Source organism: Lepidochelys olivacea (assembly GCF_965140295.1).
Source record: "Lepidochelys olivacea isolate rLepOli2 genome assembly, chromosome: 8".
Taxonomy (NCBI): domain Eukaryota; kingdom Metazoa; phylum Chordata; order Testudines; family Cheloniidae; genus Lepidochelys; species Lepidochelys olivacea.
The window spans coordinates 68,946,958-69,018,889 of NC_140418.1; the positions used below are offsets into that span (position 1 = coordinate 68,946,958).

Sequence of the window (71,932 nt, forward strand, 5' to 3'; positions counted from 1 at the left end):
AAAAAGCAATTTTTGCTGGGTTTTTCTTTAACAGTACTTTGTTGGGTTGAGCTATTGCTGCATGATGAAGCTTTTGATTGACCTAGTCCTCCACTGCAAAGGAGTACAAAATGAGTTCAGTTGAGAACTGGCACCTTATCTCCTAGGAATTATTGAAGAATAAACATTTTTTTCACTGGGAACAGGACAGAGGACTACCTGAAATCTCTTACATCTCCCCACACTGTTTATATAGGAGGAATTTCAAGTCTCTTACTCCAACATTGTTGCATCTGGTCACCATGTCTTTAAATTCATCATAATATCCAGATCGTGTACATAGATAGTAGCTGATTGGCTGGTATCTTTCCCACCATGGTCTCCATGGGTTAGTAATGACAATATTTTCATTTGGAGGAGATATCTGTGAACAAAGTGATGTCATTTGAAAATAAACTAGTAATTACTTATGCACTTGTTTAGTGTTGTAAAAGACAGAGGGTCTGAGGCCCTGATCATCTGCGACAAAGAGTTGGCTCTATCAGAATCCAATCCAGGGAGATGCTCCGCACTCTCATCTCCCTTTGAAATCAATAGGAGATGAAGCGGCTCAGCATCTCAGAGGCAGTCCTTACAGACAGGGACTCATTGGGTGATCAGGCCCCTGAGATTGCTTATATTTAAGTGTTTAATGAAGCTGGCATATGAAATAGACATAGGTGAGCAGTGAGTGTTTGTGCAGCCATTTGAGAAACGGTATGTATCAAATTGTAGTTGTCACACTAAAAGGCCAAGCTGCACTTTAGACCCCTTTTAGCTCCTTGAGTATACCCCTCTAGTAACAAGTTTTGTTACCCTCATCCCTCTCTGGTTAGAACCACACAGTCCTACAACTCCTAGAATGAGCCTCTGGACTGCAGGCCCCCTGTTTACCAACAGTGAGAATATGACAGGCCAAACGGTATTTGGCACCTGGCCTGCCAGCCTTTTTTATCTAGGAGCCTGTGACTACTGGCTGATTAAAGGCTCTAAAAACAGCTTCTTCAAAATAAAGTATTATTTATTTATCCCAAAATACACAGTACTCTGAGAAGTGAGTGAAAAAGTGAGGGGCCTAGATACATGCCCATGTCTTACCTAAACTTTATTCTCTCTTTGCAAGTTTTGAGTAAATTCCATCCAGCTCAGACCCCATAAACCTGGGTTGGGAGAAAGACAGACAGCCCCTGCAGCATACTTTCAGTGTGTCAGTCAGACTTACCTCCAGCCACAGCTGCCTGCTCACCCTCCTTGTTCCTAGGCAGTGAGGTCTTTGCCATAGTGTTCCTTTGGTCCCAGGGTCAGGAAAAATAAACTTACTAGCCCAGCTGGAGTCAGAGAGGTGGGTATTTCCCAATTAAAGCTCACTCCATTGCTCTCCTAAGGAGCTTTGGTATCTCTCTGTGGGTACTTTTATCTCTGTCATTTCCTTTTGTTCTCCTCCTAACATTCTCCTTTCACTTAATTCTGCATAGTCAAAATATCAGGCAGGTAAACTGAGGTACATACAATGGTCATAAAAAAAAAATACAGGTATCCCCCTCATTTTCCACAGTAGTAAATAAAGATTCAGGTGTTACTTTTCACTTGGAGGAATATTTCCGTTACTCCTTTGGAGTGATTAAATAAATGAACCCCATCATGATGGACTGGTCTATTTTTACTGCTTCAGCATTTAGTACTTCCCTTACCAATTTCTATTTAGTTTGAACTTGGTGCCTGTCCCATATGACCTGGATTTTTACTTTAATAAGCAAAATGTGCCAGCTATGAGGCAATTTCACTCTCTATTAACATTAGAGGCTACATACCTGAACTCCACCAAATCCATTGGGTGCTAAATACCGTTCACATTCAAGAGCAATGTCAGCCCAATGCCATTCAAACAGGTGGACAATAGACGTCTTCCCAGGCCTTGTATTTGGGTTGTATTGTGCCGAACAAAGTCCAATGGCTGCTAGCAGAAGAAAGGTCTTCATGGTTCTTTCCGTAATAGCTTGTGCTCTTCTCATGGATTTTTATACTCATGCAAGAGGGTAAAGTACATGGTACACATTACACATTTAAAAAGGCGAACTATTTTTAGCATGTATTTTGCTTATCTTGCTGTTGTTTTGATTGTTTTGGAATTGCTTATCCGATGAAGCTATGCCACAACCTCTCATGACAACTTTACTAATGTAACACTTTAAGGCTCAGTCCTGGACTACACAAAGGTGTTGTTCTGGTATAACTATATTGGTTGAGGGAGTGAGCTTTTTATAGCTATATTTATACCAGTGAAATCCCTAATGTGGACACAAATACACAGTATAAAGGTGTGTTATACAGTACAGCTCATTCCCCGTCCTGCATAGGAATGTTCTACTGGTGTAAGGCACTGTCATACTGCTATAACTGTATCTGCACTAAGGGGGTCTTGTAAGTACAGTTACAGGTGTACTACTTTTGTGTTTTGATAAAGCCTTAATGTTTTGTTCTGGGTCTTAATGCTGTCAGCAAAGTCAATATTTCAAAGGACTGTGATGTGTGTGTGAACAAATACTTATTGTCAAAACCAGACTTGAACACAGCATCAGATAATGCAGCTAAATCCTAATCTCTGAGGGTCTCTCAGAGCTGTAGTTTTTTAGTGGGTTGGAACCAGAAATACTAAATATTTGACATCCATCTGTGCTGCAGCTTGATAGAGCAAAATGATGTATTAAATGTACAAAATACCAGTTTCTCAGGGTAGCTTATGTCATTCATGCCCAGTCCTGGGCCGGGAGTGGTGTGGAGCTGTGTTGTGCTATCCCTCTTAGCTCCCTAGTACAAAAGGAGAGCTAGCAGAAAGTGCTTCACCCATTTAACAGGTTCAGCATAGTCCCCACCACTGTGTGGCTTAACCAGTTCTCCAGGCTGGCACATAGTGAGGCCAGAGCCACGGCTACCTACTCTCCCACACCTTTGGAGTGCTATGCTCTCCTGGGTGCAGTAACTTCATGTTACTTAGCTCTGAATGTAGCACAGCTCCACACTTTGTAAAGCTCCTTATTATTTTGTGCAGCCAAGCAAGGGCCAACCAGCTTTTAGTCCTCAGTTTCCAGACCTCGTTTAAAATAAAGAGTCCCTAAACATGTTCCCTAAACGGTGGGTTTGTCAAAATTCTGGGATCTCTTGAAATGCCTCTGTGAAAACAACCTGGGCTCTTTTCTCCAATCACAACAAGGATGTAGAGCCTAACAGATTGGAGGTTGCCCGAAGCCCAGCTTTTAGCCTCTCCTTTTGTAGCAGTGATAGTAGGACAGTTGAATTAGGTTAACTTGTACACATTTCCTATAAGATGATAAATATCTGTTATAACAGAGGTGAGCAAACTATGGCCCACGGGAACATCCTGCCGGGCCCTTGAGCTCCCAGCCCCTCCCCTGCTGTCTCCCCTCCCCCGCAACCTCTGGGCGGTGTTGCTAGCTCTGGCCGGGCCGCATGGCTGCAAGCTCCTGTCTCTCTGAGCGGCATGGTAAGGGAGCAGGGGCAGGATAAGGGGCAAGGGGTCCCATGGAGGCAGTCAGGGAACAGGGGACAGTTGGATGGGGCAGAAGTTCTGCAGGGGAGGGGCCGGTCAGGAGACAGGGGGGTTGGGATAGGGGTGTGGGAGTCCTGGGGGCCTGTCAGGGGTTGGATAGAGGGTGGGATTCCAGGGGGAGGTTGGATGGGTCGGGTTCTGAGGGGGCGGGAAGTGGTAGACAGGGGGCGAGGGCCAGGCTGTTTGGGGAGGCACAACCTTCCCTACCTGGCCCTCCATACAGTTTCGCAATACTGATGTGGCCCTTGGGCCAAAAAGTTTGCCCACCCTGTGTTATAGACAGGGAGTTGAACTGCTTTTCTTGGGGCATGGCTACACTTGCAAATGTAGAGCGCTTTGAATTAAACTGGCCTTTGGAGAGCACAATAGGGAAAGCGCTGCAGTCCGTCCACACTGACAGCTGCAAGCGCACTGGTGTGGCATGTTTGCGGCACTTGCAGCAGCACTGGGAGCAGTGCATTATGGGCAGCTATCCCACAGAGCACCTCTTCCCATTCTGGCGCTGTGGCTTGTGGGAAGAGGGCAGGGGGTGCGGGGCATTCTGGGTCCTGTCCCAACGCCCTGTGATGCATCAGTTCACATCCCAACAATCCCTGTGCATCCGTCCACATTTGGCACCATCTTTCAACGTTTTTTGTACTGCGCACTCTGTCTTCCTTTTCGGACTGTGGGAATGGAGCCCAAACTGCTGAGGAATGTGCTGACGAGTCTCGTCAGCACGTCACATTTGGCAGTTGAGTTATTCCTTATCATCCAAAGTGACAGTGAGGGCTCCAGCGATATCGACTTGAGTAATGCATATGACACGAGTTTGCTTGTGGCATTCACGGACATGCTGCTTTTGGGCTCGGGAAACAAGCACTGAGTGGTGGGATCACATCATCATGCAAGTCTGGGATGACGAGCAGTGGCTGCAGAACTTTCGGATGAGAAAAGCCACTTTCATGAGACTGTATGAGGAGCTTGCCCCCACCCTGCGGCGCAAGGACAAGAGATTGAGAGTTGGTCTGACAGTGGAGAAGTGGGTGGCTATTGCAATCTGGAAGCTGGCAACTCCAGACAGCTACCGATCGGTTGCTAACCAGTTTGGAGTGGGAAAGTCGACAGTTGGAATCATGTTGATGCAAGTTTGCAGGGTCATTAATCACATCCTGCTCAGAAGAACCGTGTCTCTGGGTAACATGCATGACATTGTGGATGACTTTGCACAAATGGGTTTCCCTAACTGCAGAGGGGAGATAGATGGCACACATATTCCAATTCTGGCACCAGCCCACCTAGCCTCCGAGTACATTAATCGGAAGGGGTATTTCTCTATGGTTCTCCAGGCGCTTGTGGATCACTGTGGGCGTTTCATTGACATTAACACAGGCTGGCCTGGAAAGTTGCATGACGCATGCATCTTTTGGAACACTGGACTGTTCAGGAAGCTGCAAGCCAGAACTTTTTTCCCAGACCAGAAGATCACCGTAGGGGAAGTCGAAATGCCAATTGTGATCCTTGGAGACCCTGCTTACCCTTTAATGCCGTGGCTCATGAAACCCTCCACAGGGAGCCTTGACAGCAGCAAGGAGCGGTGTTGGATCATATTAAAGAAGTTCTGTATTAAAATCACACATGAGTTTGACTCCCCATAGTTTAAATTCCAGGGTATTACTAATTAAAAGGTCTCTTGGTTTTTGGTCTCTTGGTTTTACTGTTTCTCCCCTCTCTGTATGAAACTTGCAAGCTGCTAATTGTGTTAGTACATCCTAAGACAGAGTCTGTTCTCAAAGCAATACGTTGTAACAACTACTCACACAGAGAGAGACTCAAAGCGATACTTTGTAACAACAGAAACAACACACAGAGACTCCCCCACCCTCTTGTTGTATTTATCTCGCTTTGTTAACAATTGTGATTAAAATAAAGATAGAGGATGTATGTGGATGGATGCTTGGTGTGGATAATAAATGAATAATCAGGGAGGTGCCAGCCTAGGAGTTCAGTATAGATCGGTTGAAGAATGCGCAGAATGAAGACAACCAGATGACCCCCAGAGGGCAGACTGGAATCTACCCAACAGCCTCAAGAAGGGAGAGCCGAAGATAACATCTGGCAGCACAGAGCCGTCAGGAATGTGCCATCTGCTGATTGATTCAGCAACAGCATGATGAAGCAATTCCCAAAGACTGGCATAGGAAGAAATACCTATAAAAATGGAGTCTAGAAACTGAGAACTTTGGGGTCTGTTTCTGCAAACCAACTTCCAGGAGCACCAGATGTGCATCTGACAAGGCCCTGCTCCCTCCTCGTGTCCAGGCCACCTGGCTAGTGGCTTGGCATGAGCAACTCTAAGGCTGGTAACTATGATAACAACCTTGCAGAACCTCTGTGTGCGTGTGTGTGAATGAATGTGTGAATAAATATGAAATTAAATGGAATGTTATAGCTATAACTAACTGCTTACTATGATTCTTTCTGTATTCACAATAAATGTGGCATTTTTCTTATTCCCTTTAATAAGATCCTGCTGGTTTTTATTTTATTGGTATAACAGCAGTTCAACAACAGGCTGAGCCAGTGCAGAATGTCTGCGGAGTGTGCTTTTGGCCAATTAAAGCATCGTTGGCACTTTCTGTATGGGAAGCTGAACCTGGCCGATGACAGCATCCCTGTGGTTATATCCGCATGCTGTACCCTCCATAACATTTGTGAAGGGAAGGGTGAACAATTCACTCAGGCATGGAACTCGGAGGTTCAAGACCTGGAGGCTGAATTTGAACAGCCAGAGAGCATGACTAGTAGAGGGGCCCAGTGTGGAGCTGCAAGGATTAGGGATGCCTTGAGGGAGCAATTTGAGGCTGAAAACCACCAGTAATGTCTGGTGCCCTGCACGGGAGTGAAGTGCAGTGGTTCAAATGTTAGTAGGAATCTGTATTTGCTACAATGACTTGCAGTGCCTGTTTCTTTCCTGGGATAAGGTATCTTTTACTTTATGCAATAATAAAGAATGTTTTCAAAGCCAAAAAAATCTATTTATTGAAAAGAAAATTAATTTATTAAAAAGAAACACAACTGCTTGGGAAACAGAAAGGGCAAGGGGGTAGGGTGAGGAACGGTACAATCACTGATTTGCGTATGTCCTGTTCTCATACTCAGACTTCCTGTCTGGAATGCTGTGCAATGAGTGCTTCACTTCAGGATGGCTATACTGCATGGAGATGGGGATAGAGTCCGCTTGGTGCTCCATATGCTTATCAGCTGATCCGTGCTTTGCTGCCGGAGCACAGTGCTTTTGTGCCAGCGCTCCTCAGTCTGCTGGCGGATCCTCCTTTCACTGTCCTGCCATTCCTGCACTTTCTGATTTTCATTACTTGAATGCTGCATTACTTCATGCAAAATGTCTTCCTTGCTTCTACGTGGCCTCTTTCTGTATCTTTGGAGTCTTTTGGCTGGTGATAACATGGACAACTGAGATCTCAAGGTTGCATCTGTAAAGGCAAAATGCAACACTTAACAGAGGCAGCATTGTTCACACCAGACAGAACAATGATTCCCCTGTACTTAAGGGCAAGCACAGTCTACACAATAGCATAATTTGCCCGTCCCAAAGCGAGCACACATAACCCACGGGAGCCCCAAAATGGTGAGTAAGCACAAGCGTGACTGATTGCTTCATGGCTGTACTGTCCTCTGGGTTTCTGTGTCTTGGGGAGAGCCAACAGTGGCAGGGGGCCCCTATACTGAACACTGTCCCCACATTTTCCACAGCAGTTCGTCCTGGAAGATATCTCGCTGCTGAGGGTGACCTGGGAAGCAAGGGAGGGTCTTCTACTATAATACAGCTTCCACCTGGGCCCATATGCTGCTTGCCTGTGTGCAGCAATGGTCCCCCCCACCCATCACGGCACAGTGGTGTGGACATGTTACCCAACTGGGACAAGGACCACAGTAGCTCTCCCAAGAAACCTGCGCAAGCGCATTGCTAAACTTCTGGATGAGACCTTTGAAGAAATCACTGAGGCTGATTACTGCGATGTGAGAGAGCACATCAACACCCTATTCCACATCTACGCATGCATGCAGCCCTAACCCTTCTCTCCCCAAGAGCTCGCACCGAATAACTTCCTTCCCAAAATAAAAGCCGCTTACTGGGAACCTCCTCTGGTGTTTGTCCTTCCCCAAGCACTGGCTGCTGCAACTGGCTACCTTCCTTCTGGCTTAAGAACAGCTCCTGGCTGCATGCATCTAGGGATGCCGGGGTGTCTTCCTCTGCCTCAGCACCCTCGCTCCTGCTTTGCTCCTCCTTCTTCTCCTTCTGCCTTGTTGCACTGGGCTCTGAAGTGTCTATGGTGGTATTCGGAGTGGAGGTGAGGTCACCCCCAAGTATCGCATCCAGCTCTTTGTAGAAACGGCAGGTCGCAGAGGCAGCACCAGAGCAGTGGTTTGCCTCGTGGGCTTTGTGGTAGACATTTTGCAGCTTCTTCACTTTAAACCTGCACTGCAGAGCGTCCCAGTCATGGCCCCTTTCCATCACGTCTCTTGATATCTGCCCAAAGGTATCATAATTCCTATGGCTGGAGTGCAGCTGGGACCTGACAGCTTCCTCCCCCCAAACACTGATGAGGTCCAGCACCTCACCATTGGTCCATACTGGGGATTGCCTGGCGTGTGGAGGCATGATCACCTGGAAAGATTCGCTGAGAGCACTCCATGCCTGGCTGAGCAAACAGGAAGGGGATTTTCAAAATTCCCAGAGAATTTAAAGGGCAGGTCTGAAGGTTGGTCACCTGAGGGCAGGGCAGTAGAGTTCAAAATGTGATGACCAGAGTGGCTAGAACAGGCATTGTGGGACACTTCTGGAGGCCAATCAGAGTGCACTAACAGACCAGGGCGTCCACACTGGTGCTGCGGCGCTCCAGTGGGGGCGCATCAAGCATTATTCCACTCTCCAAGGTGGAGTAGCAGGAGTGCTCTAGCCGCGGAGTCCGGGCGCTCTACGTGCCTTGCCAGTGTGGACGGGTAGTGAGCTAGGGTGCCCGGAGCTCCTTTAATGCCTTCTAACTCACAAGTGTAGCCAAGCCCTTTGGTTCAAGACCTAAAAATTCGGAGAAAAGAAGCTGAATAGCTGTTCTTTATGAAGGAAGGAAGTCAACATATACATTCAGGACTGAGTATTGGGCTAGAGGAGGGCAGAGAAAGGAACTAAGGATATGTCTACACTGGCAAGTTTCTGCACCACAAGTTATACCACTTTTATTAAAATGCTGGAATTAAAGTGCTGTTGCCTGTCCACACTGTGCTCCTTGTGACACTGAAGCGCATCCACATTAGCAGCTCTTGCAATGGCAAAGACAGCAGCACACTGTGGTAGCTATCCCACTGTGCAACTGGCCACAGGGTGCTTTGGGAAGGGTTTGCAATGCCTCATGGGGCAGGCACAGCATCACATGATTCAGTTTTCTCAGTCCCATCTTCCATGGGCATCCTAATACATTGCCAGCTGCTTTTCAGCTGAAGTGGGGGTGGGCGAAAAGAGAGAGAGAGAGAGAGAGAGTGTGTGTGTATGAGAGAGAGCATGCTGTCTTGTAAGTTCAGACAATGGCAGGAAGCAACCAGTCCTGAGGTGGGGGAGGGGGAAACCCTGACATCAGCCCCTGCCTCCCTCCCCGGGCTCTCTGCACAGCAATCTCTCTCTCACACACAGACACCTGCCTCTGTGTTCAACAGCACGAGCATTCCACATTAATGGTTTGCTTTGTGTCCCGGAGCAGATCAGCACAGCACACAATGGCTGTCAGAAATGGTGCTTTGAAAGTGGAGGGGCGTATGTCTCCAGGGCAGCCAAGTTCAAAACAACGAGCAGAGCGGTCACTCGAGGCATTATGGGACAGCTCCGGAGGCCAATTACAGCACAGAAAGCAATCAAGTGTCTACACTGGCAATAGAGCACTGGAGCCTCTGCGCAAACAGCCTGACGACTCTCCTCGAGGTGGTTTTTTTTTTTTGCAGCGCTCCAATTGAGGAGTTTCTGCTCACGAAGTGGCTTGGCAGTATGTACCCGTCTGCAGTTTGAGTGCAAAAAGTGGCTTTACTGCTCAGAAACTTGCCAGTGTAGACCAGCCCTAAGGTTCACATCTGAAGTAGCAAGATAAAAATAAACATTGACTTGACTTTTGTTCAGCTCTGGTGATGTTTGAAAGGGAGGTCCAATATGGAGGTGGTCCACAATGAAGGTTGAAAAACAGGACAGGCTCTTTTACACTCAGCTCAGTGCAGCATGTGTTTTTTGGGAAGACTTAGTCTTCAGGATTTCTGCAGCCCCAGTCACACAGACTTCACTTGTAAACAACGCTGGTTGGAAAATGCTGCTGAGAACCACATCATGTTACAGACATCAAACAAATTAGCAGAATAGGAAAGGGTCTATCTAAAATGGCAAGAAAAAATGTCATCTACATAACAACCCTCCCTTTGCTTGAATAAAATACAAGTGAGGCAGAACTACCTCACCCTTTCTGTGTAGTTGTATTCTTTGGAACTTGTTCAACTGCAAAGTGTGCCAGTTTATACAGCGCAGCTTCTGCTGCCAGATCCTGTTGCCATCAGCTGTTATTGTAATTCACAATCATAATTGGGAACTGAGCTATTTTGAATGAATCACTTGACAAATTTAGCATGAAAATCAGTTTATAAGCAGAAAAATGGGCTAACTGTTGGGTAGTTTATGAACAAGTTTCAGCCTAGGAATTGTATATGAACTGTGGTTTGTAGATTCATCATTGTGTGCTAGGACTGCTTGACCACATAGTATTGTTTCTGTTCCCTGATTGGAGGAGACTGTGTGTACCAAAGAGGGAGAACCTGTGATCAAGTCACTGAACCTTTGATTTTCTCTGGAGAGGACAGAAGCAGTTTACATGATTGGCAGAATTATGGCATTTGGAATCTTTTTCTTTCCTGGCCACGTGAATCACACTTTGTCTGAAACATCACTGCTAGAAAAGCCAGGAAATTCTACAATCAGATACAATGCAATCTGATTTTAAAGTTAAGTTTGTCATTACATTCACACCATAACTGTGAGTTGCACATGTACATGCAATCCTAGCAATCAAGAGTGAGGTTAAAGCATTGACTGGCTATTTAATGTGTGTGTGTGTGTGCTGGCTGTGACAATGATTGGTTATACTGTCCTAACTCCAAGAGAACAGTTACATGTTTTTGTCCATCGTAAAGTGAGTAATCATATAGGTAAAATGAATAAGACCATATGAAATAGCAAGCTGAATATAAACTTTGATCTTATTTTCACCCAGTTCAGTTAATGCTTGAAAGGAGGATCCATTGCACAGGTTTTCTATTTCTTTGAGATGAGGTGGAAGATTAGCTTGCAGTAAAGCCAGATCAATTAATGATGGTGATTGTGAAATCCTTCAGTGCACCCTGACTACATATCTACACACTGCAACTAGACTGGAAGCTGGCCCATGCAAGCTGACTCAGGCTCAGGAAAAAGGGCTGTTTAATTGTAGTGTAGATGTTTGTGCTTGGGCTGCAGCCTGAGCTCTGGGATCCTCTCACCGCACAGGATCCTAGAGTCTGCGTCACAGTGTGTTTTCAGTATTCAAAGAGCAGAATACTACACAGAGGAGCACATACATCCTGCTGCTACAGCATGGAGGAGCAGGCCCAGGGCTGACCCTCTGAACAATCTCATCGACTTCTTCCTGAAATCTCTAGAGAGCGCTAGTCAATTTCCCACAGGTGACAAGTTAGGGGAACAAGCCTCCTATTCACTCCCCTGAAAACACCAACAGAGTTAGTGAAAATCCAGTCAGCCTTAAAATAAACAAACAAAAGTGTGTGTGGGGAAACAGATGCTGAACTAGGTTAGCAGCCCATGGTACCTCACTCACATACAAGATGTCACCTGCTTATTCAAATATGCTCAAACACTCAACTGACATTTTCTTATTGTCTGATATACACAAATTCAAAGTTGTGGTTCCTACAAAGTAATTACTTTGAAACAATGTGTATGCAAACAAAAACAAAACAAAAAAAATAGAAGGCAGCAAAATACTATATAGTCTACACTTGTCTACACTTACTGGGGGATTGATGTTCGATACATTGGCGGTCAATTTAGCGGGTCCAGTGAAGTCCCGCTAAATCGACCGCAGATCACTCTCTCGTCGACTCCTGCACTCCACCAGATCGAGTAGGGGGAGTCGACAGGAGAGCATCTCCCACTGACATCGCGTAGTGTGGATCCAGAGGTAAGTAGGTCTAAGTTACATCCATTTGAATTATGCTATTCACAGAACTCATATTGCGTAGCTTAGATCGAATTTCCCCTGTAGTGTAGACAAGGCCTAAGAGAGTTACAGATGCTCTGGAAACATAAAATTGGCATTCCAAACTTCCTTCTTAACTTAGTTTTTGTATTTAATTGTAGAAAGCTGTTGTAATTCAGTTTGTAAATTTCCAAGCTTTAAATAGTGCTAGGTAGGCACTCTCCCCCTTCAATTCAGAGCAAATCTAAGAATGCAATGGTCATCTGTCTTGGATTAAAACAAGCGACCCTAGTATTTAATAGAATATCACTTTGAGTAACAAAGAAAAAACGGTTACCTACCTTTTGCAACTGTTGTTCTTCGAGATGTGTTACTCATGTCCATTCTATTCCAGGTATGTGCGCATCCACGTGCGCAGTTGGAGACTTTTGCCTTATTGGTATCAGTAGGGTCAGCTATGGTACCGTGTTGAGTGCCGCACTTATGCGTCTGTATATTAGGCGTCGCCGACGTTACACCCTCACAGTTCCTTCCTGTTGGCACCTCTGACAGATGGGTAGGAGGGCAGGTAATGAAATGGACATGAGCAACACATCTCACAGAACAGTTACAAAAGACAGGTAACTGTTGTTCTTCAAGTGCTTGCTCATGTTGATTCCATTCTAGGTGACTCACAAGCAGTATCCTCGGAGGTGGGCTGGGATTTCACCGTTTGGCGGCTTGCAGTACTGCTCTACCGAAGCTAGCATCATCCAGGGCCTGCTGGATAAGTGCATAGTGGGACGTTAACGTATGGACAGATGACTAGGTGGCCGCCCTACTGATGTCCTGGATAGGCATTTGGGCCAGAAAGGCTGCCAAAGAGGCCTGCACCCTGGTCGAGTGGGCAGTTACAATCGCCGGGGGTTGCACCTTTGCGTGATCATAGCAATAGAGAATGCTGGTGGTGATCCAAGAAGAAATTCTTTGAGCAGACACTGGGCGACCTTTCATTCTGTCGGCCACGTTGTTTTGCAGAATGGCTTTGTCCTTTCAATGCAGAAGGCTAGTGCCCACCTGATGTCTAGGGAATTCAGCCTATGCTACACCTCTGACATACGCGGCTTTGAAAAAAAGACAGGTAAGAAAATATCCTGGCTTGTATGAAACTGAGAGGCCACCTTGGGCAGGAAGGCTGGGTGTTGCCTCATCTGGACTGTGTCTTTGTAAAAGACCATACAATAGATACGCTGGAGGGGAGGGATAGGATAGGATACAGAAGGACCTAGACAAATTGGAGGATTGGGCCAAAAGAAATCTGATGAGGTTCAATAAGGATAAGTGCAGGGTCCTGCACTTAGGACGGAAGAACCCAATGCACAGCTACAGACTAGGGACCGAATGGCTAGGCAGCAGTTCTGCGGAAAAGGACCTAGGGGTGACAGTGGACGAGAAGCTGGATATGAGTCAGCAGTGTGCCCTTGTTGCCAAGAAGGCCAATGGCATTTTGGGATGTATAAGTAGGGGCATAGCGAGCAGATCGAGGGACGTGATCGTTCCCCTCTATTCGACATTGGTGAGGCCTCATCTGGAGTACTGTGTCCAGTTTTGGGCCCCACACTACAAGAAGGATGTGGATAAATTGGAGAGAGTCCAGCGAAGGGCAACAAAAATGATTAGGGGTCTGGAACACATGACTTATGAGGAGAGGCTGAGGGAGCTGGGATTGTTTAGCCTGCAGAAGAGAAGAATGAGGGGGGATTTGATAGCTGCTTTCAACTACCTGAAAGGGGGTTCCAAAGAGGATGGCTCTAGACTGTTCTCAATGGTAGCAGATGACAGAACGAGGAGTAATGGTCTCAAGTTGCAGTGGGGGAGGTTTAGATTGGATATTAGGAAAAACTTTTTCACTAAGAGGGTGGTGAAACACTGGAATGCGTTACCTAGGGAGGTGGTAGAATCTCCTTCCTTAGAGGTTTTTAAGGTCAGGCTTGACAAAGCCTTGGCTGGGATGATTTAACTGGGAATTGGTCCTGCTTTGAGCAGGGGGTTGGACTAGATGACCTTCTGGGGTCCCTTCCAACCCTGATATTCTATGATTCTATGATATAGGGCAGTTCTGAGGTGAGTGCCCTAATCTCGGAGACCCAGTGGGTAGATGTTATTGCGACCAGGAACATGATCTTCCAGGACAGGTGATGGAGAGATCAGGAAGCAAGAGACTTGAAGTGGGGACTCAGGAGCCACAACAGCACCAGATTCAGGTCCCACGGAGGAACAGGGTCCTTGATGTGCGGGTAAAGGTGCTCGAGGCCCTTGAGGAAACTGACCCTCATGTCCTGGGCCAAAACTGACCTACCCTCGAGGGGGGAATGGAAGGCCGAGATAACTGCCAAATGGACCTTGATAGATGAAGGGACAGGCCTTGGAGCTTGAGATGCAGAAGGTAGTCCAGGATTAACTGCAGCGACGCTTGCTTGGGCTGAATGCCTTTATGCGACATTCAGCAGGCGAACCGCTTCCATTTGGCAAGGTAGGTTGCTTTGGTGGAGGGCTTTCTACTGCCCAACAGGACATGTTGGACACTGCCGCTCCAAAACATTCAACCATGCGGCAGCCAAACCGTCAGTTGCAGTGTCTCCAGGTCTCCAGACTGCCATGGTTTTTTGACAGTAGGTCCGGTTGGAGCAGCAGTCGTAACGGAGCGGCCACCGAGACGTCCAGCAGTGTGCTTAACCAGTGCTGGCACGGCCAAGCCAGTGCTATGAAGATCACCTTCACCCTGTCCTGCTTGATCTTCATGAGAACTCTGAATTAACGGAAGTGGGGCGGGGGAGAGGGGGTAGGCGTAAAACAGAGCTCCCGACCATGGCAGCAGAAAAGCATCTGACAGGGAGCTCCTGTTGATTCCTCAAATTGAGCAGAAAACATGGCATTTCCTGTTCTGTTTGGACACAAACAGGTCCACCTGGGGAGTTCCCCATTTACGGAAGATGAAGCTGATCCCTCCCAGATGGAGGGGCCACTCGTGGCGAGATGAGAAGGTCCTGCTGAGGCGATCTGCCAAAGTGTTCTTGGCCCCAGGGAGGTGAGTGGTCACAAGATGAAGGTCGTGCTGCAGTTCCCAGAACCTGAGGGCTTCCTGGCAAAGGAAAGACAATCTGGCGCTGTCTTGCTTGTTGATATAAAACATAGCTGCTGTGTTGTCCATTAGTAATTGGACCGCTTTGTTTACATGTGAGGTAGGAAGGCTTGACTGGTCAGGCGAAAAAGTCTGAGCTCTCTGACGTTGATATGGAGGGATCGATCATGACTGGATCAATAACCTTGTGTGCTGAGATTGCCCGGGTAGACTCCCCCACCCCAGATGCAATGCATTGGAGACGAGTGTCACCGACGGGGAAGTAGTCGCAAAGGGGACTCCTGCCAACACTAATGTAGGATCCTGCCACCAGCTGAGTGACAACAGTATGCAGTTCGGAATCCAGATCACCCAGTCCAGGCTGTGTCTGTTGGGGACGTAGACCGACGCCAGCAACACCTGCAAGGGCCTGAGGCGGAGCAGCATATGCTGGACCACGCAAGTGCAGGCCATCATGTGTCCCAACAAGTACCCAGGGGAGGGGTGTATATCCTGCGGTCCCAGCCCTGGAGCTGCCACGGCAGGGAGAGGTGCCTCTCCCCCAGCCCAGTTGCTGCGGGGGGAGGGGGAGAAAGAGCTGCAGGGAGTCCTCTCTGCTGACTGTAGCCCCAGAGCACGCTCCTGCACCCCAAACCCCTCATCCCTGGCCCAACCCCAGAGCCCTCACCCCCAGCCAGCATCCTCACATTCCTGCACCCCAACTCTCTGCCCCAGCCCGAGTGGGAGAGCTCCGATGCAGGATGAAGCACAGCCTCCATGAGGAGGACCCTCAAATGGATATCCTGCTCCTTTTGGGTTCTAGGTCGAACGTTTTTACAGATTTGACACTTGTTCTTCCTATGGGACTCCCCCAAACACTTCAAGCAGCAGTCGTAGAGGTCACTGATAGGCATCAGCCTGCTGCTTGACGAACATGGTTTGAAGCTCGGACAGCAAGGCATGCTTCGCTCTAGGACGAAGTCCCAGCCAAGACTCTAACTACCAACTAACTTAACACTTAACTGAATGGCTAACTAAGTACCTACAAACTGTGCACAGAGAAGATAACAAAGATTGTAAAGAACTGCTAATGCTCTTGCGATCTGCAAGACAAGGTGCTCCAACCAATCGTCACCGGCAGTAACAAGGAACTGAGAGGGCGGGCAGCGCCTAATATACCGACTCATGAGGGTGGCACTCCAAGGGGTGCCACAGCTGACCCTACTGATACCACCAAGACAAAAGTCTCTGACAACTGTGCACGTGGGTACCCACACACCTAGAATGGAATTGACATGAGCAAGAACTCGAAGAAGAAAAGCAGTTAGGGATGCAATTATAGATTCTTTCTCAGTTTGGAAGAGGAATCACTACGATGTGTTGTGCTTCTTTTATGATTAACTTATCTAGGTGTGGTTTAATGAACTAGAATATAGCATAAAACTGGGACTTCTTCAAAGCTTTTATATCATACTGTAGTCCCGCTTTTGTTTGATCCCTTTGGCACAGTGGACACCAGTTGATACCACTTTATTCTCAGAATCCATCTATTGGGCCTGATTGTTTTCTCACACGAGTTTTATAGAGGTGTAACTCAATTGTACAGACAAGGACTAACTCAGTTGCATTCAAGTGTGAGATTACAACCAGGCTTGTTATCTCTGATAAGCATATCAAAAAATCATTGATTGCCTCAGAGGGAAGTAATTTAAATCCCATGCAATCTGTTGGTTCTTCTTAGAATTGCTCTCAACTGACTATTACCTGTCTCCTTAAATAAAGGTATCTCTAAATAAAAGTTCTTGTTAGGAAGTTTTATCAACCATAGCCCTGTGTAGGTCTTTTCCTGTAAATACAAGAAATGAGCAAATTCATTATAATACTATTTCACTAAAATAAATACAAAGCAGATCTGAAGACATACATTTTTGACTGATTGATGGCATTTTCAGTAGTTTTCCTGCTGTTTTACAACCATCTCAGCATTCTGCAGTATGAAGTAGACTGATGGCAATACCATATGACTATGATATGGCAGACCTTTCTGTCTATAAAGGAGCAGTAGATAGAATCCATTCCTCCGATGCCTGCCAGGACTGCTTCTTGAAACTACTGTTAGTAATCATAAGTCTCTGAATGCTGCCCTCTAATGGTCTATTTGGGCTATTGATTTAACAATTCAGTTTTGTTTAAAAACTATTTAACATGTATTTTGTTTAGGAGGTACGTTTGTTTGGTTGTTTTTAAACACCACAATAAATCAAAGGCACATGTGAATTTTTTTTAAAAAATAACTTTGTTTTCAAATTCAAACCATTTGCTGAGCAATGGGCCCTGTCTTGATTCTTGAGATTTGAAAAAGGGATCAATGGGGATTTGTTTTGTTTCTTGTTATGTATCACCATCTTGCTTCCATCTTATTGATTCCTTAGGAATCTGGAATAATGTTTTATTCTGTCAGATTTTGGCTGTTTGGCAGAACATGTAGAAGCAATGTGTGTGCCAGGGAATACAGCAGAGAGATTTTAAAACATTGTAAACTGCGTTTGTTGCTTTATACTTCATCTGTTCAGTAGCCTGACTACATTCTGCTTTGTATTGTGATCCTGTCAGTTAGACAGACTAAGGATGCCAGGACAACTCATTAAGGAATTCAGTCCCTTTCAAAGAATATCTAGGTATGACAGGAAGTGGTACTGGTGGACCAACCAATATTGTCTTCCATAGACCAGCCTATTTTACTCTTGCCACACTGTCTTCTCCATACGAGAGTGGAGTTCATCCTATCACTAAGATAACTGCAGCTGGAGTAGAGAAATGTTTTCTTCAGGATGAAAACTACTAGAGCTCCAGGGCTAGGATAAACATTTGTGCACTGTCACACAAACCCAAACTGGATCCAGTTTCAGAAACTGAGAAGAGTGCCACCAAAGAGGAAAAAGCCTAAGCATTACCTGAGCAATTTGTTTGCTAAATGTGTGCTGCTATGAGAATACTAGTAACAAACTACTTCAAAGAGGACCTTAAAAAACAAAACAGTGGGAGGTAAGGCACACCACAAGTTTCCTTGAAAGAAACCTTGTGTCTGGGGAAAAAAACCCAACCCCCTTCCCCCAAACCAGGAATGGATTTTTTTTAAGGTGGGGGGAGAGGAATCCCATAAATCTTTCTAAACATTTGTGTTATTAGTAGTGAAAATACTTACCCCACCCTTTCTTGAAATTCTTTGGGGGAAAATACACCACTCCCACCATTAAAATGAAAATGAAGGAACAAATTCACCAAAGCCACAGCGATATCCTCGCAAAAGGGGCTCTGCTACAATTTTTTTGCCTATCAGCAATTCCCTGGAAAGAGTCCCATTCCCTAACCCGTCCTCACCCAAATCCATTCTGTAATCTTCCCCGACGAACCCTTCAGTCTTTCCACCCTCCACCTCAGTACCTCTACACCCAACAGTATCTCAGAATCTTCTCTAAGCGGCTCCGTGAGTGGCAGCTGTTTCTCACAGCAGTGGAGGTGGCCAGTGTTTTCTTGTGAGCTCTAGCTGTGGGATGGGAAGTTGAAGGTGTTCTTTTTGATTCTTTACAGAGTAGATCTGCTGTAACTACTGGAGGTCTCTTCCTCCTCACGTGCTATCAGCATACACTTCACATGAGGCTAGCTTTAAATTCAAGGGACATTTAGTTAGATGATTCTTTGGGATATACCACAAAAATAAACTGATTTCGGGTGCAAATGCTCTTTAAGAACTCTAGTCTCCTGCAGCAGAAGTGCAGCCAAGCTGCATGCATTTTCCATTTAACCACAACAATCCATTTGCATTAATTTCAAGGCTCTCTTTTCAAGGAAAATGATTAGACTTACCATGGGTTCAAGTGACCTTCTGAGGACTGGATACACTTGCTCTACAGGCAGATTCAATGTGGCACAGAATGATCAAGTCATTCCCAAGAATCTGGCCAAGCTTTAGATTTACACTGTATAGAAAATGTACTTTCTGATGTCCCAAGTTCCTGATGATGCATCAAGGACTTTTGTGCTAGAAGACCTTAATAGAAACCTTCAGGAGTACTTTATTCAAGCACATCTATTCTGAGAATTAGCCAAGTGCTTTACTGTTATAGCCTGGCATCTGCTTGAAAAATAGTGATAGGTAACTATATCTAAATGGTGTACATTGTACTGAGTAGATTTAAGTGTAATTTAAGCTTTGTTATTTTTATAAGCCATTCGTTACTAAAGGTGAGTGAACTTTACATTTTATATTTACACACTGTCTGGGAAACATCCTCTCATGCCTTGCTAAAAAGGGATAATTTAAAAGGTGTTAAGGCTCAAGGCATTTAATCCTTTTAAAATCATACACGGGAGATAAAAACTCTTTCCCAAGTAGGGAGGGGATATGGCAAGACTAGAAAGTATGATAAGATTGAGCTGGTATTTACAGATTCTGTTTCAGTACATCTGATGAGTACTCATCAGTGTCTGCAGAACTTAAGCTTTTGTTTATAAACATATGGGCTAGAAACTCAAAGAAAATTTTCTCTAATGGCTTGTCTTCACTGCAGTGTTAGCTCAAGGTATAACTAGAGTTGCCTCTAACCCAACTCCCAAATCTACACACACACACACAAATCTCTAGCTTGAGTTATCTGGTGCTTTAAATTCGAGCTAGATTGTCTGACATGGGTAGTGGGTAGATGCTTAAGTACTACTGAAGCATGAGCTAATAATAATGCAGTGGGGACAAAGCTACAGTCTTCAGCTGTAACTCTGAGCTGTTAATCAAATCATTCTGTGTAACCTGAGCTGTTTTTGTAGCATGGCTGCTCTCACAATTTAGTAATTTAGCAAGCTTTTGAAGTCAAGGCTTAAGTGTTAAAAGACCTTAGACATAACAGAAGCACCATGGCTTCGGTGGGTTGGTTGGTTGGTAAAAAAGGGCAGAAAGAGAGAGACATTATTCATGGACTGTGGAGGCATGGCAGGTGCATCACTTACTTCTCAAGTGTGGATGATGAGTCAAAGCTAGTTTGGGAAGTTGATATAATGGGTACCTCAACACTTGTTCCTGTAGGTTATTCTGCTTTTCTTTAGCAAAATCGAGTAACTTAACTTGTGATGTGGCTTTAACTCGACAGTATAACTAACCAACTTCAATTAACAAGTTATTTTGTTTGCTTGCTAAACTTCAGACATAAACCAACATACGAGAACTAGCTTTTTTATTTACGCTAGTGAGCAGGAAAAAACACTTTTTAGCATCATGAGGGTGTGTCTTAGTTTTAGTCATCTTAGTTATACTAAAGAATTATTTGATAGACTATAAAAAAGTCAAAACTCCCTGCTCTTTTGTGTCAACAGGTTAGTTTTCTAAAATATCTGTTCACAGCTTGTGCTAGTGTTCCATCTCCATAAGCTGTACTCAAAATAAAGAGAACTCTTATGATTATTTGGCTGGTGTGCTGTTTAAGGTGTTAACGCAATGTTAAAAGTTTTGATGCAAGTCATCTTAACCTCCCCACATACACACCTCTATAGTGTCGGCATTAAAGAATATAACAAGTGGGGTTTCTTAAACTCAAGAACTCATATGAAAGTATTTTAAATGATAAAATCAGGTTTCACTGAAGAAAGAATGTAGATGTATTGCACAGGTTTAAATAGTAATGAGTAAGTACTAAGAGTGATCTTTCTTTCCCCTGTTGCTACTGGAGAGCGGACAAGAGAGGTCTATATCCCCCTTCCACCTGCCTTACAAAGTACTAGCTCTGGATTTGATGGTAAGGTTTATTGCTCCTCAAAATATTTGTATTTCACTGCCAATTAAGCACAGTTACATAGTCTTTCCCACATGGATTTTAGAATATATAAAACTGCTTGGCTTCGCTACAGTTCTGAAAATTAGTGTCTCATACTTTCAGATAGCCTAAAGCAGAAGTTCTCAAACAGTGGTCCATGAGCTCCATTCAGGTGGTCCACGGATAGTTCCCTCTAAGGTGTGTGCCTGGGCAGCACATACAAGAGAATGAAGGGCCATGCACCTAATTAGTGGAGCCATGCAGGCCTGGTTCCACTAATTAGGTGCCTTGACCCTGGAGAAGGTAGTGGTGGCCATGTAAGAGGAGGTGGTGGCCTTGGGGGAAATTTGGAACGTGCAAGGCTGCAGCGGCCAGAGAAAGAGGAGACTTTCCCCAGCTCCGGGGCTGCAGCTGCCGGGGAGAGACGGCCCTCTTTCCCAGCCTCAGATCTGTGGCTATAGCGGTGTGGGGGAGAGAGGGCACATCCATCGCATTAGAAAGGTAAGAATACTGATATTAGAATATGAGTTGTGTGTTTTTATTCGTAGAATAAAAAAACGTTAATTAAGGGTTTTTTTTTTTAATATAGTGCTTTTATCCAAAGTGCTTTACAATAGTTAGCTATCGGTACAAACAACATTTGGAAAGATCATGAAGTGGTTCACTGAGACCCTCAACGATTTTCAAGTGGTCCACACAAAAAAAAAAAAGTTTGAGAACCACTGGCCTAAAGCATTGATTTATAGCACTGCTGCTTCAACGAGAGAGTAAGAATGCTAGCCTACATTGTTCCCTTGGCTTAGCAGTGTTTAAAATTATTGTTTGGTATTTATCTTATGGTAATGTCCAGAGGCCTCAATCAGGACTGGGGCCTCTTTGGACTTGATACTATTCATGTGTGTTTGTAGATAAAGGTCCCTACCTTGTTGACATTGGTCATACCTGTGTAATTCTCGATCCAAGAATGAATGACCAGAAGCAACTCACGTTCATTTGAATGAAAAAATCTCTGATGGTACTGTGCCCCCAACACAATACTAGGGTATTAGTTCAGTACTGTTTCCAAGGCAAAACAAGAATTCCTGATACACTAAAATTGATTCTTATGCCCATTTTTACTTTCAGAGAGCACATCAATATCCTCAAGGCAGGAAGAAAACATCATTCACCCTGGCACCTATGAATGTGTCTTCTGACATTAAAGCTCTGAGGCATAAAGATGTAAAATAATTCAGTATTGTGTTTCTGTAAGAGGTAAACACCTCATCTCAAAAAAAAAAAAAAGAGCAAGTATAACGCAAAGTGAAGGGAAAAGGAATAATTTATTAGAGACTTAACAAGCCGACTAATATACATTTTTCATATATCTGTCTGATAGGCTACAATGTGTTTAAAAGCATTTGGAACCTTTAAGAATGAAGAGAATTAAGTCTTGTTTTAAAAACATTTGAAATGCTACTACGCACTGTTCAATAGTCCTGTTGATCACATTGCTTCTTCCCATGGCTTGGTAACATTTGAAAGAGATGGAACACAAAAGGAACCTGGAACATTATAAAGGCATGTTAAAAGTATAAATGACTGGAAAAATTACTGTGTTCAGTTGTCAGAAGCTTAACTGGAAAGTTGAAAGATCGTAAGATACAGAAAATTAGTGAATCATGTCTGAGCCAGCTAAATTTGGCTTACTACACACAGCATGTATTAGTTTATATTACATTTAAAAAAAGGTTAATCTCAGAATGCTGTAATACAAAACCCCCAAGAAAATTATAGATTAGTTGCCACAAAACACTACCAGAAAGTGGGAAACAAAGGTAGCAATGAATAAAGTTTAGCTTCAGTCTTCATTACTTCATTATGAGACATTGCTAGATTTTCTGTTCTCTATTCTAAAAAAAGGAAAGTGTTATAAGAGAAACTAAGTACAGGTTGCGTCCCATAAACTGGGACACAAACTGTCATTAAATGAATGTATTACTTAAAAAGACAACGTCAAGGATTGTTTTCTGCTTATAACCACCCCATCAAAACTGAAACATTCTAACACAGTGTGGTGTTGCTATTTTTTAAAAAGGAATATCTAGGGCCAGCTCCTCAGCTGATATAAGTCAGCATAGCTCCACTGAAGTCAATGGAACAAGGCCAATTTACATCAATTCAGGATCTGGCCCATAAAATAAAGAATTTATGAATTCAGAGAAGGAACAGGGAGGAAAGGTCACATTTTGAGACTAGAAACGTTCATGGTGTCGCTTTAAGTAAATAAGTGACCTGATTCACTAACTTTCTCCCTGAAAAAGTTCCCTTTATAATTTTTTAAGTATCTTACTTATTTTAACAGAGATTTACAAAATTGTAAAAAAAGAGAGTAAATTCCTCCCCGCACCTACACTAAAAGAGAACTTTGAGGTATTTGAGTGCTATGGAAAACATTGCACAAAAAAGGATACAACAAGAAAGGATACACTCTGCATGACAGTATTACTGCAGTATTTACGCAGGAATGTTTCTAAAGAAGAACAGCAGAATGTGGTTTAATTTTACTTGATTCTCAGTATTGCATTTACAAAACTTTTTTACTACCTATTACAAGATTGTTCAATAAAATATAGCTGTTTTGATCCCTTATCTGCAAATTAGTGAGAGCTCCACTCCCATAAGCAAGTGAGGCTCTTTACAAATCGAGGAACTATTAGGAAAATGTCAGCATTTACTGTCCCATTCATTCAGTGGTCTGCATTTTACATAAGGTTCTGTTTTTCCATCAGCTTTTTTTTTTCTTTTTTAAATCATGCTTCCATCCAATGCAGTCTTTTAGGCTACCCCTCTCACGGGAGCCAGTAACCTTTGCAACATTAACTTCTTCCATGCTCTCTCATATAGCTGCCATTTTATTTGTATCAGAACTGTGCACCCAACTGTTCATGAAAACATTAGTTAGTGATGGGAAAGGGAAATTCCAGTCAATGAAAAGTCAAAACTGTATATTTTTCATCTTCTGGGAAGGCATGTGCATTACAGTATCTTCATAAAGCAGAAAGTAGTAATACTTGAATAACTACTGTCCAATAAATTTAGCTATTTTCACAGTTTAATAAAATCTGACACTAATGAAGTGCCATATAAAGTGACACTTAAATAGTATGGGTGTATCAATTTACATTTGCTGTGTATACAATTCACATTTTACAGTATTTTTATTTTACTTGATTTACAAAATGTACTTATAAACCTGAATCTCCAGATTTCATATCATAGAAACCATTATTTTGCATCAAAAGCTAGTGTACCTCAAGTCATATTGGCTCTTGGCAACGACAGAAGAAAATATATTCAAATAAAATTAGGGTTCATGTTTGTTATTCTTTAGCAAAAGCAAAACAATTCAAAGTTAATGAAACTCAGCCCTCCACTGTGCCACTTTGCCCGAGTTCTGTAGTGGCCAATTGTACACACAACAGTGTTATGTATTCCATGATACTTAGATACAAAAGGCTGGGTTTAAATGCAGGTTTTGATTTTAACTCAGTTTATTAGACTTTTAATTTGCTAACTGCAAATCTAATCCTTTTACATTGTAAATAAAGCTCATGCAAGTATGACAGCTGACTCCAAAGTACTAACTCTGAATTGACTGTTAAAAACATGATTAGCAACCAAACCAAGGTCTAGTCTTTTCTGTTTATATAATCTGAATGCCAATTGAAACTTGTTAGTGTAGTCAGAAACTGGATTAGTGACTTTTTTTTTTTTTTAAACACAAGGAATAAATTGGGAAGACTAGAATTCAATTATAGTACATTTTTTTTTCAGTGTTTAAAATTAATGGTTGCCAACATCCATTCAAAGAATATCTTTTTTGTTTTTTTCTGCACTTGTCACACTACATAAAATAACCTTAAAACAATGGAATAATTCAATAAAGAAACAACAGGGAACAGATCTCAAAACAAAGCTTATTTGTGCCTTTATCCCTTTTAGAATAATTTAACCAAGTTTTATTTCTTTGTTTCTTTTTAACCCATGTAAGAAAATACCTGTGAACAGCATTTGTTTTTAATTTGATAAAATCAAACAGCTAACTTTGCCAAATGGAACCAAAGCTTATTCAAAAGTAGACTACACACCATCTCAATATTGCACAAGCCAGAAGTTTCAGAGGGTGTCTTATCAACAATTCAAAAACATTAGAAATACCGTTGAAGGCAATATATAGGTTAAATAGCATGGCCTCCAGCGGACACAAGACATCTACAATAAAATGTCTATTTTAATAAATACTTCATTAGTGACAGCAGTGCTGAGCATCTCAAATCAATTTTAAGAAAATGTGCTGTTATTTTTCCATCAGAAACAGCAACATTGAAGCTAATTTCATTTCAACTAACAATTATCAATAGACAACAAATTTAAACTTAAGAACTTTCTGGAGATATTTTCACTTTTTGGAGATATTTTCTCAGATACACTCAAATTAAGACCTCATCTATACTAGGAAATAGGAACATCTTTTCAAACTAACATGATGCTAAATATGCTTTTGTTGGCAGTGTGGACAGAGATCCTAGGGATAACCAGAATCAGGAAACACATTTTTAATCACAACTGTCCATGTCCATAGAAAGGAAAAATCTTGTTTAACATCACATTAGCTAAAACATTTTCTAACACCATGCTATTTCCTAGACAAACAAGGCTTAAAAGAGACCTGCAATGATGCACAGATCCCACCTATTAAACATAGGGTCACCAAAGCAAAGACTCCTTGGGAGATGCCAGCAAGGAAACTAGAGTACTATTTATGGGGTTATAGCACTGAAGCGGTTATTGCTTCTGGGGCATATACCCTGCTGGAGTATGATCCTGAGCTGTTAGACTGGCAGCATCCTACTCTCTCCTATGTACCACAATCCCTTAAATTTAACTGCAGGGTCAATGGCCAAGTTTCTTCAAAACTCCCGCCCATCTCACCCCCACTTTTCTTTGTTGGTTTGAGGACTGAATGTCAACACACATCAGTACTACAACTTGAGGACTGGGATATAGGCTCTATGATTCTAAAAGGGAGAAGTGAAATGTTAACATAAGTCAAAACTGACAGCCTCCTTGCATACTGGCTTCCTGATAGATTTCCTTTGTGGAATTCTCCCCAACCCCCACTATGTGCTCAAATAATTGACTTGTTTTTTTTAAAATCAGTCTGAATGTTCTCTTTCCTTTCTCACTAAATCTACTTACCTTTAGATTTGTTCTATCTTTTTCTTTTCTCTTCTTTGGAATCCTGTTTTGGTCTAGCAGATCGTGCAAATTGCTAAGGTTTTGTTAAGGACTACAAGTCCAAAGTATAAGTGATAATTGTTAGCAGGAAGCCAGAATCAATGAGCAGAGAAATACTAATTCACTAGAAGGTAAATAAAACTTTGGAGAATGAATGTTTTGAACGTATACATAATATGTATGTACTCAATCCAACTTTACCTCTTACTCCAGTCACATGAAGCTACACTTACCGTTTCTTCAAATCAAATGGAACTACTTCCCCACCACAACACTTATATGCAGTTAAAAAGTGGATTATTTGCTGTGTGATCCAGGATTTAATTGGCATATATTAACTAAAAAAACCCACCTCTGAATTTAAACTTGTTACATCACTTTTTTTTTTTAAACCTGAATATAAACTTTGGAAAGGAACAGCTTGTTGATTTGTAAAGAGTTTAAGAGTGAGTCAGAATCTTCCACATAATGCCCCTTATTCTGCAAACAAACACTTACACTTACACACTTGCATAACTTTAGTCAGTGGGGCTACTTATGTGAGTGAGGTAGCACATGCATAAGTGCTTGCAGGACAAAGACATAAGTGGTGATTTTATTTTAAGAAATATCTATTCTTTTCTACAGTTATTTATGAAATACATTGAGTTTGTAAGATAGGAAGCAAGAATCTCAGTAACTGACCTAAATTTAAAAGACACTAAAATGAAAATGTTCAGAAAAGGATACAACCACCATGGGCTTTTCAAACAAAACATATCCATTTACTTCTTTTAAGGCTTTGGTAGCAGATTTTTCATTAGGGAGGCCAATAAAAGCCTGTCCTTTCATGCGACCTTCTTTCATCAAACGTATATCAAACCTAGAAATAAAATTGGGAAAGGGATGAAAGGTTTACCTCCTCACCACCACAATTTACAATCGGCATAAAACGTCACATGCAGAAAGTTGAGGAGCAAATGGAAGTGGCAGCGATGCCTACATTCTGGTACAGACAGGGTTATGTCATGAGACACTGATAAGTTTGTCTGGAAAAATATACTAGCAATTTGTCAAAAATCACCATTAGAAGGCAGGACAGCAAGTTGCTGTACTACTACAACAAATACCGCATATACAACCAAACATTTAACAGATGAACAAGCACCTAGGACTTCAATCATTACAATGCTGTACACTTTGGCCAATCCAGCGATACCAGAAACTGGAATTCGGGTCTGTGTTCTAAAAGGCACAGTACAGGGTCTTTAGACCCAGATGTACCACTCCACTCAGTAGGTGGAAGTTGTGTGCATACTGAGTATAATATAAATGTTGCAGTAAAAAAAAAACCTACCCAGTCCTTCCCCACTGTTATGCGGTAGGTGTAAAAAAATATTCTGTTAATAGGTACACCACTTCCAGATAAAATACTTAAGCTGGGCATTTTGTACTGAACCGTAACTTAAAAAAACACAAAACACACGTTTCCACCACTTGCTAACTGCAAACAAAAAAATTCTACTCTCCCCTAACAATTAAAATTTTCAGGCCAAAATGATTTTCTCCGCCCAAAATTAGAAGCAGACAAAGGGGGCTCAAAATGACTGCAACTTCAACTGTAGTTTTCACTATTGCTGTAAAAGTTAGTGCACAGTTTAATTTTACCAAGAATTGAAATAACTTACATAATCCGTTCAGTTTCTGATTGAAAGTCAACATATCTTCCAAAAATAAACTTGAGATCCTGAAATTAAAATGGGTGTGTAAGGAAAGACAGCAAACAAAGAAAAACAGAAAGACATTTTCATAAATCCTTCCTCACCTTTTCTTGAACTTGTTTTGACAAATTCTTCACATAAATCCTGCAGTTTGGATCACCTGGCTCATAGTTTTTGAAAATGGAAAGTTTTTCCATTTCTTGACCAAGACAGAAAGATGGGGAAAAATAATCAATATGCATGTTATATGACTTAATAAATCTTCATCTCACAGCTTTTTAAAACCTCATTTAAAAAAAAATTATACATTGTAACAAAACCAAATATCTTACAACATAAATAGTAAATTATAGACTATGTAACAGTAATGTAACTTAATATTTTAAACAAAATATCAATATTTTTAAATTATTGATTTGTACATAATAGTTAAAATAGAATCTAATCTAAAGAAAATACCTCCTCTAGAAAGTCTGCCTTTTTCCAGTTCCCTTCTAGAAACAAATTCTGATGGTATTTCATCATCATCTTCATCATCTTCTTCTGTGTCCTCTTTATCATTAGAGCTGGGAGCTGGGAAGATCTTTCCAAATCCTGCATTAGTTATTTCTTCTGCAGTTGCATAAAGGTCTGAAAGTTGAATACAATATTGTACTCAATGTTTGTAAGAGCTGATTCACATTCCAAAAGAAGAGGGAAAGGGATGGACTGCAAGCCAGAAAATCCTGAAGTTTTAGAGAGGTTAAGTTCTGAATATAAGTCAAGATAGAAAGGAATTTTAGTACATACATAATGATTATTTGTCTTTTGCAGATGCACGAAGAACAATGTGTCCTAATTCCTACTTTGACAGAAGATGTCTGCTTCATATAATGCTCCAGCATTTACTTTAGTGGAGAAAACACCTTTCAGCAAGACCCATTCTTCCCTCTTATTATTATTACGCTGTTTTATAAGGTTTTTTAAATTGTCATTTTATAGTCCATAAGAATATCTACAGGAACTTCATAATATTGGGTAATAAAGCTATAAGAAATCTTTATGCCCCAGTACTATAAAGACAGTGGGGGAATATGAGCAAAGTGCACATTGGGGCATTACAGAAACTGACAACTACAGGAAGGCTGCTCTCTTCAAAGAAGCTGAAGCACACACCAAGTGTCTTGAAATGCCTCTTTACCCCATGTGAAGTCTTCAACATAATTTGTAAGATTGTTAAAAAAATTAAAACATAATTTGCTTCAAAAAGACAAGCATACTAAAACATCTTGTGTTGATGAGGCAATCTTAGAGCCTTAAAATCCCACCCCCATCCTGCATTCTGAACTGAAACTGAACAGAGAGTCTTGTAAAAGACAGAATTCCTGAAAAAAGTGAGATTTAAGGCAGCAGGTTTAGTGACTGAATGACATGCTACACTATGGTGAACAGAGTGGCATTGCTATGGCACTGTAGCTATGCCACCATAATGCCATAGCATAGATGCAGCCACGCTGATGGAAGAGGTTTTTCCATCGCTGTAGGAACACCGTGTCCCCAAGAGATGGTAGTTTACACGAGGTGTTAGGTCAGCACAGCTCTTCATCTCTGAGCATTGTAGCTATGTTGACCCAAAATTTAAGTGTAGACCAGGCCTTAGGGTTGAATTCCTTAAAAGAAAACTCACATTAAATAAATATAAAAATAAACCAGCACTATTTACATAGCCGTCTTTCTCCAAGTCACAGAACATAAAAATATTCAACTCACATGTTATGTTGTCATCTTGCCTGTTCTTTGCATCTTTAAATATTTCAAATTATTTAACAGAAGAATTTAAGGATAAGCATTCTTACCATTGTTTTGGTCTCTCTCTAAGCTTTTCTGAAGAACGTCCGGAATGTCTGCAGAAATTTGGAACTTAATTTTTTTATGACCTACAGATTGTGGCTGCTCAAACACATCCGAAGGTGATAGTGTAGGGTGCAGATTACTGTTTAAAACAACAATATGTCAATTTCACTTGAGGTTTAAATGGTCAATGGAACAGGCATGGTCAAACAAAATATATGCATCTTTTCCAACTATATTTCATGCTGTTTACCTTTAGCACAGTAGTTTTCCGTTTCCAAAGCAACTTTAAACTTTACACAACTTTTTGTGGGTTACATGTAGTTCATCAGTGATAAGACATGTTTAGTTGCCAAACAGCAAAAACAAAGACCAGAGATAACCTTACACTACAAGTAGACTCGCTTACAAAAGAAAATTGTCTTAAGAGAAATATTAAATGGAATAATATGAGGCACCACCAAATGCACTTTCTTAAAGACTGAATGCCAAGAAAAATAAATTAGGCTTGTTTTGTGTCTCTATATAAAGGAGGATTGAAAAAATATTTTTTTAAAAAAAGCTTAGCTTCAATCTTAGGCTCAAAACTAGATGAATGCTTCTAACCATGAAAGGAGTGAAGTTCTGGAACAGTCTTCCAAAGAGAGAAGCAGGGGGAGGGGGGGTGGAAACCTAAATTGTAGCATAAGTTTACAGAGGGGATGCTATGATAAAGTTGCCAACAATGACATATAGCCCATCCATGACTACTGGAAATGGGACTCTAGAGGGTGAGGCTCTGAGTTATTACAGAGAATTCTTTCCCAGGTGTCCAGCTGTTGGGTGTCACCACATCACCATATTTGGGGTCGGGAAGCAATTTTTCCCCAAGTCAAATTGGCAGATACCCAGGGGGAAGAGAGGGGAGCTTGCTTTCCTCCGCAGCATTGGATGCACTAGCTGATTTGATCTAGAGTAAATGGTGAATTCTCTGTAACTCGAAGTCTTGATATCAAGATTTGAGGACTTCAGTAACTCAGTCAGAGATTATGGGCCTTTTACAGGAGTTGATGGGTCAGGTTCTGTGGCCTGCAATGTGCAGGAGATCAGACTACATGATAATGGTGGTCCCTTCTAGCCTTAAAGCCTATGAACCTTTCATATTAGAAAACAGGTCCTCTCTTGGCTGGAAGATTCTCTCATGAGTGGAGAACAAATGATATAATGACATAATGACTAAGAATGAAAGTTAAGCAAATGATTAGAGAAGCAGACTGTATAAAATTGTTATTTGGCTTCAATGACTAGTTAACATTTTGGGTAAAAGACATCTTTGTTAAATATTCAGCACCAATATCCTTTCAATTAGAGTGCATGAGCGCATGTTAATCGTGCTCTCAGATTCCGCAAGGACCCTTCAGCAATACTACGGAAGAGCAGACTTGACACCCCTGATATTTCCAGGGCTATTTCTAAACCAGGATTTAAAGGTGCGATGTCAGATCATGTTAGCTAATTCACTTTAACTAACGACATGTACAATTCTAGTAAAGAAAGGGCAAGCTGTACTTTAGCAATCTGTCAAGTTAAAGCTTAGGCTCTCCCCTAGGCATTAATTGCACTATTTTGGCACATACTAAAGTACAACTTGCCTTATCTGAATTAGAATTTTAGAAGGTGGTAGACCAATTTAGTTGATACTGTTTAAGTAGAAAAAAATATTTTAAACCACAATAACCCCTACAATCCACCCTCCAAAACATCCAGGCTTTTATCTTAAAGAAGCAGAAAAGGGCACAGCACAATTTTTGAAAAAATATTTTGCAACTCATCTTTAACGACCAATTTCGTAAATCACCAGGACAAAAATAAGTCTAGAATAGTTTTTCCTCAAACAAGCCAAGAAAATTAAGTGATTTTTTTCTTTCCTTCACAGTTTTCTATTAGAGCTCTGCAAAAGCAGAACTGTCATATTATTTAAACAAGTCACAAAGCAAAAATATTAACAAGTGTCCTCTGCTATTCTAACTCAGTATAAAAATGTGCCATTTAGTTTTCTTCACGTGTGCAGGGCAAAGTGAACACACTTGTATAAATACATTTTTAAAACAGTTGATTGTCAGGAGATCAAAATATTACTTCTGCTTCTTAGGGACACAGTGGAATAAAACTGGAGATGCCAAAGCATTTAAACAAAATTATTATTTTCTGTATTTTCATATTTCTACTAGAGATGGCCTAAGCCTATTCAGATCCATGTTCCAGCCTTTAGCCAGAATGGGTAGAGGAGCAACCTGGGGTTCTGTTCAGGTCTATTTCAAACTTGATATAAAACAAATTGATAGAAAAACAGATATGGTAGGGGCCAGAACAATAGTCTCAATAAAGGGTCCACATCTGTGGAACTGGCTTGAGATCAGGAAAAGCTCAAGTCTTGGGGATTTCAGAGCATGATACAACTGTCATCTGTTCAGGGAAGTTTTAGTAACAACTGGAAGGGATCACCTACAACACTTCATCTTGCAGTAAGACCCTCTGTATTAAAGGTTCTGAGGTAGAAAAAAAAAATCCTGAGCAAGGCACTTTTTTGTGATTACTCCTTACACTCAAAACACGATGAGCACTGCAGAAATACAAATAATAATACAATACCTGTGGGGAGCAGATGTGGGAGCATTCAGCAAGTCTTTTATCTTTTGCTTTTTTCTCACACTACGCTGCTTTGTGGATATTGGTCTTTTAGGCTGAATAGTGGCTAATTCCATCAATTTAGTCATTCTAAATTGGAAACACAATGAAGACATCCAAAACAGTTTAGTTTTTAATCTAGAGATGCCATTTTAGAAATGTAGCTTCTTATTTCTGACCAGAACTTCTGAAACTCAAATGTGTTGAACTGTTCTATTATATCCCACAAAACATTTGTGATATACTAGCAGAATGCAGCTACACATTATTTATTATACAGTAAATAATATTACTGTAGAACATCTAGATTGATGAGAACGTGGATTATTAAAATTAGAGTAGTACTCAGACATGAGGAAAGAGTGTATAAAAACTGCCTAAATCGTTCACCAAAGTAAAAAAAAGGTAAACTTACAAGAAACAGAAGTTTCATTACTATATTATGACTCATAAAAGGAAATCTTTACTCAAATATGTTTAAAGTATTTGTTCTAGTTACGTTTAGTTAAATTCTTCAATCTTTCAAGGAATTTTAGATACTTTTAAATTGGAGGCAACAGATTAGCAATGGGAAATATTTTTAAAGACTGCCCTAAAGGCCTAATCCCACATAATATATGGCATAATGCATATAATACACAATCAATGTCTGGCCTTGTAAGTCAGGCAAGCCCTTGACACCGGCTTCAATGCAGGATAATAGTGGGGTGGAGGGCTAGAGAAAGTCAGCTTTCCACAAATGTCATAAAATAAAATAGCCAATCCAAAATCAAAAGCAAGTGGCACAGCTACTTAATGAGAGGAGAACGCATGCAAATGAGCTTTGCACCTCCTACATCATATTCAGCATAGAGCTCTGTTAATTCCCCCACATATGGGGGGGAATTAACAGAGCTCAGCATGCAGGTGGGTAGAAAGCCGACATCAATTTCAGAGCATAGATGAGATTTTCTGTCTTTCCCCTAACAGATAAGAGATCTACCCTATTCAATAGAAATTTTAAAAGAGGTGGGAGAGTACAAGTGTACAGAAACTAGTCATGTTAATTTTTGAGCCACATGGCCACATTCATCCTTGCCCTGACTGACTTTCAGAGGAGTACTGTCAGCCTTAGGGAGAATATTAAGAACTGCAGCTTCTTTAAAATTTATGTCTGGAAAGGCCACTTACATATTAGAATAGCTGGGGCTATTCAGTCACAAAATTGGAGCTTCTGTGGGCCAGGAGGCACAGAGGCTGATTTTGGCTGGATTGAGACCTACAAGAACAGCATTCCCCCCCGCCCCCAAGCATGATTAGTTACTGATTATAATTACAAACCTCTCCTTTTCTTCCTCATCAGCACTTTCATATTCAGATTCTTCTCTGCTAGATTCCTGATCTTCCTCTTCTTCAGGCAAAGGAGGCTCCTCTGGAGGCAGTGGTGGGATAGGTGGCGGCGGCACAGGCGCTGATAAATATTCTTCATACTAATCAATGAAAGACATAAAATCGAAGTCTTTAAACACTCATTTTGGAAAAAAATGTACGTTTTAATTTCTTCTGCATAAATAAGAAGCCTCAAATGTGATAAACTGGCAGATGGCAAAGGAAGCTTTTCAAAACAAGATGTTTATTGAGATCTATCTACCCACTCTTGACAAATTCAGTTTCATGAGGATTTTACATCAAACAATTCAAACTCAAAAATAGTAACAAAATACTTAATTCTTCAAATTAAAATTGGGAGTGAAGGGTGAGGGAAAGAAAAGATGAATTAGAGCACTTCAGAAACGAAGGAAGGAAAAACAGCCAGCTTCTCCAGAAGTTTTGCTTTTCCATTCTTAGTTTTGCAAACTAGAAAGGAGCATAGTCTGAGCATATGATGGGAAGCCAGATGCTCTCAAATTCTAATCTTAACTATTATGCTGAATCTCCTCTGTGACTTTGAACACGCCATAAGCTCCTTCCCTCTGTAAAACAGGGATAATACTTACCTACAGGTGAAGGAAGGATTAGTTATCCATTACAAGGATGAAATTACTGTAGGAATATTATGAGCAGTTTCCTGCCAAAATAACCTCAATCTGATAGGATTCCCAATGCACTTTACTATAAAGCTTACAACCACTTGGATGAACAAATGTGGGGACAGTTGCACAAAGTGCTGAAGTCAATGAAAATGAAAACATTAAAGTGCTGAGCAGCTTCTACTGAGAACTGAGAGACTGAGTCTTTTGAACTGTTACTAATCTTTACCTGATCATAACATTCCTAGTATTTGATCCTGTCCTAAAGATGCAAAGGATAGTTTCAAAAATATCAGGGAAAATTCACTGGTCTGCTAAATTTACTGTGCATCATGTAACCTCCTGAAGAAACTACCCTCCCAATCCCTGAAAAAGCAGAAGGTGCTGGTGTGCCAGGGCAAGCTGTGGGATGTATTGGACCTGAGCTTCCTTATGCCTGATCCTGCCAATGGCATAACTTACAGTAAGCCCTCCGCAGCTCCAAAATCTGCTGGAGACAGGGTGCTAGCTCCCTGTATCCAGACATAGTGGAGAACTGGGGCCACAGATTCAGGTCCTTCCTCCCTTTTTCCCCTTCATAACACCCCCATTAAATCCTAGAGCCAAAGTGAGTGATTATGCGGTTTTCACATCAGCAGTCAGAATCTCATAAGAGCTCTCTTCGAATGCATAGATCAAAGAACATTTCATGCAATAGACTAACCATGCGATATTCAATTGATTTTCACGTTTCCTATAACTGTTACAAGATATTGTTTGCACTACCATAATCTCCATTTTAATGCCCTCCATTATTTTTGAAATATTCTGAAGATATTACCAAAAGGTCACAACACACTGGTTTTCATCTCATACTGTTGGAAAATTCAATTTTCCTTGCAACAGAAAATAGACATACACCTGTTTGGAGCCCATGCCAACACATCCAACAGGTGCATAAGTGTCTAATCAACAGCAAAAACCGATGAACCTCCTAGGACAAGGCACACATATTAAACGTAATATACAAAATTTCTTACCATGGGTGGTCGAGCAGTAACTGGTCCAAACGGTGGGGGTAGATTCATTTTATTCATAAGGTGCAGCACCTGAAATAAAAATTAAGTAACAATTCTCTTTATAAACAAACTAGTTCTTTGGTACAGTACTTTCTAACTCTTTAATATGACTTTTTAGTATTCTACTCAATTGTAAATCATACAGATAAAAATATACAGACTTTTACAAAAGCCGTGTTTGTTAAATGTGGAAATGTTATCAGTACAGACGAGTTACTGTTATCAGTACAGTACTCAGAGTTACAAACACTTTGGTAATGGAGGTTGTTCGTAACTGAACAAAACTTTATGGTTGTTCTTTCAAACGTTTACAACTGAACATTGACTTCATACAGCTTTGAAACTTTACTATGTAGAAGAAAAAAGATACTTTCCCTTTTTTTTAGTATTTTACATCTAACACCGTACTGTATTTACTTTTTTTTTTTGGTCTCTGCATCTGTCTGATTCTGTACTTCCGGTTCCAAATGAAGCGTGTGATTGACTGGTCAGTTCGTAACTCTGGTGTTTGTAACTCTGAGGTTCTAGCATATAAGCTATTTGCAATCTTCAATTTCCACTCCACTACGAGGGTGTCTTTTTGCAATTATTTTCAAATAGAAGTATACGTTAAAACGCAGTACAACTATAATAAGAACAGTTACTCTTATTGTTATTTTTGTTTTAAGTACTTAACACTTATATTGTAATCCATCAGCACTGGTACTGTAAATTAGCTAAGTACCCTGGGTGAGATCCCTACTTGTGTATACTGGTGTAGCTCCCCTGAAGTCAGAACTATGCCAATTTACACCAGCTGAAGAGCTAACCTCATATGAAGCTCACCTTATGAAGTTAACATTCCACTATGAAGAAATAAAGACTAAAATTAAAATGTAGCTAATGAGTTAGCAATGGAGGCCAGACACCTGACAGTGGCTAAGTACAATTAACACAAAGGGTTTGCTCTGAGCCAGTTTACAGTATTGGGTACCAGAGTCAAAAACAGTACAAAGAAATTATCCAGTGGTGTCTTCAATGCTAGTGAAATTACATCCACTTCTTGCCAACTAAATCTTCTCTATATTTATCTCAACTTATTTAATAGTAAAATGTTAACTCATAGCACTGGAAAATCAAGTCTTAATTATCCACAGGAACTAAAGTAACAGCAGTATTCTATAGGATAATAGCTACTATAGTATGTGTTACTTTAAAAAAAAAAAAAAAAAGGAAAATATTGGTGTTTGACTTGTATTCCTTTACTTTTCCCCTTCTTCACTTACCTGTACATAAAATTTAGGCACGCTTGCTAAGGCATTTGCTATATTTGCTAGGATTGTACTTGAAGGCGGTGGATATAGATATTTGAGGCAAGAGTTTATAGGAAAGGTTAGCCTGGGAAAAAATAAACATTGGAGAAAATTTTAAAAACCAATAAACCAGGAGCAACATCAAATAATCTTACATTTCTTGAACCCTACAGGTAAAATTAAAGAAATATTTAACTTCCGAAATACCTCTTAAAATACATCCTCAGAGCCACCTATGGTTAATAGAATACAGCACTCCATAAAATGCAGACATCTCAGCCAAAAAGAGTATAGCACAAAACTCAACCTTGAATTTCAGAACTTATCTCCTGTCCAGAGTTATCATACTTAATGATACAATACAAAAACAAATAAAACCCACTGGAAGGGATATTAAACCTCATGTTTCAGGGCTTAAGCTGATCTCTGACTACTAGGATGAGACCTAACAAAAGGAGGGAAATAGATTACTCCATCATCTGTCTCCTGCAGGATTCTTAACACCTTCCTCTGAATCATCTGATGCTGGCCACTATTTGAAACAGGATAGTTGGGCTTTGAGTCAGATCCAGTATAGCAATTCCTGTACGTTAAAATATGCTAACCACAACAAACTCTAGACAACTTTGACTTTTCTTTCCTCAGTTTGTAACAATTACAGTGCATGCCCCCCGCCCCCCACCACCAATAAGCTGTGTGTGGTTACACATCCATATTAAATCTCCAACTCCATTAACCCATATGCACATATTTACATTATTAAAACATTAAGTAAGTATTTAGAGGATAGGAGGCTAATTCAGTAACTATACTATGCCAAGAATATAATAGTTAAGCAGCCAAAGAATCAGTACTTACCCATGGCTGGGAGCAATTCCATTCTCTATTTTAGGACAGCTTGGCTCTTTCCGTTCTCTCTCTTCTTCCACTGGTTCTTCTGGCCTGAAAAATAGATTAGTATTAATTAAAGTTGGGCAAAACTCCATGAAATACGTAATACACAATGCCCAGAAGAAGAGAGTTTCTCTTGTAACATTCATAATTTATTTCAGAATACAATGGGTTAGTCTACTGGCCTTTACAACTTTTGTAGACAATGCTAGTACTGTAATTATAGCACCTAGACCTTTAAGACTTGTCCTGAGCTCTTAAAAAAAACAAATAAATTCAGAGTTAAATGCAACAATGTCATATTACCTAATGCTTGGAGGTTTGTACAATACCAAAGTATAACATTATGATTTGAGAAATATTTCAGCTTTATTTCTATTTCTCTTCTTTTGTGTGTACAAGTCAAATGTTTATTTTATTCTGTGGTTGATTTTAATTATATGTAAACACAAATTTGACAGACAAAAGCTTTTTATATTTTGTATAATGTAAGTAATCAGGCAACCAGGTAGTCAGATCTATTCTGATTTAAAAATTCATAATTATATCTTGTGACCTGAAATCAAAAATTTAGAATTTTTAAGTCTTTCATTCTTTTACTTGATCCCCTTATGTGTCTTTGGAAATGAAGTATTATATGAAAGATTATAAAATGAGACCCAAACTATCATACTCCTTGGTTATATACCTACAGATTTAGAATGAATGGGGCTATTTTGAAGAATAATCACACATTTTTGTATTGTATTGAAAATTTTAAAAGTAAGTTGATAATATGAATAAATCACTAAGGCCCAAGCCTGCAAGGAGCTCCATGAAAGGGAACTGTGCACTTGTGCAGGAGTTCCTCACAGGACTGAGGCTAGTACAGTCAGATTCACAGTGGAAAAGGGCTCAGAAAACCTCCCCACACTGCTATGTGCTCTGTTACAGACCCACAGAGAATTGTAGCCCATGAGCTATGAGAAGTGAAAGATATTCCATCCCTAACATATGGGTCTTGTGTGGGAACAGTGGATAGCACATGTGGAGATCACTGAAGGACTGGAGACTTACTCTGCAAGTGGAAACCAGTGGGACTACACATCAATTAGGGCAGTGGTTCCTAAACTTTTTCCTCAGTCGCCAACAACCTATGGGAGCGCTGGGTGAGGTGGAGAAGGGGCCCAGCTTTCCACTACTGAGTGGTACTGTGACCTTATATGCCACGTCACAATGCCCAAAGCAGGAAGCTGGCCCATCCCCAGGAGCCACCACTGTGGGGTGAGTGCAGGGCAGGCTCGCTCTCCAACCATCCCTCTCCTTCATGGATTGCCCTCTGCACCAGACCTGTGACCCATCTACAATCTTTCCATGAGCAACTGGTGAGTCAAGACCAACCATTTGGGAAATGCTGGATTAGGGTACTATTCTATATAATGGTGGCACAACTGGACCTGAAGTCAGTAATGTGGGCAGGATTTGGGCCCTCAGTCTAGAGATCTATTATTGTTCTTACTGTAGAAACTGAATTCAAATATGTTAATGTTTTTAAATGGACATGTTTTATTTTATGACTGAAAATAAATGACAATTAAGATATTGTGAACACATTTTAAAAATGTTTTTTCTTATTGTTATGGTCAAAGTTATAAAAAACTCTAAACACGGAAACAAGCTATTATGCACATACATACCTTTTATTTTTCTCTGAGAGTGAAGGTTGGCTAAGAACATGAACATTGTCTTGCTCCCTTGCAAATTCAACAACTAAAGTGTGGCCTAAAAGTCTCAGCTGATGTAGTCTTGACAGTGCCTTAAAATAGCCACAATAGCAAAAAAGAATATGAAGACTCAGTTAAGTTAATATAAATATTTAAATACATTCCAATAAAAATAATATTTTCATCATTTTTCAAGGCTCAATTTTTCTTCCTAACATACTGCCCCTTGCCATTTTATTATATAACCTGATTTTCACCTAAACTTCTACTATATACAATAGAACAGGCAGAATCCTACCATAACACTTGCCAACCTGGGTGGAAGTTGGTTTTGGAAAGGGAAAGACATTAACTGTATTAATTTTCTGAAGTGCTAAGTCAAGGCTGTCAACAGTCAAAGATTTAGTGATTACATGTTTTATTTTTAGCTTACAAAGATCAAGCCTCTTTGGTTATAGCAAGTTATTTTTTGAAAAATGTTGATATTGTATAGGAAAAATGACTCCTGTATCAATATTAGTAACACACTCAGATATCCTTCAAATTAGAAAGCAAAATTTAATTATTAAACCAAAATCTATTCAGCTAATCTGTTGCTCTCCATGTAGAACTTAAATATTCTATATTTATTAATAGAACAATGATTAAAAATAGACTGGTAGAATACCTGGAAAAATCATGATATGATAGGGTCTAACCAGTACAGTTTCTGCAAAGGTAAATCAGCTCTCACCAATTATTAGAAATCTTTGAATATGTCAACAAAGCAATGAATGAAACAAAACCAGTTGACATAGTGTATGTAAACTTTCAAGAGGCCTTTGAGGGTATGTATGTCTACACTGCAACACAAGCCCATGCTTGAGGCCAGGCTCAGGCCTAACCTGCTTTGCGTCTACACTGAAATTGCACTAACCCAGGACCTAAGTTCCGTCTAAGCTGTGCGGCCGAGCAGGGGCCCAGGGCTGCGGCGGGGAGAGATGCCCTAGACTTGCGGCAGCCGGGGTAGAGGAGCCCCTCTCTTGGCCCAGGTCCGACGGAGCTGCTAGGGAGAAGAGCCCCTCCCTTGGCCCAGCCCAGCCAAAACTGCTCCGGCTGGGGAGAGGCACCCCTTCCCCAGCCTTGAGCTGCTGCAGCGAGGGGGGGGGGGGGGAGAGTCCTCTCTCCCCACCGCAGCCTTGGGGCAGCCTGCACTCCAAACCCCTCATCCCTGGCCCCACCCCAGAGCCTGTACCCCCCTGCATCCCAACCCTCTGCCCCAGCCCTGAGGCCCCCTGCACTCCAAACCCCTCATTTCTGGCACCACCCCAGAGCCTGCAGCCCCAGCCAGAGCCCTCACCCCCCACTGCATGCCAACCCTCTGCCCCAGACCTGAGCCCCCTCCCACTCCCAACCCCTTGGCCCCACCCCATGAATGTTATGTGTCACACATCACCTCCATATTGGTGCACATAACAAAATTCATTCTGCACATGGATGTAAAACATTAGAGGGAACACTGCCCAGGGCTCAGACCCAGGGTCCCAGGACACCACCGGGGTGGAGGGTCCGAGCTCGACTTAAGGAGAGACCCAGGGCCCAAGCCCTATTGCTTTGCAGCGCAGATACAGCCCCATTGACTTGGGTCCCAGGAGTCAGATGAAAGTATCCCAAAATTCCATGGGACAACTTCCTTAGTCCTTTCTATCGCAACCGTCTACAATCCACTCTATTAAAAATGGAAGCCACCCACCCTTTGCAAATGGCAGCAGATCAGATCAGCATTCACCCATTTTCTTCTGATCACTGATCTGCAGGCACACTATCAGAGAACCTTCTCGGTTTGCAATGGAGCGCAATCCAATCAAACCTTTTGCACAGCGAGCTGGTTGCGTGCAGGGCAGGCAGTAAAGTTTTCCCACAGTGCATCATGGTTAGAGCGCTAGAGCAGCCATATTTTGTGGGGGAGAAGGGACACTAGGGACTCTGGGATATGGTTACTTTGACTCGGGTCTGTGCCCTGCACTGTGGATGCCAGAGTCCTAGGTTTGAACCTGGGTTATAAAAGTCTTAACCTAGGGTTAAAATAGAATGTAGACACTCAAGAACAGTGCACCCAACACAGCTTAGTGGACTCAAGTCCCACTAATCCTGGCTTTAAGTTGCAGTGTAGACGTAGGCTGAGAAATTTCTTCCCAAGAGGCTACTAAAGAATCTAAATAGTCATGTGGTGAGAGGGAAAGTATTGTCATGGATCAAAAACTGTCCAGGGAAGACCGAGGAACTTTTAACCAAGCTAGTCAACACAATAGCAGAAGTTGAATATTAATAATTGTAAACTACTCACTCACCTTATAGGATTCTAACCATATCAACTCAGGAAAATACGGAGGCCTCTACATACTCTATTGTATTGTACTGGTTGTAGATAGCATGGTTCAAATCTCATTGCATACAAAACAATGCTCTAGAACCAAGATTCCTGAACTGTGAATTTATGAAGCTCTGGCAAGTCAGCGAGCCTGTATTCTGGTGAGCAACTAGAGTTGATAACTAACATTTTTGTCACATTTGTGGCATGATAATAAAGAACAGCAGAGCCACTTGAAGCCAAGTCACTATTCAAATGACACATTCAACACCACTTTCTTGAAAATTATAGTATGCAGCGTGGCCTAAAACTGGATTCAGAAGAGCTGGATTCTATCTCTAGCTCTTCCACTGGTCAGCTGGGTGACACTGAGCAAATCACTTCACCCGTCTGTGCCTCAGTTTTCCCAACTGTAAAATGGATATAATGAATATTACCTCCTTTTCGGTGGAATATGAGATCTGCCAACAAGAAGTGCTATATAACATTATTATTACCTCTCTACCTTGTTTACAAGGTGCCTATCAACATGGCAACATCCCCGCTCTTATCAAAATAGGACAAAGATTTTTTCAGGGTGCAGTCCCGAATGTGCACACTTCACCACCTGTGAAGTCCTTTAGCAGATGTTCTAGCAAACATTCAGTTGTAGTTGCACACACACTTTTATGTTTGCTATAACCAAACCTGTGATATAACAGTGTTTGTTTTAGTCTGAATAGCATGCACATACTTGAAAGAAGTTTTACTCTACTTTATTTTGGCATTTGTTTTGCATCTTTTTCCCAAACTCCCAATTTTGGGAGATCCAGGAAATGTTAAAAGTTAGCTGGAAACCATTTGCTAAAATATTTAATGAAGAGCCCAATACAAACCTTTCCAGCTGAATTTTCATTGGGGAAAGTAGCAAAAGCTGTATGTTTCTGGAAAACAAACAATTATTTGTCTGTTATAGTTTTTTTTAGATCAGAGTATGAGAGATCTCAGACATATAAACAAACTTTTGGACCACAGTTTTTCCCCAAAGATTTAGCACTAGAAATTACATTTAAATTAGATTTTAAATTATAAATGAAAATTTCCAAGTTAATGAATTATTTGCAGGTTTCAAGGTTTCTGGTTTTTAGTCTACTAAATGTATGTTTAGGACAAGAGATGGATGACCAGGGAGTACATGGCTCACAAAAAGGAACAAGAGGGAGGAAAACAGTCAGCTCTGTGTCCATGAAGGCAATGGAGCTCTGCAAAGAGGTAAAGGGTTGTGGGGAAGAAGTGAAGATTTGCCAATGTAAAATTAAAGCATGCTTAGTTTGTGGCCAAGCAGATATTGGGGATGTTTATCAAGCCCTGATTTTCACATGAGTATATCATCTCTAAGTCATCATAATTGTATATTAGACATATTTTATGATCTAGGCTTTTCTAGTGAATAAAATTCAAGTCAACAGTGCCAAGTGGTGGAACATCTTCATCAAAGTAATTCTTACGAACACTACTTTCCTGTTACAAAGGCAACATCACACCTAATGCTATGTTCTGAAATTTGGAAGATTTTCTGCTTATTTTCGAGCATAGATGATTTACCTCTTTTTCCTAAGTACAAGCCACTTGTTCCAAAGTACTGCCTCAGATTTCAAATCTGAAACAAACTATCATTTAATTAATAGTTTAGACTTCAGCCTAAAGTTGTATTAGTTGGCATAATTTTATATGTATATACTGGAACCAAATTTTACTATAGTTTATTTTGGCATTTGTTTTCCATCTTTTAACAAAGATCCTACGAACACTAAAAAACACATACTTAACTTTATTTTCCCAAGTAGCTCCAGTAATTGAATTTTAGACTGAGGTTTAAACATTATAGTCTGTTATAGTGAAAAAGCATTAAGGATCTAACAGAAGATAATAAAGAAAATTTACATTTCAAGATGACAGACCAAGTATATAATAGGGCATTTACTACATCCAGTAAATTGAGCCCCTCTATTGTGGAACTGTCCAACATAAATTAAGCGCACTAGTTCAGGCTTTTAAATCATCTTGCAGTTTTTTAAAAACAATTTGGCTTTGTCACCTCTAACCAACAGTCCACATATCTTGGATGTCTGGGAGATCTGAAGCATCCACTTGCACCATTATAATAGGATTTTGTAGTGATAAAAATTAAGTTAGTGTTTGAAATACCTTTATTTAATATAAAGGCCATTCTCAGATTTCTGGTTCAATGGGGTTTGACAACTTTTAACCCCAAACTGGAATCTCTGTTTTTACTCCTATAACCCTGAAGGCTAACCCCACTATACATCAATAAAAACTGAATTTGTGTGGTTATTTTCAGAATGTTTTCATAATAATATTGGGCATGGGAATCATATTGCATAATTTTGGTGTATTATTTAGGGTTGAATCAAATCTTCTGTCATCCATTTATCATTGTCACAACAAAAGCTCGATCCTGAAATAAGCTCTATGTGGACAGACCCCTGCATCTACCTGGAAGCCCACTGAAATCAACTAAGCTCTGTGAGAGAGCCAGTCGGGAATTTTTCAACATGTTTTGAAGTTTTATGGGAACGTAACAGTTTCAACAAAACTTTAGTTGGGTCCAGGATGGAGAGGTGGGAGGATGCCCGAGAATAACCTGGCGAAAGTGGCGATTAGGGAGGGTGCTCCGCTGCACTGTGGGAGACGCAGGTTCAAACCCCTGCTCTACCAAGGGAGCTGTTGCTCGCTGTCCAAATTACATATGCAGGGACTGGTACCTGGGTCGCTAGCCCCAGCGCCGCCGAACCCCATACAGATCTAATTCTGCAGCAAACAGTTGCCAATAGCCGGGAGGTTCCGCCGCAAACACAGTTATTACGGAGCGGCGCCGAGGCGGCCGGACAAGAACAAACGCGTCTCTGGCTCCAAGAAAGGGGAAGGAGGGGCCAGTTCCCCCCGCGGGTCAGGCACCCCGCCCCGGCTCCCTTGCGGGGGTGGGGATGCCGAGGCTCTTGTCCTCTCCCCGGACCGGAGACGGCCCTTCCCCACCCCCTCGGGGGCCGAGGCTTCAGGGGAACGACGAGAGAGGTGGAGCCTCCTCTCGCAAGTGGCGCCGCCCGAGCGCTGGAGGAGGGGGAGGGGCTGGGGGTAACCTCACAACCTGCCCCGCCCGTATCAGACGCTACAGGGTCACCCTCCCTCGGGAACCCCGCCGGACGCGACCCCCCCCTCCCCTCCCCGCCCGCCCGCCCGCCCGCCCGCCGGCCGCTCCCGCTCCCTACCAGCCGCCCCTGGTCGGACAGGACCCGCACGGACGCGGCCCCGAAGTGCCTCAGCAGATCCTCCTTCTCCGCGGCCGTCAGGTCGGCAGGCAGGTGCCGCACCAGCAGCGTCCGGCTCCGCCGCCGCCGCCGCCCCACGGACGGGGGCCCTCCCCCTGCCGCCGCCTTGTCCTCCTCAGAGCCGCCAGGGGCCGCCATGCCGCGGGGCGGGGGTGTGAGATCCAGGGTCGGAAAGGCCGTGCCAGCCCGGCCGCGACACCCGGCAACGGCAGCTACAACCCTCGCGAGAACGCCGGGGGTGAGGGGCGGGGAGTACAAACCTCCCGAGAGTCTCTGCGCTTCCGGGTTGTTCCGGCGCGCGCCCAGGCTGCTCTCGCTCGGCTGACGAGGGGGTGGTCCCTTGGGAGGCGGGCACGGAGCGGAGCCTGGGCGGGGCTGCAGGGGTTCAGGGGCTTCGCTCCCGTGTTCCCCAGCCTGGCGAATCGCGGCTGTGGCTGGCTCGCTGACTCCCCCTGCCGGCGCGGTGCCGCGCTGCGCAGTACACGTGGGTCCGAAGTCACTTCGCTTTCAGAACGCGTCCACCTGGAGCTGTTCTGGGGCAGCTTTGCTCCGCACAGTTATCAGTTGCCCTGTGTAGACACGCCCTCCGCGCCGCCTGCTGGCTGCTTGGCGCTGACGAATTAGATCAGCCTGGCTGCGTTGCGCAGACTGTGAAGAATGTTGAACCCTGTCCCTAGCTGAGTCCCCTACTTAGGCTAACCGAACTCCTGAGGTTCCCCCCCCCCCGAGGACACAAGTGATCCAAGATGGATTCCAACCGGGGGAATCATCAGTGTGCACCACGCACATCAGTGTCTGCATGTGTGCAAAGCAGACATTAGTACCAACCAGGTATCGCCTGCAAAAGCAAACATAGTTGAAGAGTACATATGTAGCAGCGTGCTTTTCTGCACACACCTTGGGCACATCAGGCATAGAGGTGGAAATAATCCCCAAAAAAGTTATCATGGAAGGAATGATGGCAGGTCATTTTTGTAGGGACGACAGGTGCAGGTATGGGTAGATGGTATGTCACAAATCACTGGGAGGTCAGCTGCTGAATTTGCAACGCTGGTGGTGGCTCCAGAAGGCTTCAGAAAATTCTGCTATGTTAGTGTCTGTGTTCAAACATGGATAAATGACCTTTACTTACTTACTTTTTCTCACCATGGCAATAGCATTACAGCATTTTCAGAGGCAGCCAGAACTTTGAAGATAATCGAGGCCTAGGAAATAAGTCCAGTGCATGGCCTGTAGCAATATTAAGTCTGGAGTATTCCCACTTTCAAAGTCTCTTGGAAATATAGGTCCGGCATCCAGCTGCTGTGAGTGGAAGGGAGGGAGGTGTTACAAAGGCACATTTGTGATGGTTTTATGTCTCTGCATCCTACTTCAGCATCCTGTTTATGTTGGCCTGAATTTTAGTTTGTTCCTAGCTCATGGTGCAGGAAAACTTTTCATTTAGGAGAAACTTGAATTGGTCTATCAGGTTTCTAGGCAGAGCAAACTTCCCAAATTCATCCCATGTAGCTCATTAATTCCAGTCACTAATCTGCTCCTCAGTCACCAGACAACAAAACAGTTCCATGACACCAATGGATGATTTTCTCCCAGAAGCCTAGAACAACTGTTCTCTCTTCCACTTAGGGATCTCAAGCAAGTTCACATCTTCCAGTGCTACCACATACTAAAAAAATGTTAAGACCATCATCACTTGTACTGGTCTGCTGTCCCACACCTTTCCCCTTCTAATTGCACTTGCCATTGTCCTGATGAGGAAGAACTCAGAGACTGGGCAGAGACATGCAGAGATGGTGAATGCATACTAAGGAGATAAAAGTTAAAGGGGAGAAAGTTTACATTATTTTTACCTTGGATATAAAAGTAATGTACTGATTATTTGCTTCTCAGGATGTTTACTCTGAGGCAGTTGGACTGCCAGTGTTCATTTTTACTGTTTACTTTATGGCAGCTGAGTTTCCAGCATTGTTCACTTTGAATAATTTGCTTTTCAATCCCTTGCTGTGTGAATACTTTGACACCAACAGAGAAGGAGCAGAACTTCCAAACACACATTTTAATGAAGAATCAGCTTGACAGTACACATGTGAGATAATGTCATATAGAAACACAGACAGTGCAGTAATATTGTAACATTGTATTCAGATAATTTCACTTTCCTCTTCTTTCATTTCTCCCTTCAACCTAGGGATAGTAAAGGTCACTCGTTCCACTCTATGTGTCCCACTCCTCCCTCTCCCTCCCCTCGCATTCTGTGATGCCCATATTAACAATGTACAGAAGGGGATCAGATTAACATTAACCTAGCAAAACACATGTCTGTGATTTCAGCTATAAATATTTCCTCCCATTTCAGTCATTGCCGTGCCAACCCATGACTTTACCTGGAGCCTTCCAGGCCCCTTATTATAGTTCTTCTAACTTAATCAATCCAGTTTGTACCAGTCTATTTGTCTCCAACTTTTGCTGACTTTTAGAAACAATTTTATTTCAACAGATTGGAGTTGGACTTCTGTTACTTTGGACAACTTAGAATTAATGAGATGAGGCTGCCACCCCTTGTTGGACATTTTTCATCGGGGGATGCTAAATGGGAGCGGAGGGGGGGGGGGCACATGGACTGGTGTGAGTTTTACTGTCCTGGCTTCCACCCTACCATTTCCTGAATCCTGAGATCCACCAGTTTTCCAATAGGTCTTCATCAAACATTTCCTAAATTAAACTAAGTTTCAAAACTTTGTCTGCTTCAGACATGGGAGGCTTGATAAACTTCATAGTTGCAGACCAGTACAGATTTTGACAGCACCTAGCTGGCTGTGATTGTGTGTGTCACTTTCAAAGTTCTTTACTTAAGAAGCATCTATTTCTAAAAAGTTTGTTTTTCTGAGATGCTGGAGAGGAGAGAGGAGAGTTTAAAAGTTAAATAGGTCACTCAACTCAGCAGTTATGAATGAAATGGATAGAACAAATCAAATGAAATGTGGTATTGTATCAAACTATGCCTCACAAGCTGCAAAGGCCCAAAGGTGTGATAGATCCAAGATAAAGGAAGCCAAAAGTTATTTATGAAGGAAACTTGAAGTTGTGGAATTCCTTCCTTGAGTGTAAATGCTGTTTCTCTAACCAGAATTTTCATGACTTTCTGTTTTAAAGAATTTAACAAGAAGTGAGAAGCCACAATATTTGTGTGGAATATAGGTACCTTTGAGACTAAAGTGAAGTGAAAGTGAAAACACTTGAAAGCCACTCATGTAGATGCATATTTTTTTCTCTTGTCTTTGGTGGGCTAGGAACCAGTCAAATAGGTCTGATTTCACCAGAGACTTCAGAGCTTTACTGTTAAAGAAATAAAAAAGAAACTAAATATGACCATTTTAACAAAGTTTAAAAAAAACGGATATTTTTGCAAATTTTTAAACTGTACAAGAAATTTTGAAGCAATTTGAAGATTGCCCCCATCTAGTACCAATGCCATCCCAAGCAGCTATTTGCAAACAAATTCTAAACACTGAAAGCAAGTTCACAGTGAAAATAACTGGCCAATTTGGAGGTGAAGTGAACATAAGTTTTCATGAACAGTGAAAATGAAGTTTGAGTTAATATTCATGTTGATGCACTTAAGATGAAAGCATTTCTTCATGGGCATAATGCATAGTGCTTTTAGATTTTAAAAACATTCATTCAGTTGTCTGGTTGAGGTGTTATTTCCTGATGATAAATTCACAATTTTGAATTGATGCTAAGTTGCCTAGTGGCAAAAGGAGTTACATTTTCTATTCAAGAAACGTTCTCTTTCATAGTTGTAATGTATAATGCCAAATTCTCTGTAGCATGGGCCTGTTGCACCAATCAGATGGTGATAAAGGAGCCATAATCTAGCTTCAAATTCCTGAGTAGAACTGTGCCACAGGTGAGACTGCTCCTCTGTCCAGTGCTTAATTTGTACCAGGGCTGACAGCTCTAGGTTTGCCAGTTCAAAGTCCCAGCACCTCTGGGCTTGCTGCATCAGTTAGCAATATAAAAAAAATTGCTTGAGACCCAGCACCTCTTTCATTACAAACTAAGCACTGCCTCTGTCCCCCTTTCCCAGCTCCTGTCCAGTTTAGGAAGAAAGGCAGTAGGAATGGGAAATGCACCACCAGTGGTGCAATTTAGAGCTGCATGGCAACAGCTCTAAATCCTGCCAGGGTCAGCTCTAAGAATCACAGAGTTGTAACTGGCTCTCTGAGGGTCCCGTCTCTGTTGCACTGAGCAGAACTCCGGTATAAGAGATAATCTTTCCTATAGTGTTTAGGAATAGTATTGGCATAGTTTTAAATTCAAATCAGTTCTTCTTGTTCAAGAGTATCAAACATGTTTCCGAGTAACTCCAGTATTCCTTGACGTCCTATTCAAGACAGAAAATCACCACATTGTGCATGTCTCATTTATGTACTTAGTTCAGATACTAACCACATGATCAAAATGCACCTGTTTCTTCACTTCTGCAGGTGGCTACTGTAGTTGTAAGAATGCTTGATAGAGATCTTGTAGGTGTTTGTCTCTGTCTGAGGGGTTGGAGCAAATGCGGTTGTATCGCAGAGCTTGGCTGTAGACGATGGATCGTGTGGTGTGGTCACGGTGAAAGCTGGAGGCATGTAGGTAGGAATAGCGGTCAGTAGGTTTCCGGTATAGGGTGGTGTTTATGTGACCATCGTTTATTAGCACTGTAGTGTCCAGGAAGTGGATCTCTTGTGTGGACTGGACCAGGCTGAGGTTGATGGTGGGATGGAAATTGTTGTGGAATTTCTCATGGGCTTCTTTTCCATGGGTCCAGATGATGAAGATGTCATCAATATAGTGCGAGTAGGGGCATTAGGGGACGAGAGCTGAGGAAGCGTTGTTCTAAGTCAGCCATAAAAATGTTGGCATACTGTGGGGCCATGCGGGTACCCATAGCAGTGCCGCTGATTTGAAGGTATACATTGTCCCCAAATGTAAAATAGTTATGGATAAGGACAAAGTCACAAAGTTCAGGCACTAGGTTAGCCGTGACATTATCGGGGATAGTGTTCTTGACGGCTTGTAGTCCATCTTTGTGTGGAATGTTGGTGAAGAGGGCTTCTACATCCATAGTGGCCAGGATGGTGTTATCAGGAAGATCACTGATGGATTGTAGTTTCCTCAGAAAGTCAGTGGTGTCTGGAAGGTAGCTGGGAGTGCTGGTAGCGTAGGGCCTGAGGAGGGAGTCTACATAGCCAGACAATCCTGCTGTCAGGGTGCCAATGCCTGAGATGATGGGGTGCCCAGGATTTCCAGGTTTATGGATCTTGGGTAGTAGATAGAATATCCCAGGTCGGGGTTCCAGGGGTGTGTCTGTGCAGATTTGATCTTGTGCTTTTTCAGGGAGTTTCTTGAGCAAATGCTGTAGTTTCTTTTGGTAACTCTCAGTGGGATCAGAGGGTAATGGCTTGTAGAAAGTGGTGTTGGAGAGCTGCCGAGCAGCTTCTTGTTCATATTCTGACCTATTCATGATGACAACAGCACCTCCTTTGTCAGCCTTTTTGATTATGATGTCAGAGTTGTTTCTGAGGCTGTGGATGGCATTGTGTTCTGCACGGCTGAGGTTGTGGGGCAAGTGATGCTGGTTTTCCACAATTTCAGCCCGTGCACGTTGGCGGAAGCACTCTATGTAGAAGTCCAGTCTGCTGTCTCGACCTTCAGGAGGAGTCCACCTAGAATCCTTCTTTTTGTAGTGTTGGTAGGGAGGTCTCTGTGGATTAGTATGTTGTTCAAAGGTGTGTTGGAAATATTCCTTGAGTTGGAGACTTCGAAAATAGGATTCTAGGTCAGCACAGAACTGTATCATGTTCGTGTGGGTGGAGGGGCAGAAGGAGAGGCCCCGAGATAGGACAGCTGCTTCTGCTGGGCTAAGAGTATAGTTGGATAGGTTAACAATATTGCTGGGTGGGTTGAGGGAACCATTGCTGTGGCCCCTTGTGGCATGTAGTAGTTTACAAAGTTTAGTGTCCTTTTTCTTTTGTAGAGAAGCAAAGTGTGTGTTGTAAATGGCTTGTCTAGTTTTAGTAAAGTCCAGCCACAAGGAAGTTTGTGTGGAAGGTTGGTTTTTTATGAGAGTATCCATTTTTCAGAGCTCATTCTTTATCTTTCTCTGTTTGCTGTAGAGGATGTTGATCAGGTGGTTCCGCAGTTTCTTTGAGAGCGTGTGGCACAAGCTGTCAGCATAGTCTGTGTGGTATGTAGATTGTAATGGATTTTTTACTTTCAGTCCTTTTGGTACGATGTCCGTCTGTTTGCATTTGGAAAGGAAGATGATGTCTGTCTGTATCTATACAAGTTTTTTCATGCAGTTGATAGATTTCCACTCCATACGGCTAAATGCAGTGCCTTGCATAATGACAGGTTTCAGAGTAGCAGCCATGTTAGTCTGTATTCGCAAAAAGAAAAGGAGTACTTGTGGCACCTTAGAAACTAACCAATTTATTTTAGCATAAGCTTTCGTGAGCTACAGCTCACTTCATCGGATGCATACTGTGGAAAGTACAGAAGGTCTTTTTATACACACAAACCATGAAAACATGGGTGTTTACCACTACCAAAGGTTTTCTCTCCCCCCACCCCACTCTCCTGCTGGTAATAGCTTATCTAAAGTGATTACTCTCCTTACAATGTGTATGATAATCAAGATGGGCCATTTCCAGCACAAATCCAGGTTTTCTCCCCACCCCCACCACAAACCCACTCTCCTGTTGGTAATAGCTTATCTAAAGTGATCACTCTCCTTACAATGTGTATGATAATCAAGGTGGGCCATTTCCAGCACAAATCCAGGGTTTAACAAGAATGCTGGGGAAAGGGTAGGAAAAAATAAGGGGACATAGGTTACCTTGCATAATGACTTAGCCACTCCCAGTCTCTATTCAAGCCTAAGTTAATTGTATCCAATTTGCAAATGAATTCCAATTCAACTACAATACCCACCTGCGGAAGTGAAGAAACAGATCGATAGAGCCAGAAGAGTTCCCAGAAGTCACCTACTACAGGACAGGCCTAACAAAGAAAATAACAGAACGCCACTAGCCGTCACCTTCAGCCCCCAACTAAAACCCCTCCAATGCATTATGAAGGATCTACAACCTATCCTGAAGGATGACCCAACACTCTCACAATCTTGGGAGACAGGCCAGTCCTTGCCTACAGACAGCCCCCCAACCTGAAGCAAATACTCACCAACAACCACATACCACACAACAGAACCACTAACCCAGGAACCTATCCTTGCAACAAAGCCCGTTGCCAACTGTGCCCACATATCTATTCAGGGGACACCATCACAGGGCCTAATAACATCAGCCACACTATCAGAGGCTCGTTCACCTGCACATCCACCAATGTGATAATGCCATCATGTGCCAGCAATGCCCCTCTGCCATGTACATTGGTCAAACTGGACAGTCTCTACGTAAAAGACTAAATGGACACAAATCAGATGTCAAGAATTATAACATTCATAAACCAGTCGGAGAACACTTCAATCTCTCTGGTCACACGATTACAGACATGAAAGTTGTGATATTACAACAGAAAAACTTCAAAACCAGACTCCAGCGAGAGACTGTTGAATTGGAATTCATTTGCAAATTGGATACAATTAACTTAGGCTTGAATAGAGACTGGGAGTGGCTAAGTCATTATGCAAGGTAACCTATTTCACCTTGTTTTTTCCTACCCCCCCACAGACGTTCTTGTTAAACCCTGGATTTGTGCTGGAAATGGCTGACCTTGATTATCATACACATTGTAAGGAGAGTGATCACTTTAGATAAGCTATTACCAGCAGGAGAGTGGGGTGGGGGGAGAGAAAACCTTTTGTAGTGGTAAACACCCATTTTTTCATGGTTTGTGTGTATAAAAAGATCTTCTGTACTTTCCACAGTATGCATCCGATGAAGTGAGCTGTAACTCACGAAAGCTTATGCTCAAATAAACTGGTTAGTCTCTAAGGTGCCACAAGCAAGATTGGGACATTGTAATCTGGAATTTCCCTTTTCCCCAAAAAAGTATATATGAAGTATATACCTACCTGTGTGGGAGGCATGAGTACAGAAGACAAAAAAGGGTGGAGTTTTTTGTTTTTGTTCTGAAAAGAGTTAGGGCATAACAAGAGAGGGATCCAAGCATGAGGCTTTTTAAACACCAACATGAAAAGGCAAAACTCTGGCAAGAAGGAACAGATTTCTACCTCTCCAGCCTTTTGAGTAAATTTATTTGACATTTGTCAGAATTCATTATTTCCCTTTCATTCTTTTTTAAAATTCAAATATTTTCTGCTTTATTTCAAAGTGGACAAAAATGTCCTAGTTTAATCAGTCAAGGAATGTGCATCACCGTGTACATTTATTACCCTTGGATCAGGGCTAACTTATCATTTACTACCCAGGAACATTTCTTTCCAATTTCAACATCGCAAGATTAAAAAACTGAGTTCCAAATGGCTTTGAATGCTTTCTGTTTTTCATGTTGCATGCAAACATCAAAGTCATGCATAAATTTCAGTGCACTCCCAATATCTTGTATATATTCTCAGAAGATCAAGATTTTTTTGCCACATTAATTTGCAGTACCTCTTTGGACTGGTATCATGTATTCACCTGTTAAAAATATTAAGTTATTTTGCTCTTTCTGAGGGTACATAATTTGGAGCAGAACTCCATCAGTGGATCCTGATACAGAAGCAGGCTACATCCACTGGCTGAGTGGGGGAAAAAAATGTCCAGGTGGAGCAGTTCCAGCACCTGATGGGAGCATATACAATTTACTGGTCCAACATGACCTCACTACAGACAGCAACCACCAGGATCCAAACAAAAACACAGAGTTCCTCAGGTTCTAGGCCCAAGCTACACGGTCCATGACAGCCTCACTCTCAGACTCATCCCCAGAAGACTGAGGGTAAGCTAACTGATTCTGTGAAGACACAGGCTCCATTTTACTTCAAGTGCTTGGCACCACATGGAGAGCGTGATATGAATAGATAATTAAACACAAAGTGAATTTGATGGGGGTTGTGACAGATGTGAGGCCTTGGAAGCATGCAGACTTCAACAGATATATATCGAGATATGCCAGACACTATAGTCAGAGAGGTTAGTCAGATTTTTGTATCTATAAATATTATTTGTATCTAGGGTTACCATATTTGAACATTCAAACAAGAGGACACTCCACGGGGGGGGAGAGAGAATTTGCTTGGCTCCCGCACCCCTGGCCCCGCCCCAACTCTCCCCCTTCCTCGCCCCCATTCCAACCTCTTCTCCAAAGTCCCCGCCCCAACTCCGCCCCCTTCCTGCCCCATTAGACCCCTTCCCCAAATCCCCGCTCCAGCCCCGCCTCCTCCCCTGAGTGCGCCGCGTTCCCCCTCCTCCCCCATTTCTCCCAGCCACGTGAAACAGCTGTTTTGCGGCACAAGCACTGGGAGCTAGGGGGGAAAAGTGGGCACACTCTCCAGTGATCAACATTCACTCTCTTTCTTGAATGATCAACTCTTCTTTGGGGAAAAATAATAATGGCAAAATCCCGGACGTTTTTAGATATTTAAAAATTCCTCCCTGATGGTGATTTAAGAACCAAAAAGCAGGACATGTCTGGGAAAATACGGATGTATGGTAACCCTATATGTATTTCTGTGAACTGTGGATTGTATTCTAGCTCCACGTGGGACAGTTACCAAGCTTCCCTCAAATTAAAATCTGTGTGTGGGGGAGCTGGCGGGGGCGGGAGGGGTGGGGGAGGAGTAATTACTGCAAATCCCAGGACAGGTGAACAACTTCAGAGAAGTACTACTTCCTAGAAGCAATTGTATATACTGGTTCAGACCAGGTTCATGAGGCCCAGGAGACAAAGAAAGGGCTTTTGGTACAAAGGGTCAGCATGAACTGACTCAGAGATCTTCATTTTGATCAAAAAACTAACATGAGATTGTAACCAAAAGGACATAGAATCATAGAATATCAGGGTTGGAAGGGACCTCAGGAGGTCATCTAGTCCAACCCCCTGCTCAAAGCAGGACCAATCCCCAATTAAATCATCCCAGCCAGGGCTTTGTCAAGCCTGACCTTAAAAACTTCTAAGGAAGGAGATTCTACCACCTCCCTAGGTAACGCATTCCAGTGTTTCACCACCCTCCTAGTGAAAAAGTTTTTCCTAATATTCAACCTAAACCTCCCCCACTGCAACTTGAGACCATTACTCCTTGTCCTGTCCTCTTCTACCACTGAGAATAGTCTAGAACCATCCTCTCTGGAACCACCTCTCAGGTAGTTGAAAGCAGCTATCAAATCCCCCCTCATTCTTCTCTTCTGCAGACTAAACAATCCCAGTTCCCTCAGCCTCTCCTCATAAGTCATGTGTTCCAGACCCCTAATATTTTTTGTTGCCCTTCGCTGGACTCTCTCCAATTTATCCACATCCTTCTTGTAGTGTGGGGCCCAAAACTGGACACAGTACTCCAGATGAGGCCTCACCAATGTCGAATAGAGGGGAACGATCATGTCCCTCGATCTGCTCACTATGCCCCTACTTATACATCCCAAAATGCCATTGGCCTTCTTGGCAACAAGGGCATACTGCTGACTCATATCCAGCTACTCGTCCACTGTCACCCCTAGGTCCTTTTCCGCAGAACTGCTGCCTAGCCATTCGGTCCCTAGTCTGTAGCTGTGCATTGGGTTCTTCCATCCTAAGTGCAGGACCCTGCACTTATCCTTATTGAACCTCATCAGATTTCTTTTGGCCCAATCCTCCAATTTGTCTAGGTCCCTCTGTATCCTATCCCTGCCCTCCAGCATATCTACCACTCCTCCCAGTTTAGTATCATCCGCAAATTTGCTGAGAGTGCAATCCACACCATCCTCCAGATCATTTATGAAGATATTGAACAAAACCGGCCCCAGGACCGGGGCACTCCACTTGACACCGGCTGCCAACTAGACATGGAGCCATTGATCACTACCTGTTGAGCCTGACAATCTAGCCAACTTTCTACCCACCTTATAGTGCATTCATCCAGCCCATACTTCTTTAACTTGCTGACAAGAATACTGTGGGAGACTGTGTCAAAAGCTTTGCTAAAGTCAAGAAACAATACATCCACTGCTTTCCCTTCATCCACAGAACCAGTAATCTCATCACAGAAGGCATTAGATTAGTCAGGCATGACCTTCCCTTGGTGAATCCATGCTGACTGTTCCTGATCACTTTCCTCTCGTGTAAGTGCTTCAGGATTGATTCTTTGAGAACCTGCTCCATGATTTTTCCGGGGACTGAGGTGAAGCTGACTGGCCTGTAGTTCCCAGGATCCTCCTTCTTCCCTTTTTTAAAGATTGGCCCTACATTAGCCTTTTTCCAGTCATCCGGGACTTCCCCCGTTCGCCACGAGTTTTCAAAGATAATGGCCAATGGCTCTGCAATCACAGCCGCCAATTCCTTTAGCACTCTCGAATGCAACTCGTCCGGCCCCATGGACTTGTGCACGTCCAGCTTTTCTAAATAGTCCCTAACCACCTCTTTCTCCACAGAGGGCTGGCCATCTATTCCCCATGTTGTGATGTCCAGCGCAGCAGTCTGGGAGCTGACCTTGTTAGTGAAGACAGAGGCAAAAAAAGCATTGAGTACATTAGCTTTTTCCACATCCTCTGTCACTAGGTTGCCTCCCTCATTCATTAAGGGGCCCACACTTTCCTTGGCTTTCTTCTTGTTGCCAACATACCTGAAGAAACCCTTCTTGTTACTCTTGACATCTCTCGCTAGCTGCAGCTCCAGCTGCGATTTGGCCCTCCTGATTTCATTCCTACATGCCCGAGCAATATTTTTATACTCTTCCCTGGTCATATGTCCAACCTTCCACTTCTTGTAAGCTTCTTTTTTATGCTTAAGATCCGCTAGGATTTCACCGTTAAGCCAAGCTGGTCGCCTGCCATATTTATTATTCTTTCGACACATCGGGATGGTTTGTCCCTGTAACCTCAACAGGGATTCCTTGAAATACAGCCAGCTCTCCTGGACTCCTTTCCCCTTCATGTTAGTCCCCCAGGGGATCCTACCCATCCGTTACCTGAGGGAGTCGAAGTCTGCTTTCCTGAAGTCCAGGGTCCGTATCCTGCTGCTTACCTTTCTTCCCTGTGTCAGGATCCTGAACTCAACCAACTCATGGTCACTGCCTCCCAGATTCCCATCCACTTTTGCTTCCCCTACTAATTCTTCCCGGTTTGTGAGCAGCAGGTCAAGAAAATCTCCCCCCCTAGTTGGCTCCTCTAGCACTTGCACCAGGAAATTGTCCCCTACGCTTTCCAAAAACTTCCTGGATTGTCTATGCACCGCTGTATTGCTCTCCCAGCAGATATCAGGAAAATTAAAGTCACCCATGAGAACCAGGGCGTGCGATCTAGTAGCTTCTGCGAGCTGCCGGAAGAAAGCCTCGCTGGAAGGGTTTGAAGGACTGGAAACCTACTGGTGTCTGCAAGTGGAAGATGAGTGACACCTGATAAGCTTATCATGCTTCTATACTGTTTATTGTTTTAGTCTATGTTGTCTCTGTAACAGTTTTGGCCTAAAAATAAACATACAGTGCTTTGTGAAAGCTGGCTCGTCACTGGTAAACACTCCCTAGAGAGAGCAAACCACAGTTGTAGGACTAAAATCAGACCTGGGATAGGGGAATTGCAGGGGGAGTGCAAGCCTAAATCCCAGGTCTGGAGGGAGAGAGAGCTGCAGGTCCCCAACCATAAAGAGGTGACAATTAGAGGCCTAAGACCTAAAGTGGCATCCTTGAGAAGACCATGGTGGGGACAGAAGTGCAGTTAACTCAGGAACCGTGACAGGGGCTACAATGGTCAGGTAGCTGGTGTGCTATGACCCCTTATTACAATGATCATAACTTTGTCAGTGTTAACTTGTGCTCTTCCCATCTGTTGAATCCACCTCACCTATTGTCATTTGTCTTTTAGACTGTAAGCTTTTTTGGACAGGGACTGTCCTTATTGTAGGTTTGTATTGTGCCCAGCACAATGGGGCTCTGATCCTTGATTAGTGGCTGCAAGGGGCTGTTAGAATACTATTATTAATATTACAGGATATTCCCTAATGTTCCCTTGCTGGTTCCACCTCCTCTGTAGAGGGGCACAGAGGGAATGCCTGCTATCTCCAGTTCTCCACCTGTAGCTACAATCTAGGAAAAACATTGTGAATTTCCTCCCCTCTTCCTGGCATGCTGTTGTGAAGCAGTGAAAGAGTTGGTAAAATTGATTGGTAGAACAAGGGAAGTTTCCCTACAGATTTTCATAACCCATGTGTACGTACACACACTAAACTTTTTTTGTTGGGCTTGTCCTGGCCCATTTTAGGAACATGACTCCTTTCGGATACATGTATTCCCTTGTCCATATTCTCTCACTGTTGAGCTGGTATATGCACAGAGGCCTGTGCTTCTGAAATAAGTCCAACAAGCTGGTGAATTCACAGTGACCTGCCCCTTGGTATCAACTAAGCAATCTAGAGGTACTTAGTCACTGACCACCTCACAAAGGCCTATTACTTGATGTGAGGCTAGAGGTATTGAACTAGTAATTGGACAAAAGGCTGGGCACCAACTTCAGTCCAGCATGCTAAATCTGTTGAGCTAGTTATTTCACATTGACTTACACCATGACTTCAGCTCAGAGCTGCTGAGTCAGTAATTTCACAGAGGCCTGTAGCTCAGATCAGCATGTTCAAGTTCTTCAGCTAGTGGAGTTTCATATTGGACCAGCACACTAGAAGTATAGAGCTGTTATCTTCAGAGAGACTAGCGTGCTACATTGTCTTTGCACTTCTCGACTCTGGGCCTGACAACGAGTTGCTGTACCTGCAACAACCCTCTATGAGAACCCCAAAAATCACAGACCAGATCCCCTGACTCCCTGTCCTTGGTCACTAGACCATCCTTTCTCCAGCAACAGTTATGCAGAACAGAGAAGTGCGAAAAGGGTGTGGATATTACCAGTCATTCATTTTCAGACATTTTTAAGACAGGTCCTCCTATGCATAATGTATCTCCCATCAGCTCGTGAGATAACATTAGGTAGGCAGAAGTTATTTCAATAACAGTGTGCTGTTTTAGTAGCCTCAGGGAAAATAGTTTTAATTATTAAAGAAAATTTAAAAATATACCAGTCCATGAATAGGGTCAAAATGACAATGCTGTTGGGAAATCAGATTTTCATAGTAGGAATCCCGTATGGCTGAGTATTAAAATTAATAGTATACTGTGACAAAGTGGCATTAGAACTGGTAAAGTTAGAGGACTAAATATCACACAGTTAGCATAATGGTTCTTATTACTACTATTATTCCATTTGTATTGTACTAGTGTCTAGGAGTTGCAGGCATGGTCCAAGGCCCCATTTGCTAGGCACTGCATAAGTGCATAACAAAAGACAGTCCCTGCCTGAGTTAGTATCGTGGTTGCTACATTTCATTTTGCTTGGCATATAATGGACCAAATTTTGAGGATTTGACTCATTTACAGTTTACCTAAATAAAGTCTAATCATGGAATAAGGATCTCAAGATTTTTCCACTGGGACTGCAGTGTACATTGCATATATTAGGGCAGATGATAATAACCGCAACACAAGTATGTGGTATTTCTTTGTTGTCATTTACACCAGCGCAGAGTGGGCACAATATGCTATCCTGATCTGGTAGCATTTTGTACCAACTTTGCTGTCAGTTCACAATGGTGTAAATGACTGCACAAGATGCAGTGATGTATTAGGCTCCAGATTTCTATTTTTAATAACTGACCACTAGATGATGCTCTGGCTCCAACTATGTGTGAAGCTGGAAGTCTTAAGATTTTTTTTCCCAATTATTCTCTCATTTGATAGAACTTTTTATCCCCTGCAACATTTTATAGATTAGTTATATACAATATGAAACACATACAGAAATACTATCATCTCTGCCAAGCTTCTCTCCTTGGCTACATCTACACTACGGACATCTACTGGCATAACTATGCTGGCTTGGGGTATGAAGAGGTGTGATCCCAGACTGACATAACTGTGCTAAGCCCCTAGTGTAGATGCAATTATACAAGCAAAACTGCATTTGCCAGTATAGGTTGTTTCACTCGGTGGGGGCGGGGGTGTGTGTGTGTGAGGGGTGTGTGTGTGTGTGGGAGAAGCTATGCCAGCTCTGGCAGCACAGCTTTGCCAGTATAAGCTGTGTCAACACAAAGAGTGCTTTGCCAGTATAGTCTGCTGGTACAGAATCATAGAACTGGAAGGGACCTCGAGAGGTCATCTTGTCCAGTCCCCTGCACTCGTGGTAGGACCAATTATCTAGACCATTCCTGACAGGTCTTTGGCTCACCTGCTTTTAAAAATCTCCAGTGATGGAGATTCCACAGCCTCCCTAAGCAATTTATTCCAGTGCTTAACCACCTTAATCCAATCCACAGAAACATTTTCCAATCATTGCTAGTGTTAGGGGTGACAATTTGTCTGTTTCTATACTACCGCTAGAAACGAGTAATCTGCCTCACTGCCATTGTAGGCATTAAAGTCTGTGCCCTCTCACCGCAGGCCACCAACCATTCTTTTGATGTTGCTTTCTTCTAAGTATCTGATGACTTGATCCATATCCTTATCCAAGACTCAGATTTTCAAGGTTCACATACCACTTTGTTGATTATTTTTCAAATTGCTTGCAGAAGAGTACTGTTATTCTTTCTGCTTTTGTATTAATTAACTTGCTACCAGTTTACATTTTATTTTTTCTGAATTCTTGTAAGAACTCTTCAGTAGTTTCATTGTTAGTTTCATAGTTATGTCTGTCATCCTGGAACTACAATTGCCAAACTGAAACCGAAGAGAAACGGAGAAGATTGCAACCTTTACTTTAGAGAAGAAATAAATAGGAGAGGATGTTGTGACCCTAAGAGCCCATCAATGCCAACTGGCAAAGGGCCCAATATACTGTAACTCATAACAGGCCTATGTGACTGGGTGGATCTCACCCCTGAGGCGCCTCCTTCTGGCTGTCCTGGGGATTAGCTCTGCTAGCCAGTGTGCCTTCTTCTGGTGATATCTCACCACTGTCACTTCTGCTCCTGGACCCATGTCGTTCCAAGGACCACAACGTCTTCTTCAGGACACAGACCTCTGGCTGTGCTGCACTCTGTGCTCCCCCCTTCTGGGGGACGTCTCTGTAGTCCCTGTACAACCACTTCTCTCAGTGGTGACCGCAATCTACTGTCTAGCCACTTCCCCACTACTCCCGGCCCAGGGACTTTGTAGATAGCTACTACTTGCTGCATCCCATCCAACTGCTCAGTCTATTTCCCTGGGCCACTTCCTCGCAGCCCTAGCACCTTCTTCACCCTTACCTCAGGATCTCAGCATGCCAGTCTTAGCAGCCAGCCAGGAGCTCGCTCTCACTCCCCCAATCCTGCCCAGCACTGTTTTATTCCAGTTGCTAGCTTTCTTCCACCTGCAAGGCAGCCAGTTCTCCCTCCTCAAGCTCCAGGGAGCAATTGAAACTGGTCTGCTTTGCAAGTCTTCTGATATGGGCCTGCCAAGTCCTGATTGGCTGCTCCTCACGGCCCTTCTCCTAATGGATGCTTTCTGCTCAGCCTCCCTAGGGCTACATTAACCCCTTACAGGTCAGTGTGGGGCAGATGCCCCATCACAGCCTGACATACTCACTACTCCTAACACACTGTTGTCATCTTGTAAGGTATCCTATGTATGTTGGTGTCACACTGGTCAGGAATATCACGGTGTGATTATGTACAGGTTGTGTACCAAGAATTATGTTTATGTGCTGAAAATATGTTCTTAACATTTGTTTGGGAGGCAGTGCATAGATCAAGTTTGCCCTAGACAAAGGAATGTGGATTTACCTGTCTGACTAGCTTGATTACAGGCAGAAGACAACGGAAGAACTTTTACATATAAGGTAAACAAAGCAATCATGCTGACAAGCAGCAGAGAAAACAATTTAGTGAACACACTGTGGGTCTGAATATGCACCCCCAGGAAGTCTTTCTGACTCTTAAGACAAAAACAATGAACTTTGGAAAATATAAGGGGGATGAAAAAAGACAATTTAGATATTCGCCATATATGTGGCACAGCGCACAGCACCTTCTTTGCATGAAAGGCAGGAGCAACTGATAGATTCTTATTTACAGCAACCTGTTTTAGGCAAAGATATAGATTTCTAGAATTAAGTTTTAAGCACTAGAAAGAGTGTTCTTTTTGTTGTTTGTAACCAGTCCTGTCTATTTTTCTCTTGCTTAGTATCACTTAAATCTCTCTTCTTTATTACTAGAATTATTCTTAGTTTTATCATAAACCGTCTCAGTGATGTTATACTGAAGCACACAGAGAGTTCTCAGCTAACTTAATGGGTTGGTGTGTACACTGTCTCTTTGGAGGCAGCAAACATAATAATTTCTGTGAGTGTCCAGTGAGAGGGACTAGAGACTACAATGAAACATCTCTGGGAAACTGGGGTTCACTGATTGTTACCTGCAAGGCAAGGTTAAAACTGGCAGAGTCTCGAGGAGTTTGCTGGTAAGGCTGACAGAACTGGTGTGGCAGGGAGCTGGCACATAATCTAATCTCCCGTAATATTCATTCTTGCTAAGGCAGAGGGGCAACACAGTTCCTTCCAGTTCTGGATGTCCTGAACAGAGCAGCATGAAAATTACAGAGGAATACAACATAATGAATGGGAAAGTGAAGTCAAATCAGATATTCCTATTTACCATCTCATAAGACAAGAACAACAAAACTAAAAGACAGCAAATTTTAAACGGAATACAGAAAAATATTTTATGCAATGCCTAATTAATCTATGGAACCCATTGCCACAAGATATTACTGAATAGGGTTAAAAACAAGATTAAATATTTATATGGATAATTAGAGAGTTATAATTATTTTAATACTATCAAATGTAAGGGCTATAATTCCTTATGCTTCAAAGCTAAGCCAACCACTATCTGACTGATATCCTAATCTTTTAGAGCTGTGCATTTAACTGTAATTGTATTCTTAGTATATCTGAGATGTTAAATTGACAGGTCTCTATTTTCAATTTTAGTCTGTACCCCATTTTTCAAAAATATTACACATGTTTCTTACTGTTCTTTCAGAACATCACTGCTCATGAGAAACTCCCTCAATGCAAATGGGATTTTTTTTAACCACAACTGTTTTAAAAGAATGCCATCTGGAGATTTATTGATTTGAGTCACAGTGACTCACATATGGCTAGGGCTTTGTGTAAATCACAGAGGAGGGTGAAAAATTTCATAAAATAGTCATGGGGAATATGGCAGATTTCACCCTTTGTCTCTGATAAATGGAGGAGTCTGAAAACAGTCATTTATTTGTTTAAAGTTGCTTTACATATGTGGTTCCCAATCTGTGGGTCACAACCCCAAATGGGGTCGCGCCATTAGCAGATGGGGGCAGCAATCCCTAGTGTACAGAGGATGCCATTTTTCTCTACAAAATGGTGTCTTCCGCACAGCTTGACCTCATGCATATGGTGCATGTGAGATCATGCTGAGGGGAGGATGCCATTTTGTAGAGCAAGTACATACAAGTTCATGCTGTGCAAGGATGCCATTTTGCTCTTGCCATTTTGCTCAAATGGCGTCTCTCTGTTTGAGGTCCCAGAAGCAAATAATTAATTAAAAGTGGGTATTGCCAGCAAAAAGTTTGGGAACTCCTGCTTTATGTAGTGATACAATCAAATTTCAGTCTGTGATTGGCATCAAGAATCTAAATTTTAAGAAGAGGAACATGACACAATAACAGAATATCTATGACAAAACTGCAGTCTATACAAACCCAGAGCATATAAACCCAGCGAAGAGGGTCTAGTCAAGTTCTTCTGCATCACTTATACTACAGTTAAGACCTTTATTTCACTGAGGTGAATTTCATCCCAGGTCACCCTAGCTCTGATAGCCTAAATAGGAGCATAGTGTTACATTGTATCAATGTGAGGGGAGAAATTAAAGATGTTATGGACCCCTGCTAAGAAGTCACAGGTACTGCTGTCCCTGAATTAGGATTTATCATGTTACGAATTACACCTGGTAGGAGACGCACACCAATGCTGCGAATTACACCTGATAGGACACGCACACCAGTGCTGCGAATTACACCTGATAGGACACGCACACCAATGCTGCGAATTATACCTGATAGGTCATGCACAGTTCGAATCTAGGCTGAGGCACAGAAACAAAGTCCACAACTGCAGAGTTCCCAAAAGACACTAAGTTTATTATGCTCGAGCGTGGTGCCCCCCTGCTAGCCAGGGGGGGACCCTGAATACAGATTATACAAAGGTTATATACTTTTTAGCAAAGCATGTTGCCCTCGTGCATTGGAAACCTTAGCCAATAAACAAACCCTTGTCTTATCTACCACCTATCCCTGCTTGGTGCATTCCTCGTGCTATACCAGTATGTTAATTACACAGCATGGTCCTAAAGCCATGCATCAGTAACTTTTATTATCAGAATGGGAGGCCTCACATCAAGGCCAAGAGACAGGGAGTTAGAGACTAACAAAAACCAGATACTGGGAGTCAAGGCAGGCTGGAGACAAGGAGGAGGATTTTCTCAGGGATTCAGTATCTAAGGATCACTCCTCCTGGTGTATAATGTGCTGGCATTTAAACAAAGGTGGGCCCCAAACCAAAATGGAGTCACATGTGCTAACTTTTCCTTAACAATCACCTAATTGATCTTAGTGCAAATAAGGTTAAGGAACAAGTAAAGGTAAGCTAAAAAGGTGCTTTATTTAACATAAGGTAAGTATATGGACAAAATATCTCAGTGGCTTGTATGGGCATGAAGACCAGAACCCTCTCCCTCTACAAATGACAGACAAAGGTATTTATACTTTACAGATCAAAGTTTGCCTGATCGTCTGCCTCGGCCTTGAGATCTGGATCTACCACTGTGCTTGGGGATGACAGGCGGCGCAGCAGGGACTCAGACCTTTGATGACTGCTGGACCAGGATTAGGATCAGGATCAGGATCACTTCTCAGGTAAGTAGCTGTGGTGGTATCTCTCAGAGATCTTCCGGTGGTTCTTGATCCGATTATGCAAACACGGGCTGCTGCTAGGGAGGACAGCACCCTAGACCCTGTGTGTGGGGCTTTTATATCCTCTAGTCTCTAGGCAGATTAGTGACCACCTGAGCAGTCCTTTTCATTGCCTTTCCACAAAACAGCATCAAACTCAAACAAAAGGGCTTCAAAGTTCCAAAAAGAAGGGTGGCCAACATGGCTGCCTAACAACTACTAGACAGTTCAAGATGGTGATTTTAAAATTTTTTCAACATTACCATTTCCCAGGTAAATTATACAAGATTCCACATCGACATAAATCAGAGCATGCATATTAAAACGTACGTACATGAATAATGCTGTACAATAGGACTGGAAGGGACCCCTAGATCATCGAGTCCAGTCTCCTGCTAGGTCAGGTAACCCTGTCATATAACCACATTCATAATCTTAGCACGCTCCATTTGAAAACTAGTTAGGCTGTTTGCCCCTATTACTTCTATTTGGAGTCCTTCAACTGTAGAAACCTTTTAATTTCCAGCCTACATTTATTCATGCCAGTTTATATTCATTTGTTCTTGTGCCAATGTTGTCTTTTAGCTTAAATAGCTCTTCTCTCTGCCTGATATTTAGCAGCCCCCCCCCCAAGTATTTATTGGGAGCAATCATATCCCTCTCTGTTTTCATTTTGCTAGGCTACAGAAGCCAAGCTCTTATGTCTCATCTCATAAGATAGGGTCTACATTCCCTTGATCATTCTAATATCTCTTCCCTGCACCTGTTCCAATCTGAATGAATCTTTCTTGAACCTGGGTCACCAGAACTGTACACAGTGTTCCAAATGAAGTCTTACCAGTGCCTTGGACAATAGTGTTAATACTTCCCTATCTCTACTGGAAATACCTCATCCAATACAATATATAAGCACATATTTCAAGATATTTCACATAACCACATCACATATCAAACAACATATTTCACATCACATTTCTGGTTCATAGTCATCCTGCATTTGACTAATACATGTAGGTCTTTCTTCTCCTCTGTCATTGGCAAGTGATGAGCCCCCAGCTTATAGCAGAAAATTTTATTAGTCCATAAATGCATGATTTTGCACTTTCTACTATTACATTTCATCCTATTAGGTCAGTCCTCAAGGTCATCCAACTCTTCCAGTATAATATTCTGATCTACCTCTGTATTGACAGTCTCCCAGCTTTGTGTTATCAGGAAATTTCATTAGCACAATCCTAGTATTTGTGCCAAGATCATTAATGAAAATATTAAATAAGATTAGTCCAAGACTAATCCTTGAGGAGACTAATCCACAAGTAACTTCCCTCTAGCTTGACACTTCTCCTTTCAGCATGATCTACTCTCATTGCCCCTTCAACCAGTTTCTTATCCACCTTACAATTCTTGTTCTAATCCCCATCGTCTCCATTTTAACTAATAATTTCCCATGTGGTACCATATCAAATGCTTTACTGAAGTCCAAATAGATGAGATCTACCTTATTTCCCTTGTATAAAAAAATAGTTATCAGAGACAGATATCAGGTTAGTCTGGCATGATGTACCTTTGGTAAACCAATATTGCATTTTATTCCATTTTCCATATAACTCCTTGTCTTTAATCTTTCCTTCAAAATTGTTCAAAAACCTGGCATATTATTGAGGTCAGACTAATGGGTTTGTGGTTACCCAGATTACTTTTCCCTCCCTTTCTTAAATATAGATACTTTGTTTGCTATTCTCCAGTCATACATTACCACCCCTGATTTGACAGATTTATGAAAAATCTTTGCTACTGGACTAGCAATCTCATGTGTCAGTTCTTTCAGTATTCTGGGATAGAGATTATCTGGTTCCTCCCAATTTGAGCACATTAAGATTTTAGAGTTTTGCTTCCGCTTCAGATGTGATCATTTCCATTTCTATACTCATTCCCATTAGTCATCCTGCCTTTGTCCCCATGTTCTACATTATCATCCTTATTGATAACTGAGGCTAACATATTCATTTAATATTCATTTGTGCCATGCCTAGATTATCTTTAATCTCTACCCCATTCCCTTCGTTCCACTTCTTTTCTTGTTCTCTTTTTATTTATGTGGATAAATAAACTTTTACTTTTTAATTTCTTTTACAAAGTCTAACTCAGCTTGTCTTTTGGCAATACTTTATCCCTACTCATTCTGACCTCTAAGACAGAGCTTTCGTTGCTGTCAGTTTCTTTTTCCATTCCTTGTAAACTTTCTAATTATTCCTAATAGCCTTTTTGAGGTATGGTTGTTTTTTTTCTTTCTTTCTTTGTTTTTAGGTCCAGTTAGGTCTGGAGCCCTTCCATACATGTTTTTTCCTCCCATGCTTGGGATGTAAATTCAGACCTGCTCCACGTTAAAGTCCCTGAGCTCTGAAGTCCAGCTAAATTCACTAACTATTTCCCTTAATTTCTTAAGATCTGTGATTTTTGAAACCGAAAGCCTTAGTTACCAACCTTCCATTTAATTTATACTGAATCAGCTAGCAATCACACAATCCAAAAAGTTGTTTTCTAAAACCAGCTCTTCTATAATGTCCTCACTAGTTACCAAAACCAAACATACAATAGCTTCACTTTTTTTTTTTTTGGTTCAGTGAATATTTGGTGAAGAAACCGGTCAGCTATCAAATCCAGGCATAACTGGGCATGCCATTATTAGCAGCAAATGTTCTCCAGTCCACATTTGTGAAGTGAAAGTCTCCCATAATTGGCACTTTTATCTAGAAATCTTTGATTCTTCTGATGCTTTTGAATAAGAGTGTGACTCCTAAGAAAGTTTTCAAGTATGCAGTTTTCCATACTGTACAGAAAGCTGTTTTAAAATCACTAATTTTTATGTTTAATGATTAGATTATTTATTTTTTGCTTGTGGCAAAGCTAGTCAAACTTTTTACATGCTAACAAATAGAAGTATGTTGTAGGGTAACCCAGCCTCTTGCCTCACACTATCCATTGAGAGCAACTTCTTTGTACTAAGGCTTTGATACATTCAACTCAACCTACCACCACATTACAGAATGTTCTATTAGAGAGCTTTCAAAATGAAGAATCCTCAGCTTTCTTTCTTCAGCTCATGCTTCTTTTCCTAGTCCAGTAAGATAGACACATTTCAAGCTGACTAGCCTTAGGCGATGAGCATTCCATTCAGTTTCACTGAATTCTGATAATGGTTATGAAAATATTTGCATACCAGTTGCTTTATTCACCAAGGGCTTGATCGTACAAGGTGCTGAGTACTCTGATCCCATTATAGCAAAGCCTTTTAAGCACAAGCTTAACTTTAAGCATGTGAATAGTCCTATTGACTTCAGACTAGACTGAGACCAGAGTGCTCAGTGTATTTCAGATTTGAAACCCAAGGAGTAGATTCCAATTTACATTTTGCCCTGGCCTTTGAAGGGGGTGGTAGTGGCATAAGAGACACTGCCCATGCGAGAACTCTGGGAGTCCCCTCCCTCAGCTCCCTTGCACATAGAGGGAGTGCATGTGCCCTGTTCCTTTGGATGGCATAGCCTGTGACATGAAAATACCCAGCCATGGCTCTGCCTCCTCCCTAGGCCTTCCAAGCCCCCTCAGTGATTTGCAGAATCACCGACATAGGCAAGAACAGTCTTTGCACTGAGTATATTGGCTTCTATTTTGCAAGGGTTGTTTGGGGAAGCCTCTTTGTGCTTTCAACCACGCCTACACAGCCAAGCCTAACCTAGCCTCAGTATGGCTACAATATTTTGCTTACAGCTATCATCACTCTTTTTACTACACGTTTGAAAATCATTTAAGCAATATGGAGAGCCCAGCCTCCAATTTGGGGAATAATGCTAGAATGAGTTTTTACCATGCTTTTGTTCATAAGAACAACATAAGAACATAAGAATGGTCATACTGGGTCAGATCAAAGGTCCATCCAGCCCAGTATCCTATCTACCGACAGTGGCCAATGCCAGGTGCCCCAGAGGGAGTGAACCTAACAAGTAATGATCATGTGATCTCTTTCCTGCCATCCATCTCCACCCTCTGACAAACAGAGGCTAGGGACACCATTCCTTACGCATCCTGGCTAATAGCCATTAATGGACTTAACTTCCATGAATTTATCTAGTTCTCTTTGAAACCCTTTTATAGTCCTAGCCTTCACAACCTCCTCAGGCAAGGAGGTCCACAAATTGACTGTGTGCTGTGTGAAGAAGAACTTCCTTTTATTTATTTTAAACCTGCTGCCCAATAATTTCATTTGGTGGCCCCTAGTTCTTATATTATGGGAACAAGTAAATAACTTTTCCTTATTCATTTTCTTCACACCACTCATGATTTTATATACCTCTATCATATCCCTCCTTAGTCTCCTCTTTTCCAAGCTGAAAAGTCCTAGCCTCTTTAATCTCTCCTCATATGGGACCCTTTCCAAACCCCTAATCATTTTAGGTGCCCTTTTCTGAACCTTTTCTAATGCCAGTGTATCTTTTTTGAGATGAGGGGACCACATCTGTACGCAGTATTCAAGATGTGGTGGTACCATAGATTTATATAAGGGCAATAAGATATTCTCCATCTTTTTCTCTATCCCTTTTTAAATGATTCCTAACATCCTGTTTGCTTTTTTGACTGCCGCTGCACACTGTGTGGATGTCTTCAGAGAACTATCCACGATGACTCCAAGATCTTTTTCCTGATTAGTTGTAGCTAAATTAGCCCCCATCATATTGTATGTATAGTTGGGGTTGTTTTTTCCAGTGTTCCCTCCCGACTGGACTAGAGAAGCTATTCATTGATTGGCTTTCCTGTTTAAACTTTGTGTAAGTTTCAGTTAGTAAAAAGGTGAAAGGAACTTCTTATCTGCTTTGAAAGAAGTACATTATTTGTTAGTCAAAAATTATTTTTGCAAAAGGTCATTCTTCTGATATATTAGTCATTGCAGCCTTTGCCAAGAAAAATCTCATTGACAATCCTTTACGTTTTTCATGTATTTATTTTTATGATATGCTGAGGCAACTCAAGGTTTACATGTAAATTCTATAAAGCAAGACCTTTTAGTCTGTCTCTCTAAAACTTCTCCTACAGTGCCTGGCATTTGGCCTGTCATGTGTTTTAAATTTAGCTTATTTTGACTAAGATTTCACTAGTTATTGAATTTTATATCTGAGTTTGTAAGCCCCAGCACTGTTTTTATTGTTTTGCTCATTTTATTATGCAAAATGTTTTTGATGTAAACTCTATTGACTTTATTTATATACAGAATACAACAGGGTCCTCAGGCTTCATTTTTCCTCTGCTACCAGTACAAAAATCAGTAGTAATTCCACTGAAACAAATGGAATTTTGCAGGTATTGGGGCTGGCAGGGGGGAAGAGTTTGAGGGAAGAGAAGTGGCCTGATGTAGGACGCTTGGGGAATTGAGGAAAAAGAAAGGGTTTGTAAGGAGGGGCAAGCAGAGAAGAAGGAGCCAGAGCCTTGCAGAGACAAAACTGTCAGGAAGTTCGGGAACAAGCAGAGAGGACAGAATTGGGTTGGAACAGAAAGTTGAGAATGATCACCCATCTCAGGGCACAGTGGAAGCATACCTGGTGCTACAGCTGTGGTACATAAAATTGAGAATGGCACATTCTTTCTTCAAAGACAGAGCATGAAAGTGGAGTAGCAGAGGGACCAATTAATGGCTTTGTGTTGTTGCAGCTCAGGGTGGTGGAGGAAGTGGTGCTGATAGGGGCTAGTGGGGATTGTTTGTATGTACACCTGTGGGGAATTGCTGCCCACATAACATTTTTCACATCTTTTCAGAAACTGCAGGACCAGCTCTATGCATATCTTTCCCTTTGATGGAGAAATTTTAAAGCAACTCCATGAGGGGGAATCTCAGAGTTTTTCTTCCCTATGCTCCCTCTCTTGTATATATTGTCACAGGAAGCAGGGGGAGGAAATCTAGGGCCTTGTTTTTTTGGTTTAGATGGAACCTTCTCCTTGAATTTGTTTCCATACTCTTGTAATAGTCTTTTCCCTTTCTCATTAGATACCAGTTTCCCCTCTCTCCCCCATGACTTTTAAAGTGTGAGGTAGCTTAATTTCTTTGAAATTCCAGAGGCTGGAATGGTTTTGTTTTTCCTTGTAGTGGTTTTTGCTACGCCCTGGTGTTGACCACTGAGAGTTGTATATTCTTAATCTTTCTTATAGCAGTAGCAGTCTTCATCCCTTCCTATTTCTCCCAGAATATTTTTTCTATGAGATTCCTGCAATGTAGAGACTGTCATTTTGTGATTTAGGGGCCAGATAAGTGGCCACTCATTTTGTGCCAAAACTCTACTTGACTGATGACTCACCTGGTTAATGCTTCCATAGAGCATTAACCAATGAGTATGTACAGGCTGCTTTCTTCTTCAGGCTCTTTCATATTCAAAAAGAAAATATAGGCTTATATTTTGAAAAGCAGTCATCAGTACTTTGAGTGCAAATCAGTTAGCTAGGCTTCAAAATGAATGCAAATTATGGATGCTATTAAGCATGCCTGTCATTTAGTGCCTACACTGAATTACAGATGCAAAGTTTTACCCAGTCATGGAGACTTAGTTGATGGCCTTGGAATGTATCCCTTTAATCTTTTATTGTGTGAGATAAATGGATCATTTAATACAATATAGAATTCTCTTCATTCTTTAATGCAGTACTTTTCTGCCCCTTTAATACCCCAATGGAGCTGAAATCAGGTAGAATCTAGGGTCATTTGACATTAGATTAAATTCAGTTTTTTTGCTTTAGGATGATGACATCTGCACAACATTGGGATGCAGCCTTAAAAGGGTGTATTCTCTGGATATGTGATATTTTTCTAAATCAGGGGAAGGTATTTTTTACTTGAACACACTAATCAGTCCTTA

At 42.1% G+C, this 71,932-nt stretch overlaps 3 protein-coding genes across 5 annotated transcripts in view; all 3 read right to left on the minus strand.

Moving 5' to 3' along the window:
• The window catches only part of LOC311525593 (pancreatic alpha-amylase), an 11,619-nt gene extending 8,280 nt beyond the window's left edge, over window positions 1-3,339 (minus strand). Inside the window, exons 1-2 of the mRNA XM_084637881.1 lie at window positions 1,830-3,339; window positions 257-403 (exon numbers count right to left, since the gene is read on the minus strand). Coding sequence (XP_084494007.1) covers window positions 257-403; window positions 1,830-2,030 — 348 coding nt within the window. The 5' untranslated portion in view covers window positions 2,031-3,339. The remainder of the gene's footprint in view (window positions 1-256; window positions 404-1,829) is intronic.
• A 3,310-nt stretch (window positions 3,340-6,649) lies between these two features.
• LOC311524863 (uncharacterized protein) lies at window positions 6,650-16,910 on the minus strand. Of its 2 annotated transcripts, none has more exons than XM_084636439.1 (3): window positions 16,893-16,910; window positions 7,721-8,666; window positions 6,650-7,059 (listed from the first exon to the last, which is right to left on the minus strand). In XM_084636439.1, the coding sequence occupies exons 2-3, from the start codon at window positions 8,247-8,249 to the stop codon at window positions 6,761-6,763; spliced, it is 828 nt and encodes a 275-aa protein (XP_084492565.1). In that variant the 5' UTR covers window positions 8,250-8,666; window positions 16,893-16,910; the 3' UTR covers window positions 6,650-6,760. The 2 variants fall into 2 exon arrangements, with proteins under 2 accessions (XP_084492565.1, XP_084492566.1); XM_084636440.1 differs by lacking the exon at window positions 16,893-16,910 and adding an exon at window positions 9,743-11,966.
• A 5,165-nt stretch (window positions 16,911-22,075) lies between these two features.
• Window positions 22,076-45,142, minus strand: RNPC3 (RNA binding region (RNP1, RRM) containing 3). Of its 2 annotated transcripts, none has more exons than XM_084636297.1 (15): window positions 44,822-45,142; window positions 42,428-42,475; window positions 39,176-39,294; window positions 37,467-37,550; window positions 36,582-36,693; window positions 35,278-35,346; window positions 33,570-33,718; window positions 32,214-32,339; window positions 29,588-29,724; window positions 28,212-28,382; window positions 27,857-27,951; window positions 27,720-27,778; window positions 26,782-26,914; window positions 26,014-26,086; window positions 22,076-22,316 (listed from the first exon to the last, which is right to left on the minus strand). In XM_084636297.1, the coding sequence occupies exons 1-14, from the start codon at window positions 45,017-45,019 to the stop codon at window positions 26,027-26,029; spliced, it is 1,560 nt and encodes a 519-aa protein (XP_084492423.1). In that variant the 5' UTR covers window positions 45,020-45,142; the 3' UTR covers window positions 22,076-22,316; window positions 26,014-26,026. The 2 variants fall into 2 exon arrangements, with proteins under 2 accessions (XP_084492423.1, XP_084492424.1); XM_084636298.1 differs by having other exon boundaries at window positions 22,076-23,284.
• Window positions 45,143-71,932: the final 26,790 nt, after the last annotated feature.

Coding starts and splice junctions, on each gene's coding strand:
- LOC311524863 (XM_084636439.1), bottom strand. CDS start 8,249: ATGCCTCCACACGCCAGGCAATCCCCAGTATGGACCAATGGTGAGGTG. Junction 7,060..7,720: donor AACACCAGAGGAGGTTCCCA/GTAAGCGGCTTT, acceptor TTGCCTTTACAG/ATGCAACCTTGAGATCTCAG.
- RNPC3 (XM_084636297.1), bottom strand. CDS start 45,019: ATGGCGGCCCCTGGCGGCTCTGAGGAGGACAAGGCGGCGGCAGGGGGA. Junction 39,295..42,427: donor ATGAAAATTCAGCTGGAAAG/GTTTGTATTGGG, acceptor GGCTATTTTAAG/GCACTGTCAAGACTACATCA. Junction 26,915..27,719: donor TCAGAAACTGAACGGATTAT/GTAAGTTATTTC, acceptor TTTTATTTCTAG/GTTTGATATACGTTTGATGA.